Genomic DNA, 54,283 nt, shown 5'->3' with positions numbered 1-54,283 from the left:
AAACTAGAAATGTTCTAAGCAAAGAACAAAGAGTAAAAAACTCAAATAAAAGAAGAAATTTCGTTTTTTCTGCTGATTCAGGGCACATCAGGTAGGATCCTCCTTGATTCTTGTCACTTCCTCGAGAGGTGTTGGCAGCTTTGGTTGATCTACCCCTGGAACGGAACGAGGGTTGGATAGGCATCTTCTGTGACTGAGTTTTTTCTGAGGTACTGGCTCCTGACGAGACTGAGAATATCGATTCACCTTCAGAAACTGAATCAAAAGGAAAATCCTTAAAGACAAATTCAAGCATTAAAGATTTGAAATCAATGAAAGAAGGCTACCTTCTAAACCAGCAACCGTAACTGAATCATGAAAGGAAGCCTTGTATCGATCAGGGAACCTAGCTGACCCAACTCTCGTGGTAGTGTAAGCTACCAGGTATTAGGGCTGTGCTGCAGCTTCCTATAGAGAGCTCTGGTGAGTTTACCGGATAACTTGACAGGGTCCTTAATCTCTGCAAGAAGAATCAAAGGGATTAGCAAATCACGATAAGCAAAAATGAATGCGCAAACAAATCCCTAAAATCCTAACCAGAAATGTCAGACCAAGAGGTCCTGAGGTCTCGGCCTACAGGAACCGTCGAAGAGTCAATTTTGACATAAAAATACTTCTTCCGCCAGTCATCATCACTGGCCGTAAACTTGAAAATGCCTAGCCCTGGACGACAGGGGAGATAGTAGGTCCCGCTCCCGCCATCCTTGGTGGTGCTCTCCTATATCAAGAAAAGACTCATCAGCTCGGTCAACCCTACGATAACTCCTTCTTCCTTAGCCCTGGTGATGAATCCGTTTATCACTCGGATAACTGAAGGACAAAGATGGGAAAGGGCCAGTTGATAATGATCTAGGAGATCCAGCAAGAGGGTTGGGAGAGGGAACCTAAGATGACACTTGGAGATGTACTTCTCGTGGACACAAAACCAACCCTCCGGGACAGTTTCGGGAGTTTCATCATCCTTACAAGCTCTGGCTAGATCCTTCTTGCTGTGAGCTTGGACGACGAGATTAGTGACGTCCTGACTCTTCAACAGCGAGGGAAAGTGAGGTCCAGAGGAGGCGCTCTTGCCATCTTTCTTCTTCATCCTCTTGACTCTCGCTCTGATTGAGTCTTTAGCCTTCTTCTTCTTGGCATCCTTCTTCATCTTCTCACCGGCTTCTTGCTTAACTTTCATAACATGAACACCGGAAGCAGAGATTTGAACCTCACCGGAGCCTTCCTTTTGGCTCATGATAGTAAAGGGAAAGGAGAAAAGAAAGCAAAAGAAGAGAATCGAGCTAAGTCGAGCAAGAATGAAATCTCTAAAAGAGGTTGAGGGTGAAGAACTAGTTTGATCAAGAAGCAGATATAAAAAAAACAAAAGAAAACGCAGTAAAATAAAGGAGAGAAGGGAAGTTACCTTGGAAACCGTCGAGAGGCGTGGAGAAAGTGGAGAGATAAGCAGTTAATACTCGCAGCTTTATATCCCATCACGTCTCGAAAATCGGAAACCACATTTCAAACTTCCTTTAATCTGAACCGTCGATCTAATTAAAAATAACTACAGCCATCCGATTAGGCAAAGAATATTTATGGTTGAGATAACTGATAATCATTATCTCAACAAGAAGATCTAGGCTGGGCGGCTAGGTTTAGCTCCCGAGATAACAAGTCGTATCTCGAAAGCTGGGGGCAACTGTTGGGCCCGAATATGGCCCATCACAAGTTCAATCCTCAAAAGCAGCTAAGCTAGAGCCGGAGGCTGTAAGCTAAAGATGTTCACTGGAGAGGTCACAGAAAGGAGGCAGTTTGTGGACGTGTAAGAAGGCGCAGGACCCGGTCAAAGGGGAGCTGTTACAAATCCCTCAAATCACAGGGGGGATCTCGGGAACCAGTTGGTAGCGATCAAATGGAGCCTGAGGCTATTTAAAGAAGAAGTCAATCAAGAAGAAAGACATTCATTCAACCCTTATTTTACACAATACTCTGAAAGCATTCTCATTATCTTTGTAACATTCTGATTATCCTTGTAATCGTCAAAGAACATCTTTTGTTACAACTCTTTACCAAAATCATCAATACAAATCAAAGTTCATTCATCAAGTTCTAACGAGATTCAGCCCACGTTATCTTTCCCTAATCTTTTACTAATCTTAATCTGATCTAAAATCTAGGAGGTGAGTTTAATTCCTCACAGTAACCCGGACGGGATTCCGCTTGTTAGTGAGTTCAAGGGCATTCCCCCTGATAGGGCTGACCCGTTCATAATAGAACTGGAACCAGGGACGGCCCCAATGTCAAAGAACCCATACTGCATGGCTCCTGCCGAGATGGCCGAGCTGAAGTCGACTAAGTCCAGTAAAGGACGAGGGTCGCAGCAAAACCAAGTCGGAGATTGACCTAGGATTGGAATGAAATCGACCAAGTCCATTGAGGGACGAGAGTCGTAGGACAACAAAGTCGGAGATTGACCTATGGTTGGAATGAAATGGTGGAGTCCCGGAGTGGACAGGACCGGAATGTTATCGAGTTCTTTAAAGACTTGACTGATACATCGAGTGTCTTGGAGATTGGGTAAATCTACTAAGACTCGAGTATGCAGTAAGTTCTTAAGGACTGAAAATGATCTAGTCATGGACTAGGCTCAGAGAATAATTGACTTGGTGTATACTAGGACCGCAACTTAGAAAGTTGAGTTCGGGGACACAAGTCTGTTATTGTGCGATATGTAATAGGCAAGGACCACTTGGTTCAGATTCTAGTGTGTTCCGTCCAAGTGGGGGAGACTTTTTCATACATTGATCAAAAAGGTGATCAGTGAAAATGAACAAGGATGATGATGCAAAAGAGTTTGGTGGAACCTTTGGCATCAAACAAGACGACAGCACCACTGGGTTCGAGGACGAATCCATCACAAGTGGGGGAGACTTGTCATGTCCCCGATCCTGAATATGATCATTAGGATCGACCATGGTGCAAGGAGACACACTAGTCAGGTCATATGAATTAAACAGAAGGGTATCATGGCCTAGAAGTAAGGATAAGTGCATCAGAAAGCTGAGACATAGCTAAACCAAGAAGGAGACAAGTATAAAGGAGCTGTACAAAGTGTATGAAAGCTGGTCGGTGCGGTGAGCAAGCTCGACCAGCTAGATGAAGTGTAGTGCAGCTCAGTGTAGCTCACTGAAGAGTGTGTCAGCTCCCTGAGCTGGATTAACTAGCTCACTCAGCTGGGTCAGATGGGGATCAGCTCAACTCAGCTGGACTGAGTGTTCAAGTCTTGGGCAGTTGGGCCAGGTCCGGACAGTGGTCAGACCATGTGGACCACCTGGGTGTGCCGATGGGCCGGTGGGCACTTGGGATTATGCCAGGGGCTTGGGCAACCAGCCAGGACTTGTTTGTGACATGTCTAGAGGCAGTTAAGGCTGTCAAGGATTTCTGTTAACTGCCATAGGCGAACATGTGTGATCTGGACCATTGATTAAATCAGTGGCCAGAAATGATACCGAAAGGGTGCAACTCTTGGAAAGGCAACTGCGCCTTCTTTTATAAAAGGAGGGCAAGTCCGTGCCTTTGCAGGCACTCCAGGGATTCATTCTTCTTCCTGAAACACAAAGAAAAACAGAGAAAAACAGAGAGATGGTCGGATTACACAATCCAAGACCAAGAGAGGCTTGAAGGCAGCAAAGAGGCAGTTTTGATGGCAATCAAGAGGGGAGTTGAGAACACCCTCTGGGTGTTTTGATCGTGGTTTGCCACGCCATAGGCTTCCTCTACATTCTTACTACACATCCAAATGGCCAGGGAAGAAGAGAGATGATCGGATTCACTCTCAAAGTCCAAGAGCAGCCTTAAGGGCAGTGGTGTGTAGAAAGGCAGTTTCATGGGCACTGAAGTGAGAAGTGATGAACGACCCTTGGGTGGTGTTTTATCATGATGAACACACCCTAGGCTTCTGTGACAACCTTTCCCGTGGAACACCTGCCCATGGACCCCAGGTTCACAGCGCTGCAGCGCACCGACCCCAACCCCTCCATTATGAGATCTCACTATCTCCATAATTAGGGTTGTTGGTGAGACTCGAACCCAGGTCCTCACCCTTAACAGCATTCCCACAGGACAAGCTGTCACCAATTGAACTGCAGATCAATTGTGACAGCTTGTCCTGTGGGAATGCTGTTAAAAGGGTGAGGACCTGGGTTCGAGTCTCACCAACAACCTAATTATGAGATAGTGAGATCTCATAATGAGGGTTGGGGTCGGTGCGCTGCAGCGCTGTGAACCTGGGGTCCATGGGCAGGTGTTCCACGGGACGGGTTGTCACACTTCCTAGTGTCTTAGGACACACGCAAATGGTCAGAAGAGAAGGGAGAAGGTCGGACTTCACTCCCAACGGCATGAACAGCCTTGAAGGTAGATGAGTGTGCAGAAACTGTTTCCATGGAAGTTCCATGAAGGGATGATGGGTGCGACCCATGAATGGATCTTATAAATACTGGAGGTATGTGATTAACCTGATTAAGACAAGTGCAAGAGGCACCAAGGCCGGACCTAATCTGGGAAGCACAAGATCTAGCATGATCAAGGTAACATGTGTTGATTACTTATGTTTATGTTTAGTTTATGTCTATGTGTGTCTCTTGGGGTGATATCAAGGCCAAGCACGTCACGCCCCTTGAGGAATGTATATTGTGATGTGTCTTAGGAATCCAATACCCTGGAGAAAGGGGTGGATCATAAGAGCAACACTAATCAGGTTCAGTGGGACATAGTTCCATGGCCAGTTAGGTAAGTGTGAAGACTCATCAGTTCTGAGTCATGTTGGGTGGTTGGTTGATTGACTGAGGAAATGGTGGGCATTATTAATCCTATTCTAGTTTCAGACATGGAGTACTGACCATGGGAGTGGCCGGTTCAGAGAAATCCTCTTCATGGCCTTGGTTGGCAGGTAAGTGGAGATCTTATAGTTCCTGAAGGAATTGTTAGACCGACTTCAAATATCTCTTAATGGGTATTTATCATGAATTATCATGGTGAAAGATTAGTTTTATCTCATTGACTTAGAGGTGGTCAGTTATGGCCATATGGGCTGTTTCAAGGCGAGATCAGTATGATCGAGGCCAGTTCTGAGAAATCTGACTTGACCATTTCTTAGTTATGAGTTATCATGAATTTTAATTAGTTTTTGGAGCATGTTTGCTTGAGGTTGTTTTTGTAGCTGAAGACTTCCCAAAGGTACTTGGTCTGTGGGGATGGCTGGTTGAATGACTAAGTAACCAAGGAAGGGTTTATGCAAACACACGAGAGCTAGATGAGTAGACGGGGAGCTGGGCGAAGCTGCCTCGCAGCTCGATTAGCTGGACGAGAGTGATGGAAGATCAAGTGAAGTGGTCAGCTCAGCTGAGCTGGACGAGCTAGTTTAACAAGCTGGGGATAGCTGAGGCAATGAGCTAACAAGCTCCGTGGATGTGGCAAAAGGTATGATCTAGCAATGTTGCTTAGTTCTAGATAGAATGGTTAGGGGATGGAACCTCGGTTATTGTATGACTTGGATTAGGTTCAGGATTAACCTTGGAGCTGGTAGTAGTTGTGTTATACTGACCATGGCTAAGGTGATTCGACCTGACAAGTGTTAGATTGGTCTTAGACCAATGGTTGATAGATAATTTCCGCTGTGTATAAGTTGAAAGAATCTAAGCTATGGAATGACTAAGGTAGTCCTTAAGCTAAGATCTAAGATAGACTTCGCCCTTAGCGAAAGTATAGATAAAGCGCGAAAAATTGAGAGTTGGTCAGTGTGTGGACCGAGCGACGTGAGGCGTCGACCACGGCCTAGTCGGCCGGGTTGGGGTCTTACAAGTTGTATCAGAGCATGCTTGATTCTAGGATGGTTGGGTTGTGTTGTCACCCACACATCTGGACAAGTGCATGCTGATATGGTTAATCCGCAGTTTTGTGTTGACTCAGCTGGAGAAAGTTAACAACAAAGCTGGATTGTCTGTAAGTCAGCTAACCCTACTGAGTTCGAGTGGGGGAGAACTGAGCTGCAGCAGGAACAAGAGCTGGAAGGGGAAGCTGAATCCTCTTGTGATATGAACCGGGCTGATCAAACATTTGTTGCAAACAATGAGAGGACTAACCGGTTGATTTGGCAGCTGTTTTGGCAGCTAATGATCAAGTTGGGCCAGTAGCTGAGGTGGTCTAGATTGATCCACCAGCTAGGGCAGCTTGGTAGTGGACTACCTGGGTGCTGGAGCACATAGCTCAGATGAGAACTAAGTATTTCTCAGGTGGTATGGATCCTTTTGAGGCAGATGAGTGGAGGTTCTGATTGGGTTGTAACTTCAGCTCAATCACTGCTCAAAGGTGTATTCCAAGGGCAAGATCCTGAAACAGAAGGTTGGTCGATCTAGTTATCTAGAAATAATAAGACGGATTGGACGGATCGATACAATGCAAGATCTTTATGGATGACTGAACCAGGGAAGTAACATGAACCTGAGAGTGGCTTAGGTTGAAAGAACGTGCAACAATCTTTGGGGGTAAGTGTTATCCTTGGTGGCCGTTTCAAAACAAGTGAGCTTTGCGAGGTTCAAGTGTTTAAGGGAGAGATGCTACATGGCTAGTATACGAGTGGCTTGGGATCAGATGGATCAGCTGGGACTCGGTTATAAGCCAAGGTAGGATTCCTTAGATCAATTTGAATGGATTGGGTATACGATGTTAAGTTGCTTAGTATGATGGGATTGAGGTATATTATAAACACTCTTGTGAATGGTATGGGACATTCACAGAAAGTGTGACACTTTGGAGAATGGTATGGGACGTTTTCCAAATGTGTGATCAAACCAATATCTTACTCATATAGGTACTTAATGATCAGTGCTGTGAAAACACATGTACTTCCGATACTGGAGCTACACATAGGTTTGTGAGTCTAGGATTGATCGGAAAGGGTTTGTTCCAGATGGAAACATGGGATTGTCTGGTTAGAGACATCCTAGTATTGATCACAGTCAGGGTAATGCATGCGGATCTGATTGTAGTCCACCTAAAGAATCACGAGGTGATATTAGGTAAGGACTGGCTGGAAAGATTCGGGCCACCATAGACTGTCACCGAGGGCATGTCGCGTCTAGGGTGGGGTGTGGACCCCGATCAGGTTCCAAGGTATTGGATTGGAGAGATCAGGCCACCTTAGATTGTCACGGGTTAGGGTGCAGTTTGAGAGTGGGTGTGGACCCCCGATCAGGTTCCAAGAATTTTGTCCGACCTCTGGATTCTTAGTGTTATCAGCGATCCATTGCAGAAGGGATGCTTGAGCGGGGTTGTTGAGCCTAGTTGGCCACAACCAGCACTAAGGAGGTCGTTGGGGGTGGTAACCCGGACGGGATTCCGCTTGTTAGTGAGTTCAAGGATGTGTTTCGGGCGCTACAGAGCATTCCCCCTGATAGGGCTGACCCGTTCATAATAGAACTTGAACCAGGGACGGCCCCAACATCAAAGAACCCATACTGCATGGCTATTGCCGAGATGCCGAGCTGAAGTCGACTAAGTCCAGAAAAGGACGAGGGTCGCAGCACAACAAGTCAGAGATTGACCTAGGGTTGGAATGAAATCGACCAAGTCCAGAGAGGGACGAGAGTCGCAGGACAACAAAGTCGGAGATTGACCTATGGTTCGAATGAACGGAGGAGTCGCGGAGTGGACAATGACCGGAATGTGATCGAGTTCTTTAAAGACTTGACTGATACATCGAGTGTCTTGGAGATTGGTAAATCTACTAAGACTCGAGTATGCAGTAAGTTCTTAAGGACTGAAAATGATCTAGTCATGGACTAGGCTCAGAGAATAATTGACTTGGTGTATACTAGGACTGCAACTTAGAAAGTTGAGTTCGGTGACACAAGTCTGTTATTGTGCGATATGTAATAGGCAAGGACCACTTGGTTCAGATTCTAGTGTGTTCCGTCCAAGTGGGGGAGACTTGTTCATACATTGATCAAAAAGGTGATCAGTGAAAATGAACAAGGATGATATTGCAAAAGAGTTTGGTGGAACCTTTGGCATCAAACAAGACGACAGCACCACTGGATTCGAGGACGAATCCATCACAAGTGGGGGAGACTTGTCATGTCCCCGATCACCATGGTGCAAGGAGACACACTAGTCAGGTCATGTGACCTAAACAGAAGGGTATCATGGCCTAGAAGTAAGGATAAGTGCATCAGAAAGCTGAGACATAGCTAAACCAAGAAGGAGACAAGTATAAAGGAGCTGTACAAAGTGTATGGCAGCTGGGCGGTGCGGTGAGCAAGCTCGACCAGCTAGATGAAGTGTAGTGCAGCTCAGTGTAGCTCACTGAAGAGTGTGTCAGCTCCCTGAGCTGGATTAACTAGCTCACTCAGCTGGGTCAGCTGGGGATCAGCTCAACTCAGCTGGACTGAGTGTTCAAGTCTTGGGCAGTTGGGCCAGGTCCGGACAGTGGTCAGACCATGTGGACCACCCGGGTGTGCCGATGGGCCGGTGGGCACTTGGGATCAGGCCAGGGGCTTGCGCAACCAGCCAGGACTTGTTTGTGACATGTCTATAGGCAGTTAAGGCTGTCAAGGATGTCTGGTAACTGCCATAGGCGAACAGGTGTGATCTGGACCATTGATTAAATCAATGGCCAGAAATGATACCGAAAGGGTGCAACTCTTGGAAAGGCAACTGCGCCTTCTTCTATAAAAGGAGGGCAAGTACGTGCCTTTACAGGCACGCCAGGGCTTCATTCTTCTTCCTGAAAAACAAAGAAAAACAGAGAAAAACAGAGAGATGGTCGGATTACACAATCCAAGACCAAGAGAGGCTTGAAGGCAGCAAAGAGGCAGTTTTGATGGCAATCAAGAGGGGAGTTGAGAACGACCCTCTGGTGTGTTTTGATTGTGGTTTGCCACGCCATAGGCTTCCTCTACATCCTTACTACACATCAAAATGGCCAGGGAAGAAGAGAGATGATCGGATTCACTCTCAAAGTCCAAGAGCAGCCTTAAGGACAGTGGTGTGTAGAAAGGCAGTTTCATGGGCACTGAAGTGAGAAGTGATGGACGACCCTTGGATGGTGTTTTATCATGGATGAACACACCTTAGGCTTCCTATGTGTCTTAGGGACACACGCAAATTGTCAGAAGAGAAGGGAGAAGGCCGGACTTCACTCCCAACGGCATGAACAGCCTTGAAGGTAGATAGAGTGCAGAAACTGTTTCCATGGAAGTTCCATGGAAGGGATGATGAGTGAGACCCATGAATGGATCTTATCAATACTGGAGGTATGTGATAAGACCTGATTAAGACAAGTGCAAGAGGCACAAGGCCGGACCTGATCAGGGAAGCACAAGATCTAGCAAGATCAAGGTAACATGTGTTGATTACTTATGTTTATGTTTATGTTTATGTCTATGTTGTGTCTCTTGGGGTGATATCAAGGCCAAGCATGTCACGCCCCTTGAGAAATGTATATTGTGATGTGTCTTAGGAATCCAAGACCCTGGAGAAAGGGGCGGATCATAAGAGCAACACTAATCAGGTTCAGTGGGACATAGTTCCATGGCCGGTTAGGTAAGTGTGAAGACTCATCAGTTCTTAGTCATGTGGGGTGGTTAGTTGATTGACTGAGGAACTGGTGGGAACTATTAATCCTATTCTATGTTTTCCAGACATGGAGGTACTGAACCATGGAGTGGCCGGTTCAGAGAAATCTCTCCATGGCCTTGGTTGGGCAGGTAAGTGGAGATCTGATAGTTCATGAAGGAATTGTTAGGATCCGACTTCAAATATTTCTTAATGGGTATTTATCATGAATTATCATGGTGAAAGATTAGTTTTATCTCATTGATTTAGAGGTGGTCAGTTATGGCCATATGGGATGTTCATGGGCGAGATCAGTATGATCGAGGCCAGTTCTGAGAAATCTGACTTGATCATTCTCTTAGTTATGAATTATCATGAATTATCATGAATTTTAATTAGTTTTTGGAGCATGTTTGCTTGAGGTTGTTTTTGTAGCTGAAGACTTCCCAAAGATACTTGGTCTGTGGGGATGGCTGGTTGAATGACTAAGTAACCAAGGAAAGGGTTTATGCAGACAAAGGAGAGCTAGATGAGTAGACGGGGAGCTGGGCGAAGCTGCCTCGCAGCTCGATCAGCTGGACGAGAGTGTATGGAAGATCAAGTGAAGTGGTTCAGCTCAGCTGAGCTGGACGAGCTAGTTTAACAATTTGGGGATAGCTGAGGAAATGAGCTAACAAGCTCCGTGGATGTGGCAAAAGGTATGATCTAGCAATGTTGCTTAGGTCTAGATAGAATGGTTAGGGGAATGGAACCTCGGTTATTGTATGACTTGGATTAGGTTCAGGATCAACCTTGGAGCTGGTAGTAGTTGTGTATACTGACCATGGCTAAGGTGATTCGACCTGACAAGTGTTAGATTGGTCTTAGACCAATGGTTGATAGATAATATTCCGCTGTGCATAAGTTGAAAGGATCTAAGCTAGGGAATGACTAAGGTAGTCTTAAGCTAAGATCTAAGATAGACTTCGGCCTTAGTCGAAAGTATAGATAAAGCGCGAAAAATTGAGAGGTTCGGTCAGTGTGTGGACCGAGCGACGTGAGGCGTCGACCACGGCCTAGTCGGCCGGGTTCGGGTCTTATAGTTAGTCTCTGAAATTGGGTGACTCGAATCGACACTTGTTCTGCGAACTCCACACTTCTTCCATAATTTCTCATTCAATGAATATACATTTTCTTTAAGTCGGTGGATCTGCTGCTATAAATAGGTGAGCCTTGAATCTATATACTTCATCATTCTATTCTTCACAATCATCTTAGCACTAAAAACTTACACATAGCAGCATGGCTAACTTCATTCTCCTCCTTGATGACGTGTAAGCCTGGTGATGTAGCACCACCGAAGTTCATGTACTTAGATTCTGGGAGGCAGAGCTGCTTATGCACATGCCAGCTCCGGCTGAGGAATGTAAAGAGAGGTGGCAAGCTGACATGATCCTCCTGGACATAGAGGTAATTCCGGCGAACAGAAAATCAATAGTTTGTTTTTTTTGAAGATATATGATTTTTACAATTCAAGTGACTGTTATGCAAGCCATCGTCATAGTCCACCGTTTGAATACATGCAAACAGTTTTTCAAGGCCTGTTCGATTTTTGCGGTGTGAGCGGGTTTGACGTGACGCGGAGCAACCACAACTACAAACTGACCAGCTCTCCTTCTTCAAGAACCGGTGAACCCGATACCTCAAGAACTGTTCCAATTCCACCATTACGAACAGCTCCAACACATCTTCCTGGTCACTCTCTCAAACTCTGTATTCAGACCTTGATAATTAATAAACTAGCTTTTTCTTTATACCTTAAAAGAGATTTGATTCAATTCATCTTCTTTGAGAAGTCTTGTTTCGATTCGATTAAATTCATCAAATAGGAAGTTGGTCTCAAGACGCTATAGAAAGAAAGTCTTGATTGATCCAAGAACAGGTCTCTAGAATCCTAAAGGTTCCTTGATCGACCATTCAACCTATTTATCCGCTGCATCAGATGGATTAGTGAATCATAGACTACTAGGGTTAATTATTACGTTTCCTTCATCAGAATTGTTCTTACTGCTTGTCTTCTAAAGTAGCTAATCAGAATTCTGGACTTAGGATTATTGACAACTACATTTGTAAGATCATTACCTGATTAATTATGATGAAATAGGTTATTAGCTACATTCGAGAGCTGATCTAGGAATCTAGTGAACATATCTATTGGGACGATAACGCTTGCCTATAGAAGTATAGATCGATACCTACTCAATAGCAGGAGCATAGGACTTTGTCATCTGATTAGACTCGCATCAAGAACTGCATATCTTTGCATTATAAGTCGATTTATAGGACAATCATTCACACATCCTTAGCATTTATAATATTATCATGATTACTTGAAACCTGAAATCTAGCTATTTAATATTATATCCTCACAACGAATCAATAATTGTTTACTTTATTTACTAATTTTCAACTACTTGCCTAGCTTAATCTCTATATTTAATCTATCGTGAGCCCACGGTTTCTATGGATTTGATCCCTAAGTACTACAACTGAATCTGTTATTTGAGAAAGTAAAGTTGCTCATAGGGTAATTTGAGTGATATCAAGTATTAATCAGTTCTTATCGGTTCAGGTCTATTTGGTTTCGTTTTCTCGAGTAGAAGAATTTTGGATCCAATAGGTACTTACAAATTTTTGATTCGGTTTCAGGCCAGATATTTGAGTCGTTAGGGTTTTCGGATCCAGGTAAAGTGACCAAGCCTACTACACAGAGTACGAAGATAGTGTTTGACTGACGTGTTCTTGAAAGAAAGGGACCCTTTATCAGGTCATGGTTGGTATATTATATTGAAAGATTTTGAAAGTTTGATGGGGGCAAAAAATGCAAGATTATGCATATCATTCCTACACATGTAATTTGAAGCTTTTATATGAACTCGGAAATGTATGAATAGACATGTCAATTAGGGCCGAAACCTGCAGCCCGAACCCGTCTGACCCTAAAAATTATCAGGTTTGGACTTAGTTTTATAAGCCCAAAAAATCGGTCCTAGCGGGCTAAGCCCATTTGGGCTTTGGATATTTTGGGCTTAAGTCCGTCTGGACTAGGGCCGGTCCGAAAACCCAAAACTTCGTATTTCATTTTAAATATTATGATTCTTGTAATCAAAATCTTTATTAGTATTAACATACTATATTTTAATTTTAATCCAAACTCTAATAAAAATTTAAAAGGTGTTAATACACCTTATTGTCTGATCATTACAAACATTATATTTTTGCCAATGAAACTTAAAAATATGTTATAAACTTACTTTTTTTATAACATAGTTTTTCAGCATACGAAGTCTGAAATGTTTGATTATGTTTATCATAAATTTTGTTCTTTTATATGTTTAGTTTAAATTTGTATTTGATTATTAAAATTTTATTAAATTTGGTTAGTTTATAATATATTTTTAAAGCATACGAAAAAGTAAAATATTTTTGGTAAAGAAGAAAAATTTAAACTCACTTTACATTTTAAAACAAAAGGTTAAAACTGATTTTTTTCTGAAATTCATATGTATTAAAACGCAATAAATGACAATAACAAATTATTTTCCAAAAAATCCAAAAAATACGCAAAGCCCTATAGCCCTATAAGGACCGGGCCGGGCTTTGAATTTTAGACCAAAATATTTCCGGACCGGACTGGACTTGGGCTCAAATATTTACGGACTTCGCGGGTTTGGGCCGGACTGGGCCAGACCAACCCAAATTGACACTCCTATGTATGAAAAATATATAATAGTTTCATGTAACTTTTGCAATAGATTCTTCTCAGTTGGCGAAGCTAGTTTAGTAAAAAGAAGAATGGCCTATTTTGCATATCATCATGAATACATTTGACAGTTAAAAGAAAGTTTCAACACATTGGAGAGAAGCACATACCTCGGAATCAAAATACACGGGGGATAGTCTTCTAGTACACGGTGGTCGGAGTTAATATCCTATTTTGTCCGTATAACACACAGTCGTTTTGTTAGCTAACAGAGTCTTAATCGTCGAGTTTGTTTAAGTTAATGAGATGGAAAAAAAAAAACAACTCACATTTACATGGAAAAGAACATATATTGGGTGGGCATACGGGCCCAGAGCAAGAAGAAATGGGCCTCCAAGGCCTAGAAAAATGAGACCCTTATAAACAATGAAATCTCTCTCGGCGTCTGATTTAACACTGTCGCCTCCGTTGAGATCGCCGCTTAGGGCGTCTCCTCCGCTGTCCCTGTAAAGCGAAGTTCTCTTCTTCCGCCAGAATCTGTCGCTTCCGATTCTCCCGTACGCTCGTTCTCTCTTATATCTACTGAATCCGAAATGGTTTTAATTGTTGATATTTTTTTTTTTGTGTTAGGGTTATAGGAATTGTGCTTTAGTGTATTCTATATGTTTTTTGGCTTGATCGTGTTATACATTCAGAAGATCTCGAATGTTTCGTGCTTGGGTATATATTTGTACATTGATGACGCATACATACTGTTGTAATTGAAAAGATTTATCTTTCAGAAATGAAAAAACCATAATCACTTTGGCTTAGCTTGTAGCGTATATGGTTATGAATTCTTTTCGTTCAAAGGAAAACTAGTTAGTGGATATATATATGTTCTCTTATCACTGGTGTAGAGTTTGACCTCGGCGAAAGTTAGGATGGTGTGTGTAGGGAAAGGTGAGGATGTTTCATTTACAATTATTTAGAACATTGTTGAAAGACTTTATTTTTGATTCTGGACTGTAAAAGCATTCTTGCAATTTCTTTAAACATGTTATTCTCGTGGATTAGTTTCTGCTTGTTCTTGTACATTGTGAAGTATTACCTCCCTTAAGGTAGTTTTTGGATCAAAGATGTGAAACTATTAGGTTAAAAGGTCAGGTTGTGAGACCACTGCAGTATCTTTGAATCATGTCAGAAACATTGACTATGTAGATGTTATTTTGTTTAAGTGTTTTTGATTGCTTTGAAAGAGTTTTGCCAAGTGAATTCTCAATTCTATTTCTTGGTATTCTTTTATTTTATTTTTTTAGATTGTATTAGCAGATGGGGAGAGTTAATGCAGATGGAGTCCATTATCGCTCTGGAGAAGGCCCGCACGCTCTCAAGAATATTAAAAAGACTATTAGCAAAGAAAACCAAGAGAAGCGACATAGGAAGGCTCAGAGAGGAAATGCTTGGAAGGGTGTCACATGCCCTGTCTGTCTTGAGATCCCTCACAATTCGGTCGTCCTCCTTTGCTCATCTTACCACAAAGGTTGCCGTCCCTACATGTGTGCCACAGGGAACCGGTTCTCGAATTGTCTTGATCAGTACAAAAAGGCATATGCGAAAGATGTGAAAAGCAGCAATTCGCCAGAGCTTATGTGCCCGCTCTGTAGGGGTCAGGTGAAAGGTTGGACTGTTGTGAAAGATGCGCGGAAGTATCTGAACTCAAAGAAAAGGGCATGCATGAAAGACAACTGTTTGTTTTCTGGAAGCTATAGACAGCTCAAGAAACATGTTAAGGCAGTTCACCCGAGAGCTAAACCAAGAGCCATCGACCCTGTGATGGAGGAGAAATGGAAGAAGCTTGAAGTTGAGAGGGAGAGGAGCGATGTAATTAGCACAGTAATGTCGTCTACACCCGGAGCTATGGTTTTTGGAGACTATGTGATCGAGCCTTACAACGATGACTATGATGATGACCTTGAGTCTGATGATTCGATGGAAGGTGGTTTCTTCGATCTGGGATCGCTAGCATTTGACATGAGACGTCTTCAACCGCGTTCGGCGCCAGCCATCTCCAGTAGGGGACTTCGCAGTTATTTGATGAGCAACCGCCGACACCGAAGCAGAGATGGGAACAGAAGGCGGCAAACGCAAGATTGATGATTGAAAACCAGATGAGTTTGTGACTTCGCCACCAAGATAAAGCTTTGAGCTTTATAAAGCCTTCAAGAGAAGGAGCAAGTGGGAACATAACAACTGGTTTTTGAAGATAGAGAAGAGACGTTTCATATGCGTTCATTTCAAATGTCTCTAGTTTGTGTCTTCATCGCTTTCATTTTTTAAGAAACTTGGACAAAAAAATGGAAAATACATTAAAACGAGTTTGGAAGTTTTCTTTTTGGGTTTTTGCAAGCTTTAATTCTTCAAAGCCTTTAGTAAGGCTTCGCAGTTAAATTTTTTGGAAAGGTTTCAAAAGAATTTTCTTTGTTTTTTCGAAACATTTAACTCATTAAATTGCTGACAAAAAAAAAGATAGAGAGTAAAATATAATGTGTAATTCATAGAGTTTCTCCATTTTTTTCGCCATCGGTACTGTTGAATTTGCATTAGGTATAATATATGCAAGTAAAGATGACAAATTAATGACTTATTTAAAAGAGTTATTTATTGAAAGTTAATGTTGACAAGTACAAATAAACTGAAATTGACAAAAAAAAATACGTTGTTAGAAGACATCCCTAGACTATGAAAGTGATGTGGTAATGAAAAGATAAGGATCCATCACCTACTAAAATTGTCGACCAGATTTGGACCAAGATGAGACTGGAACAAATGCGACTTGAAGTCAGCCAGGTCGACCAAAAGCGGGTCGACCAGGTTGAGAACAATATTGAAAAGGAATATACATGATTCATTTTACATTTTTCAAGGTTTTAGTCTAACCTTGTGGAAACAGCTAAAGATGAGACAAGGTTTTTGATGCAGTAGGTTTTGCACAAATATAGCCAAAGAGGAATGGAGTTACTGGTCAAGGAAGGTTTTCTAGATACGAGCAAGGTTTCAAGTCTTAAATTTTGTGAAGATTGCAACTACTTGTCTAAGTCATTTGTCCTTCGGACTTTAACTTCTCATTGTCAACACTTTCATTTATATTTTTGGCTTTCGTAGTGCTTATTGAATTTTATGAAACTGTTAATATTCTTCCGACCATTCGACTTAAAGCAGTATGTTCTCATGCTAAATTCATTATAATGTTGTATTCATATTCATTCACCATTAGAACCATGGTTGCTCATCAAAATCGTTTGGTTCAAATTTCCTTATTCATTCATCTTATGGGTATTTTCATAGCCATACAATGACTATTTTCTCTTGGGAAATTCGTAAGGATTGTCTGCATCCTTACTTTCATTGAGGATTATTACATTTTGGGCAAACTCCCAGTTTTTTTTTCTTTTTTTTTGCAGACCCCCCTAAAAAATGTTTCTCCACCATTTACTAGTCCTCAACTGTGTTGAAACATACTTTTTCTTTGTCTCTTTTTCCCTTTAGATTTCTGCTAGCCCTTGACTTTGGTTACTTCTCTTAAGTTCAACATACTTTTCATCCATAAATGAAAGTGCATCCTTCTTTCCTTCTCAACAAGTTTCAGTGGCTTCCAAAAACAACTCCTTGTTAGTTATCCAGATTTTTTTCTGTCATCTTGTGTTCCATGAAGACTTGCATTTTTAGTATTCTTCACTTTTTAGTGCACCTTCCTCCTATCCGCTTTGTTCGTCTTGAATAAGTTTTCTTTGTTTTGATGTCTTCTATCTACTCTGGCCTCCGGCACTCAAATCACATACATATCTTCAGAAAAATGGAGATGTGGAATATAGAATATAGGGCCAAGTGACATATCTGAATGTAATAATCCTGATCTGGAAAGTCACACATTATCCTATTCCCAACATGACATTTCTTCATCAAGTCAGCATACTTCTATAATGAACCAAATCTTTTAACGTAGTACTTGTTCTTGAAGACTGATTTGAATAGCTACATTTTCCGAAGTAAGTTGGTCTCTTCTTTCTCAAGGGCTTCTCTTCACGTATCTTATGCTCTATCCTTCCTTCGAATACCATTTCCCTTCATGGTAGCACTCAGTTTTTTTTCCCAACAGCAGGAGCCTTAGAAGCGTAGATACAGGGGAATAGAGGAGTAGACAGTTTGTGTTGCTTTCTTGGGAGAGGTGAGGACACGACACAGAGGAGTACCTTCGAGGCTTCGACTCAGTGTCGGTCCAGAAGGACCTCTGGTGCATTCTTCCGACGAAAAAAGTTTTGTATTATCCAGTGGTTACAACCAAAAGCGGAAACGAATATGAAAATTTAAAAAAAGGAGGTAAAGTCCAGGTGGTTTATACCTAAAACAGAAAAGTATATGGTAATAATAAACCGTGCTTGAAGACTCCTGGGTAAAGATCTCTATCGACAAACATGTCTGAGAAAACTTTCTTACTTGCAAGGGTTCTTACCGTATTATGCGAGTTTAGTTGTAATCTAAACTTATAAAACTTACATTTCTTATATTGTCCATAAATGAATATAAACACATATATTATACGCTTTGACATGAGAATATTTTCAAAAATGAAAAGAAATGATTATTTTTATGTAAAAATATAAATTATAAAGTGATATTTATTTATAAAAAAAGAACTTGGGTTCCTTACTTAGTTTTAAACAATACTAGATTCTTACCCGCCCTTAAAAGGGCGGATATATTTTTTTGTTTTACATTATTTACAAATTAAAATTTTATATTTATGTTTTTAATTATATTTGTGTTTTTATTTGTATAATATTTTTTTCTTAAATAACTAATAAGAGATTTTTAATAGTTATATTAAAATAATTGGACCACACCTAGGGCTGGGCAAAAAACGCAGACCCGAAAAACCAAACCGAACCCGATCCAAAAAAGTAGTACCAAACCCAAACCAAAATTCATTTAATATCCGAACAGGTTCAAAATTTTGGTATTTGTAGAACCGAAACCAAAACCCGACCCAAACCAAAATATTTTGGGTACCCGAATGTATCAAAAATAGATATATATATATATACCTAAATATAAATTATAAAGTGATATTTATTTATAAAAAAAGAACTTGGGTTCCTTACTTAGTTTTAAACAATACTAGATTCTGACCCGCCCTTAAAAGGGCGGATATATTTTTTGTTTTACATTATTTACAAATTAAAATTTTATATTTATGTTTTTAATTATATTTGTGTTTTTATTTGTATAATATTTTTTTCTTAAATAACTAATAAGAGGTTTTTAATAGTTATATTAAAATAATTGGACCACACCTAGGGCTGGCAAAAACGCAGACCCGAAAAACCAAACCGAACCCGATCCAAAAAAGTAGTACCAAACCCAAACCGAAATTCATTTAATATCCGAACAGGTTCAAAATTTTGGTATTTGTAGAACCGAAACCAAAACCCGACCCGAACCAAAATATTTTGGGTACCCGAATGTATCAAAAATAGAGATATATATATATACCTAAATATATTAATTATTTTAGATTTAATGTATATTAAAATATCCAAAATATATAAGATATTTTTTATTTTTCTAAAATACTTGAAAATATATACAAATAGTCAAAAGTAAATGTCTAAAATAGCTAAACTATACTCCAAAAACCAAAGATACTTAAACAATTTATTGATTCTCTATCAAAATTTTCAAACCAAACTAATTTATATGTTAAATTTAGATATTTTGGCATTTGTTATTCAAATTTATTTATAATATATTATTTTATTTATAGATTTTGAGAAATTTAAAGTATATAATGAATTTTAAATTTTTTAAAATAATTTAAATGGGTTACTCGAACTCAAACCGAACCTGCAAATATTTGAATCGAACTCGAACCAAAATTTAAAAATATCCGAATGGGGCTGAAATCTTTGATCCCGAAAACCCAAAATTTCTTGTTTTAATAATATTGATATATAATACAATATAGTAACTATTAATAAGAAAAAGATGGATCCGATGGAAATCTTCATTTTAGAAAACAATTGGGCCTAAAATTTGGGCTACTATCAAATTGTTTAATTAATGTTATAGTCTTTGTCGCTGGTTTAATTAATTAAGCAAGTCGGGTGTTCACTGGTTTAGCAATAATATAAAACGGCTGCGTATAATCTGAGTGGCAATACTTTGTAATTGTTCAGAAAAATCAGGTTTGAATACTCATTGTACTTCAGTTCAGTTTTAATCAATGTTTTGAAAACCGGACCGGACACCGACTTGGTGAAGCTACTGGTTGACTGGTTAGACCGGTTCAACCGGTCGAACCGGATTTTTTATTTATATAAAAATATATATAATTATATATTTATACTATATAAATTTTACTTCTACATATAATACTTTCTCTATTCTTTTTTCATTAACTCAAAATAAACAACAAACATAAATCTGATTAGTATGTAAACTAAAAATTTGAAAAAAACAAATGATTTACAGCTAAAACAATCATATTTATTTATTTTTACAACTAACATTTCAAATTTTAAGAATATGGTAAAATAAAAATAGTATATGAAAGTCAAAAATATATTTTTCACATTTTTTTCGTAGAACAATTAAATACTGATAGTTGAACACTAATTATAAAATATTAAATTTTAGCTAGTAATAATTAAAAACACTTAATTATATGTTAATTTTCAAGAACCGGGTTTTAAAATTAAACCGGGTCACCGGTTTTACCGGGTTTCAGCCGGTTTTACTGGTTTTTATCAAATCCGGGTTTTAAACCGAACCGGACTCGGCTTCTTCAGCGAGTCACGATCGGACCGGTTCGACCGGCCGGTCCGATTTTCAAAAACACTGGTTTTAATAGATTAGATAAAAGCTAAAGAAACGTCCAAAAGTTAAAGAAACACACATCAGTACCTAGTTCTAACTTCTAAGTATATGAGATAAAAAAAATTGTGTGAAGAGCATTTCACATTTTGGTTCGTATTTTTCAGACTTGTCAAAGCAAAGTGACTATTCTTTAATTTAAACTTGTTGTGCTTCTCTTTTCGTTTTTGGTCAAAAAATCTTGTTGTATTTCTATTGTCTCTCTTTTTTGTTTGGAACATATTGTGTTTCTATTGTCTAATTGCAAGTTTAAAGTGTCCCGATTTTCAAGTTATTGCAACAAACAATACGACAATTCAACCATGACACGAACGACCAATAGTTAAGGCAAAAGAAACTCAACCAACTCCTTTGTGCAGAAACATTGTCCAAAAGATATCTGCAAAACTAAGAAGAAAAGATCTCTCGAGTAATGTTCCCTTTCTTCTTTGTCATTATTTTTTTCAAAAACACCAGTACTCTGCATAACCAGAGAATCCAGAATGAGAAATACTCAGTGAACATTTGAGAAACTGACTGCATTTTCATATAAAGAAGAAGAAAGCTTACTCGACAGAGTAAATTAGATGCCGACTAGATAATGATACCCTACACACATCAAGTAAAAAATAATAATCAAATTATGTATATCCATAAAACGATTCTACATTATGAATTTGATGCGAGAAGATGATAATGGCTTTGGTGCTATAAAAACGACAGACATATAAAACAACGGCTAACCTCAGGAGGGTTAAATTTTGCTCCAAGATTGCTCAGTTTCGCATGGGATTCAGCATAATCCTTGAAGAAAGCATCTTGATCTGCAGCATACTTCTCAGCATACACCTGCAATTCCATGCAGTTTTTCAGTTTCAAAGGCAAATATCGTATAGAAATGATTCAACTAGAGGTTTTTTTTACCTTGAAAGAAGGATCTTCAAAGATGGCAGCATCAGTGGGCAGGACAAGGAGATCTTCATCTCTCTTTTCCTTGATTTCCTGTTACATAAACATAGTAAAATATTAGACATCAAAGGAGAAAAAAAAAGAAAGATCCTTATTTCTAAGTGTAAAGAAAGAGTTGTGTTCTGAAACGCAACTGTGAAGTAAGAATTGTCAAACTTCAACCACTCTGGTGTCCATGACTGTCCTCCTGGTGCTCCCGGTCCTTCTTTCTATAATAGTATATCGCAATAAGGCATAGTGAGTAGAGTTAGGAAGTGGATACATTACGGAACAGGAGAAGAAAGAATACCGTGTACTTCGTTTCTGGCTTCCCCCAACCACTACGTTCTGGCCTGGATCTTCCTAAGGTGTGTGCACCAGATAATGCAACTATGTCCTGCAATTACAGAGTCATTCAATATGATTCATTTACTTATAGGTCATCTTCTATAACTATGAAAATTAAAGTTGCAATTCACCTTATCATCTAAACCCATTCTGTAGAAGACTTCTCTGAGATGATTAGCGGGTGAAGGAGGACCAGCGTCTACAGAACATATGACACTGGTAACTAATAGAAATTTTGATGTAATGAAGATCCATAAATGAGAGTGTTTTTTTTACCAGGAAGCCTTCCTTCTTCAGGACATTCATGAGGACCAGAGGTATCAACTCTTCCATATTTCATGGGTATTTTAGGTCCTCCAGCTTCCTGAATTTTCAGACATTCCAGTTACTAAAATGTTTCCATGACCAGTAAAAAGTAAGGTTCAGGATTTACCTCTATAGCAGTAGCACTGGCCAGTTGGAAAAGGTCAGCGTACGAGATCCCAGAGTACATGTCTTTGATGTGCTGAATAAGGTTTAAAGCATTTACAAGACCTGAAATGCAACAACAACAAGCTTATGCTCAAAACAGAGAAACAAAACTATTTAAAAGAGGTCTACTCTACTCTACTCCAATGGGGATATATATATATATATATATATATATATTACCAGCATTAGCAGCATGCTTAAGCTCAATCTCGTATCTGAGACTGCCATTAGCTCCACCTCTCTGAGGCCACTCCGATATGTTCTTGTTGTAGGTACCAGCATCATGCCACCCCAAACGAACCTGTGATACAAAAAAAAAAGAGATAAGTTATAAACAATTCAAGAACAAATCGTAAAAACATGGTGAGGTTAACCAAACGGACCAAGATTGGATGGCAAAACTTGGTGTTGAGGAGCTTTTTGATGTCTTCTCTAGCACTCTTCAACTGTTCAGGATCCGTAGCTGCCGTACATTGGCTGGTTGCAGCCGAGCTGAAGCTCCGATTCACCAACGTAGCTTGACTTCTCTTCTGAAATCAAGGATTAGAGGAAACTCAGATCGAAAAAAAGGAGAATTGCGAGGGGTACCTGAGAGAGAAGCGGAGAAGAGACGAGAGATCTGGTGAAGGAGAGAGATGACGAGGGGAAAGAGAGTTTAGATCCGGAGGAGGAGAAGCGGAGGAGACGAGAAGCGGAGATTTGAGTTCGAAAAGAGGAAGCCATGGTGTTGTTGTTGAGTGTGAGAGACAGGCGCTCTGCCATATGAAGCGATTTGGGGGGGTTTTAATTAGGTGTTTAGGTCTAAAGTGTGAGAGATTAAATGCCACGCTGCAGGGAGAAATTGAGAAATATGACTCGAGGGTTTTTGAGGTATGTTTTTTTTTATTTTTCTTGTCCTTACGTATTTACCAAAGGACAAAGTGGCACGTCGTCACTTATACCAATCACAATGTTTGTTCTTTTTGAAGTGTTAACAACTGACTTTTGCTAATTGGGTAGGTGAGACTTTCTTATACAAGGTGTTTTGAGTTGAACAGTAAAATGGTGGATGCAACTTTCGGTTGAGAGGAACAATTCTGAAACACCCGGTTCATCCTCACTCGATACCGGCATGTTATCAAACCACAATTGTGTCTCAAAATCCGAAGAAAAATCTCAAAGTCGAATTTCATATAAATAACGAAATAAATCCGTAAATCCAATAACTCATATACTGAAATAATCGCTGAAAATAATAAAATATAAGTCTGAGAATAAAACAAATGAAAACGCCTAGAAACACCAGCTGTCCGATCAGTCTCCTACTCGTCTGTCTCACCTGAAAAGGAGGAAAAATGAGGGATGAGTAACAGGGGAGTCATTCAGTGAGGTATGGGATGCTAAGCCCGAATTTCATTGACTTAGACATAGCACTCCGGATAAATATAATTTAAACTAATATATAGCAAACACGGCACCTAAAGTACCCAAAGAACATACAATGGTCCTAGCGAGATGCACACCCGCTGCCCACTAACAGGCCAACAACACCCCGAGATAGTGCTCGGCACACCGCCCGTAGACGATTTATCGACACACACTAGGTTACGGCCCAACCGGTCGACTGTAGCTGCCCGTAACCCCGCAAACAAATCTAACATATATAAATACATCTCTAAATATGTCTCAACACTTTTAACTAAGAATTTACAAACGAAAAGCACTCAATGTTGAATCATCTAACACCCTAATTCCGGTTTAAGCAAACAACCTAAAACTGAACAAGCAGTGACAGACTCGATTTCACACAGACGGAACATATTAGAAATAAAGTATACTTATTCGAGGTCCTAAGCCGTGTACGAGAAATTACGAGAATAGCCCTCACCTTAGCAATGTGGAAAAGTAGTAGCTATGAACTCCAACAGCTCAAACAGACCCCAAATCTGAAATCAGGGTGAAAAATCGAGTCAGAACGCCCTTCGAACGGTCAAAAACGGATAACCGGGAATCTGGTCAAAAAGTCAACCCGCAGGTCAAGGTCAACCCGGTCAACTCTGATCCAAGCCGGTCAACCATTGACCTAATTGAAATCGAATTGAACCAGCCGGTTTTCCTTAACCGGATTTGATTTCAATTGAACCAGATTCAAATCAATTACAAACCGGTTAACCTAAACCGAAATCCAATTCTCAATAACCAACAAACCGAAATCGAATCAAATCAAACCGGCTTGACCAGTCAACGGTTCGACTCGCCGAGTCGACTCAGCCGAGTCACCGAGTCACCGGCGAGTCGGCGAGTCAACCGGCGAGTCACCGGAGACCGGTCGCCGGCGGCGACCAAAGAGGCGGCGGCTTACCGGAGCAGTCACCGGCGACGAAGACTCCGGCGAACAGCGGCGACAGGTGGCGGCGCGTGAGATGCACGCGCGGAGGTGCGGCGGCGCGTGGAGGCGCGTGAGGGCGCGTGCGCGGTGGTCTGCGGCTGGTCTTCTAGCTCCGGACTCGTCTCGACGTGAGGATCACGATGGTGGTCTTAAAATCACAAAATTCCAAACGATTTAAGAGTTATGATCGATTTAGTGAACGGCCGTTTATAATCAAATCGGGAATGGTGGTTTCACGGTTACCTTCGGCGGTTGATGGCGACTGGTCGGCGGTTCCGATCTCGGTCGACGGTGACACTGGCTGTACGGACTCAGATCTGCTCGACGACTCACACTCTGCAGAGATCTAAGGCTTAGAGATTTCTTGAATAAAATAATGAGGAGGCTGGTTTAAATAGTGTCTTACCTAGGGTTTCCTGCGATGGGTCTGGGTCTCGCTGGGCCAAATTTACCGGGCTGGGAAATGGGTCGTTATAATTCTCCCCCACTACAAAAGAATTCGACCCCGAATTCGGCTCTTGAACCGACTGTCCAATACCATCCTGAAAAAGCTCCGGATAATCAATCCTCATATGAGCCTCGATCTCCCAGGTCTCCTCCTGAATCCCGTCTCTTTCCCAACGGACTTTGACCAAACTGGTCATCATTCCTTGAACAGCTTTCACTTGACGCTCAACAATCTCAACTGGCTGACAAGGTGCAGACAAATTTTTACCAAGATCTCTCGGCGGCTGAGGCAAAATAAGCTCTGGCTCTCTCACAACTTTCCTCAAAACAGACACGTGGAACACATCATGAAAGTCTGATAACTCTGCTGATAACTGCAATTTATAAGCCACTGCTCCAATCCGCTCCAAAATAGGGTACGGTCCCATATATCTTGGTTTAAGCTTCTTTAGCTTTCGAGTCTTAGATCCTCCCTGAAATGTCCTCATTTTCAGGTATACTAAGTCGCCCACCTGAAACTCCAAATCCTTACGGCGCTTGTCTGCATAACTCTTCTAACGGTCATGAGCTTCCTTAAGTCGAGTCTTGAGCATCTCCACTTGCTCTACTGTCTCCTGAACCATTGCTGGTTCTAAGTCCCGTCTCTCCCCCACTTCTGTCCAACAAAGTGGTGTACGACAAGGCCTACCATAAAGTGCCTCATACGGTGCCATCTCAATGCTCGAATGATAAATGTTGTTGTAGGCAAACTCAACTAGAGGTAGATACTTTCCCCAGCTACCCTCCCAATCTAGGACGCAAGCTCTAAGCATATCCTCCAATGTCTGAATAGTCCTCTCCGACTGTCCGTCTGTCTGAGGGTGATAGGCTGTACTCATATGGACTTTCGTCCCAAGTGCATTCTGAAAGGCTCCCCAAAAAGTGGATGAGAACTTTGGATCTCGATCAGAAACAATACTAACAGGAACTCCATGCAACCTCACAATCTCATCGATGTATATATGTGCCAACTGCGTAGCTCCATATGTCTTCTTAATCGGCAGAAAATGAGCAGACTTGGTGAGTCTGTCTACAATCACCCAAACAGCATTCTTCCCACCCGTGGTTATCGGTAGTCCAGAAACAAAATCCATGGTCACCATGTCCCATTTCCATTCTGGCAATGGTAGGTTTTGCAACAATCCGCTAGGCACTTGATGCTCAGCCTTAACCATCTGAGACGTCTGACACTGCGATACAAATGTAGCAACATCTTTCTTCATACCAGGCCAATGGTAATAGCGTTTCAGATCTCTGTACATCTTAGTGTTGCCCGGATGGATAGCAAATTTTGAGTGGTGTGCTTGCTGTAAGATTTCCTTTCTTAACAACTTATCATCAGGCACACAAACTCGGTTTCGGTACATGTACATCCCGCTCATAGCTGTATGATAACCGATACTTTCAATCTCAATCTGCTTAACCAAAACCTTGTCATTATCCTGAACCTTGCGTATCCTCCATAATAAATCTGCATTCTCCAAGGCATCAAGACCAGATGTCTCTCCCTCTGCAGTAACTGCGCACACTCTGAGAGTGGCAAGTGTCGCCGTCAGCTCTTGAACCTCTTTGGTTCCTGACACATCAATCTTGCGTCTACTCAAGGCATCTGCCACCTGGTTGGCTTTACCAGGATGGAAAGTAATATCCAGGTCGTAATCTGCTAACAACTCCATCCATCTTCGCTGCCTCAAGTTTAGATCTGCCTGAGTAAAAATATTCTTCAAACTCTGGTGGTCTGTAAGGATCTTAACCTTCTCTCCATACAGATATGACCTCCAAATTTTTAGTGCAAACACAACTGCTGCTAACTCCAGGTCGTGAGTAGGGTAATTAACCTCGTGAGGTCTCAACTGGCGTGATGCATAAGCAATAACATGACCCTCTTGCATCAATACACAACCCAAGCCAGTACCTGACGCATCTGTAAAAACCTCATATGGTATTCCTGGTCTCGGCAGTACCAGAACTAGTGCATTTGTCAGTCGTCGCTTTAGCTCCGTGAAGCTATGTGAACACTCATCAGTCCAAACAAGCTTAACATCCTTGCCTGTCAACTCTGTCATCGGCTTAGCGATACTGGCAAAACCCATGACGTACTTCCTGTAATAACCTGCTAGACCCAAAAAGCTGCGGATCTCTGTAGCACTTTTAGGTGTCGGCCACTCTGAAATTGCAGTAATCTTCTCTTGGTCAACAGCAACTCCTTCCTCAGAAACTACATGGCCCAAAAATCCAATCTTCCTCTGCCAGAAGCTACATTTACTCATTTTAGCAAACAAGTGATGTTCTCTCAGCTTCTCCAAAACAATCCGCAAATGTTCAGCATGCTCTTCTCTGCTCCGAGAATAAATCAGAATATCATCGATGAAGACAATCACAAACTTATCCAAGTACTCGTGGAAAACATCATTCATCAACTTCATGAACGCTGCAGGTGCGTTTGTCAGCCCAAATGGCATCACCACAAACTCGTAATGACCATAACGTGTCCGAAAAGCCGTCTTCCGTACATCTCCATCTGCTATCGCAATCTGGTGGTAACCTGATGCCAAGTCTATCTTAGAAAACCATGAAGCTCCCTGCAACTGATCCAACAACTCATCGATTCGCGGAAGTGGATACTTATTCTTGATGGTCACCTTGTTCAACCCTCTGTAGTCAATACAAAGCCTGAAACTCCCATCTTTCTTCTTGACAAACAATACTGGTGCTCCCCAAGGGGAAGTACTAGGTCTGATGAAACCTTTCTCCAATAACTCCTCCAACTGCTTTTTCAATTCAGCCATCTCTGCTGGTGCTAATCGGTACGGAGCCCGTGAAACTGGTGCTGTCCCTGGTTCCAACTCAATGGTGAGGACATCATCTCTGGCTGGTGGTGGCCCTTTTAATGCCTCAAATACATCTTGAAACCCTGCAACCACAGGTATGTCTTGCAACTCTAAATGTCCATCATCTTTAACCACCGAGATAGTTGCTAGAAATCCCTCTGCTCCTCTCTCCAACAAGTCCTCAGCACGCATCATGGAAACAATAGAAACTCCCCGCTGAACTTGGATGCACTGGAATGTGATATTCCCTTCCTCTCTAGGGATAAGAACTCTTGCCCTTGGACAATCTACCACCACTCGATGCCGCGACAGCCAATCCATCCCAAGTATAACATCGTAGTAATCTAGCTCCATCTCTGATAAGTCTCCGATGAACTTCACTCCTCCTAGTACAACTGGTACCTCTCGATGGATACCAAGGGTTCCTAAACTCTCTGCGCCAGCTGTTATAATATTCTTCTTCTTTGGGTCAAAGACACCTTGAAAGGACCAAGACTTGACTAGCCGCGAACTCACGAAGCTATGGGAAGCTCCCGTGTCGAAAAGAGTGTGAGCTATCTCACTTCCAACAGAAACCGATCCTACACACATTTTTTAACTAAACACTATAATCACCAACACAAGTACTCAAAAGAAAAGATAGGGTATGATTACATACCAGCTGTCGGCTCAGCTCCATCAGTTCCTCCTAAAGCATACACTCGTGGAGTGATGGCTTGACGCTTTGCGGCAGGCTCTGTCGTGCAATCTCTGGCGAAATGGCCTTGCTTGCCACAATTGAAGCAAGCTCCTGGTGCGACTACTGCAGCTGCTGGTGCTGCTGGTGCTGCTGGTGCTGTATTCTGCCTAACTTGAGATGCATCTGCTGGCCTCACCCGACAAAACTTCATGGTGTGCCCCAACCGTCCACAAGTAAAACACTTGGTACAGTGTCCATTATGGTGACGACGACATCGAGAACAATACGGTGCCTCTGACTGGTCTCCGGTCTTCCTCTGAGACTCCGTAGTCCTCCCAGGCTTAGGCTGAGCAGATTTGAGAAGTTTCTGCTCCTCTATCCAACCTGCTTCCTGTTCAGCTGCTTTCTCCACCAAGTCTCCCAATCTGTAGTAAGTGACGACATTGCACCTGTTGCGAATCTCCAAACGCATCCCATCCAAAAACTTCCTGATCAACTCATCTTCAGGAATACCACTTCCAACAAATCTGCGAAGCTGGTTGAACTTAACCTCATACTGCTTGATCGACAAGTCACCCTGGCTCACATGCTCGAAGTCCCTCTTCTTTCTATCCATAGCTTGTTTCGGAAAGTACTTCTTATCAAACTCCTCGATAAAATCTTCAAAAGTGAGAATGTCAGGCTCATGGTTCAATCACACTCCCTCCCACCAAACCAATGCATCTCCACGCAAATACTGCATAGTCAATCTAAGCTTAAACTCTAGGGGACAGTCAATATTCTCCAGCTTCCGTTTCAGACTCAGCTTCCAATCATAAGTGGCTGTGGGATCCACTGTTCCTACAAAATGCTCCATACCCATGTTCTTCATCATACTGGTGAGTCGGTAATACCTCTCATCATGAGCTGGATAAACATGTGGTAATGGCGGTGGAGGTGGCAGAATCTGCTGGCCTGGAACCTGCTGCAATGGTACCTGAGGAATCTCGCTGCTGGAATCTGCTGCGCTGGATCCTGAGGAATCTGCACTGCTGGAATCTGCTGTGCTGGGACCTGAGGAATCTGCACTGCTGGAATCTGCTGTGGTGGAACCTGAGCGGCAGCCAACTGGCGAGCAACTTCCTGTGCAGCTACTCGAGCAGCTTCCTGTGCAGCAACCCGAGCTGCTTCCTGGGTAACCTGCTGAATGGCAGCCTGAGCAGCTTGCGTAGCTGCTGCCTGGACCATCTGCATGAGTGCAGCCTGATCAATCGGTGGGGCTACTGGCGGCACACCTTCTGCCTGGACACCCGCTGCAGTACCTTGCTCATCCACAACTTCACGAGCATCAACTCTTGCTCTGACGGTGCGAGTACGCTTAGCTCCTCTCTTTGGCGGCATCTGAAATGGGAAAAGGCAAAAACAGTCAACTTCTGCAAATCCAGTTCAATAACGATTAATGGAACATTATCGAACAGTATGGTGTTTCTAAGTTTTGAAAATCGTTGAAAACTTTTTATATCTTTGAAAACCAGGTCCCTTAACCGGCGTCTCGGGTCAGGGCCGAGACAAAACCCCGCTCTGATACCAAATTGAAACACCCGGTTCATCCTCACTCGATACCGGCATGTTACCAAACCACAATTGTGTCTCAAAATCCGAAAAAAATCTCAAAGTCGAATTTCATATAAATAACGAAATAAATCCATAAATCCAATAACTCATATACTGAAATAATCGCTGAAAATAATAAAATATAAGTCTGAGAATAAAACAAATGAAAACGCCTAAAAACACCAGCTGTCCGATCAGTCTCCTACTCGTCTGTCTCACCTGAAAAGGAGGAAAAATGAGGGATGAGTAACAGGGGAGTCACTCAGTGAGGTATGGGATGCTAAGCCCGAATTTCATTGACTTAGACATAGCACTCCAGATAAATATAATTTAAACTAATATATAGCAAACACGGCACCTAAAGTACCCAAAGAACATACAATGGTCCTAGCGAGATGCACACCCGCTGCCCATTAACAGGCCAACAACACCCCGAGATAGTGCTCGGCACACCGCCCGTAGACGATTTATCAACACACACTAGGTTACGGCCCAACCGGTCGACTGTAGCTGCCCGTAACCCCGCAAACAAATCTAACATATATAAATACATCTCTAAATATGTCTCAACACTTTTAACTAAGAATTTACAAACGAAAAGCACTCAATGTTGAATAATCTAACACCCTAATTCCGGTTTAAGCAAACAACCTAAAACTGAACAAGCAGTGACAAACTCGATTTCACACAGACGTAACATATTAGAAATAAAGTATACTTATTCGAGGTCCTAAGCCGTGTACGAGAAATTACGAGAATAGCCCTCACCTTAGCAATGTGGAAAAGTAGTAGCTATGAACTCCAACAGCTCAAACAGACTCCAAATCTGAAATCAGGGCGAAAAATCGAGTCAGAACGCCCTTCGAACGGTCAAAAACGGATAACCGGGAATCTGGTCAAAAAGTCAACCCGCAGGTCAAGGTCAACCCGGTCAACTCTGACCCAAGCCGGTCAACCATTGACCCAATTGAAATCGAATTGAACCAGCCGGTTTTCCTTAACCGGATTCGATTTCAATTGAACCAGATTCAAATCAATTACAAACTGGTTAACCTAAACCGAAATCCAATTCTCAATAACCAACAAACCGAAATCGAATCAAATCAAACCGGCTTGACCAGTCAACGGTTCGACTCGCCGAGTCGACTCAGCCGAGTCACCGAGTCACCGGCGAGTCGGCGAGTCAACCGGCGAGTCACCGGAGACCGGTCGCCGGCGGCGACCAAAGAGGCGGCGGCTTACCGGAGCAGTCACCGGCGACGAAGACTCCGGCGAACAGCGGCGACAGGTGGCGGCGCGTGAGATGCACGCGCGGAGGTGCGGCGGCGCGTGGAGGCGCGTGAGGGCGCGTGCGCGGTGGTCTGCGGCTGGTCTTCTAGCTCTGGACTCGTCTCGACGTCAGGATCACGATGGTGGTCTTAAAATCACGAAATTCCAAACGGTTTAAGAGTTATGATCGATTTAGTGAACGGCCGTTTATAATCAAATCGGGAATGGTGGTTTCACGGTTACCTTCGGCGGTTGATGGCGACTGGTCGGCGGTTCCGATCTCGGTCGACGGTGACACTGGCTGTACGGACTCAGATCTGCTCGACGGCTCACACTCTGCAGAGATCTAAGGCTTAGAGATTTCTTGAATAAAATAATGAGGAGGCTGGTTTAAATAGTGTCTCACCTAGGGTTTTCTGCGATGGGCCTGGGTCTCGCTGGGCCAAATTTACCGGGCTGGGAAATGGGTTGTTACAAATTCTCAATTCATAACAGAATACTAGATTTTGATCCGCACTTGGACATGGTCGGCTTAATATGTATAAGGGCCCTTGGGCAAAAAAAAATTATGGGTTCTATAATAAGTTAATTTTTTTAACGTCGGTGAAAATTCCCTAATATTTTGACTCCAACATTGACCATGCATATATTCTCTTCGATAATTTAACTTGAAAAATTTGTGATATAGCGTTTTAATACTGTTCAGATTCAAATCAGATATACTAATGAAAATAATTAGGCCCCTAGTTTTATAGGATTTGAATCGGACCCGGGGCGGTCGCACCGCCCGCCCTCCCTATTGAGCCGGCACTGCACTTGAGAAGCACAGGTTTGTTTTTAAAATTAAATATTTTATTTTAATTAAATTTCTCTACAAGTTTTTGTATAGATTTAGACACATTTATCCGAAACCGCGACCTGAATCGTACAAAATGAAAAAGTAAAATAGAGTTGAATATCATAAATAACCTAGCTGATCATGTATCTTTGACACCGAACCGAAAATCAAATAGATACCTGAAGTTAAAAGTTATCTGAATTATTAAATATTTTAATTCGAACATCCAATTTAAACTAAAAACCTCAAATTATCATATAGTAATTATAAAATAAGGTAAATTATTGTTATTAGAAAGATTCTTGGAAATTTTATTTATATGTATATCAACTATCAAGCTAAACAAATATAAAACCAAGTATATAATTTTTTTTTGTATGTTATTAAGAATCTATACTATTAAACACACAAATTTCATCATCAAATATTTTTATTATAAGAAAAACTGTTTCTAAAAGAATATAGTATATATCTAAAATACAATTAGTTTGAGATTTATGATTCATTATTAAACATTAGAATTCATAAATTATGATTTATTTACATTTAGTTATAAAATGGATCTTAATGATTTGGGTTTTTGTTAATCTGTTCCTTTAATTATTTTTTGTTTTTAACACAATAGGCTTTAATTTTGAGAAATTAAATCTGTTAGATTGAGACCAACAGCCCAACCAATCTCTTCTCTTTACTGACAACATTTGAATAAGGTTTGTCTTGTTTTGGACAGATTGAATAAAAAAAATTATAGAAGTCTCTTCGATGGCGATTCAGCAAACGCAGGAGTTCACCCTCGACTCGCTCCTCTCCGATCTGAACCGGTCAATCTTACCTCCCTTATATTTTCTTCATCATTCCATTCTTGATCTAGAGTATTATGGAGATCTAACTCGTAAAAAATAAGGAATAGTTTGCATGTTGTTTCTGACAATACCAAAGAAGATATCAGCCGATTAAAATGGTTTTTGATGTGTGCGAAGAAGTTCTGAAGCTTACTCCGTCCAAACATGTACACTTTTGTGTCAGATAAATTAGTATTGTTTCAAAACATTTTATTTGTTGTTTAATAATTTTTTTGTTAAATATTTTTATTTCCCAATTATTCTTTCCTATTTTCAGAGATAAGAATCCTTTCAAGCAGTTGATTTTAAACATTTTTATGTTTGTTGAAGTAAACCTTAGAAGGTAAACATTTTTTGTGTTTGTTTTTCTGAAAAATGGATATCGATTTTAAAATTTTATTCAGTATGATTTTGTTTGTTGTTCTGAAAAGGACAGAACATCTGCTTGACTTTCATATCAATTTTTTTTTTTGTATTGCTTTATAGTATCGTAATAAAGAGAGTCAGGGCATCTCCATCAGTGAACCCCTCTCATGGGGTTCACAAAATATTTTTTTATTATTTCTTTTTTTTTTCTGTTTGATTTTTCCTAAAAAAAAAAAAAAAAAAATTAATAATCTGACCATTCGTGGGCCACCACGTGTCGTGGGGCCCACGAAATAGTCAAGACCCAGGTTCACCACGAAGGGGCGCGGCTTGCTCAGGTTCACCACTTTGTCTTATTTTAATATTTTTTTTTTTTGGGAATGGTGAGATCCTCACTCTACATCTCTCAATGGAGATGGCCTCAAAGCAGCTTGGAGACAATGGGAATTAATGGATATACTTTTCCATATGTTAAAAGAAGTCAGTGTAAGTACAATTCTCGTAAAACTTCCTTTGCAAGAGCAACTAATTTTTTCTCGTTTTAAGTTATTCTACCATGATTTTTTAAAGAAAAGAACAACTGGCTGACATACTAGAAATACATAGTATAATTAAAGATTCTAATTTATAATGTGTTTCAGGTTTCTAGTAACAGCCACACATAGATGCAAAAGCGATATCAGCAATACTATACAACAGTCTGAAATTTCGTAATCAACCAAATTAAGGAAATTGTCGTCAATCTGGAGAGTTTACCCACTGATGGAAGTGTTGTGAACAAAAGTAATTCGGTAGAATGATCTGTTGTCCTATACGTACGACCAACAGCAGTCAAAGAAAGCTATCAATGTTTAGCCACTCTCCAACAGGAACCTTGCGAGCCAATTCATAAGTCTTTTTACATGAGGCATGAATTTTGGTACCCTCTAAAAATATTAATAAGAATATATCTGTTAGTACATTTCTTAGAAAATAGAAAAACATAGAGCTTGCAAATCTATAATCGCAAATCTATATAAAACAATACACTTACATGTGCATCCGATAGGATTACTTCCTAGAGAGTTTTGACATCTTTTATTTTTTCTTCAGGAAGAGAAGACATGTAAGGTCAACATGAGACAACCAAGGAGCTTTTTCATTTTAAAAACAGAAGTTTGATCAATGGCAAGATGTAGTACTGTAATGTTTCAGACTTCGTAGGCCAGTAGAATGATATAATTTTGTATATTAGAATATATCAGTCACGTTATAATCTTAATGGGACATGCTTAGACGTCGTTGGTGGCCAATAGGACTGATATAGTTTTGGTATAGTGTTTTATTAATCTGTAAATATATGGTGTAATGTTATTGATTTTATTGTTAAGAGTAAAAATCGGGTATAGGGTCATTAATCAGGTATAAGGTCATTAATCGAGTTTAACAAATTGTTGATATATATAGGGTCATTAATCTTGTCATGTTTTATTTAATATGTGTGTAAGACCAAAACAATTAAAAAAGAAAGGGTCCAAAATGACTTTCATAGGTAGATTTATTTAAACTTCTTCCCTTTTAATAAAGTAGATGAAATGAACTAATGGATTTTGAAATGATCCGAGAATAATCTTCAAAAAGTTGAAAGGAGATTTTTCTTTCATTTGTCATCCATATTCCATACAATTTGCATAACATAATGATTGGATATAAATAAAAAAGAAAAAAAATGCTCGGATATAAATTCAGACCGATTTTTTTCTTTTTATATTTCCATTAAATGAAAACAATCCGAGTATTCGCATGCTACAAAAGGATCCTATCATACTCCGATAAATTTACCAAAAAAAAAAGAAGTCTAATGGGCCACCAACCCCACAAAAAAATGATATTAAAAATTTGGAAAACTCATGCAGGAGCAGTGTCGGCCCTGGGCAGAAGCGACAAAAGCATGTGCTTCCAGCCCGGTTTAGAATAACTAAATTCTGTTTGTATCTTACTCAATAACTTCAGTAGCCTAGTTGGTGTAACATGATTTTTTTGCTGATAAAAGGTGAGTGGTTCGAACTTCCCTCAGATAATAATTAGTTTACGTGTGGTTTATTTTTAATTAACAAACCCGAGACTATGCAGGAGTGAAAACTTGAAACAAAAAGAGCCAAGTACCCAAATAAGAAACATATGGAATGGATGTGTTGGAACTGGTATACGCTTACGAGATAGATGATCCATATGAAGCTTGACTGTTGATTTGTTTTCTTCGATTGAGGGGGGCTCATGGGAAGGAGATGAGCTTGTGTGAATTCTTGAATTCATCTCCTTCCACACACCATAGACAACAGCTTTGTACCAAAGGTGTGTAGTGACATTGACGTTGTGATCTGATGAACTATCTACCAACCATCTGACACACACCTAAAAAAAAAAGACGGTCGTGAAAGAAGGGCCTTAGTGTATAAGAAAGACCAAACCTATGACACCCCAACCCAAGATAGCTGAAATGATAGGCGATATCAGGACACTTGTCTCTGGCTACAAGGGGCGAAATAATGTGTGTTTTAGGATCCCATATTCCTAGTTATGTATTTGTCTCTGTGATGTCTAATGTCTCTGGTTATGTTCAGTATCTGATTAGTTGATATATGATTATCAATAGTGTTTTGTTTTATAGTATCTGGTTATGTCCAGATAGATCGCTTATCATTAGTGTTTTGTTTTTTGTAGGTGAAAAGAATATATGATTGTAAACAAGTAGGCGGATGGTGGCGACACTAAAAACTGCTGTAGGCTCAAAACGATAGAGAAAGTGTTCTCACTTGATGTATGTTTTGGTCGTACACCAGCTTGGACCGTCGCCACCACCTGCCTCCTTGTTTAGTGAAGAAGATTTCAACACCGAGCTGCAAAGATTGTAAGGTGTTACCATTCTGAAACTTTAAGCTTCTTCAATTATATAATAGGTTGATCCTTATTTGATGTCATCTGTTTTTGTCTCTGATATGTATTTTCTTTTTGTAGGTGAAGAAGGAGGAAGCTCGTAATGACCGTGAAGGCTGGTGTAGGCTCAAAACGATATAGCATGTTAAGCTTCATGTTAACTTGATGTATGTGTTGAGCGCACACCAGCTTGTCCGGTTATTACAAGCCGACACCTCCTTGTTCAAGAGAAGAAAATACAAAAGAGATTTGAAAGCTGTGTAAGCTGTCTATAATTCTTAGTTTCATTTAAACTATCCTTGATTCACTCTCTGATTTGTGTTTTTATTTTGTATATCTCGAGATGATGAGTGATGGTGAACAAGGAAGGAGACTTATGTTGTGAGCTCCATCGGTTATAGCAGACTTGAAGATGATGGAGTTATGGTGAGCAAGGAGATGATGAGTGATGGTGAACAAGGAAGGAGGAGACAAGTACATACAGCAGCTGCTCCAGTATAGCCGGTTTAAGGACCTCAGGTTAGTAAGCTCTTAGTCTCTTAAACGTGTACGTGTGATACTTCTGTGATAAAAACAATCTTGTTTAGCTGGGTTTGCTTAGGTTATCGGATCACTGTCTTGTTGAGCATAGATAGATAGAACACACTCTTGTTTAGCTGGCTTGCATAGGTTTGCTGTGATCACTGCATTTGTTTGTCACTTGATGTATATCGTAATAGAAACCCATGTTGCAATCAACTATAGATGGTGGTACAGGCTCGTCCTCACAGGCGTGTAGAAAGAAGAAGCATGTACCTGTGCAATCAGTGATTCGGGGAGAAAGAAGGAGGGCAGTGACTTAGTCCCAAAAGGGCAAGGCTTCGGCTAGTCAGTCTCAAAAGAGAAACTCTGCGTCTACTCAGTCTAAGAAGAAGAAGATGATTGAGAAGATACCAGATTTTGATGATGAATTGGACGAAGAAGAGTTGGATGAGGATGATGACATGGAGTCAGATGAAAGGGAGAGTAGGCGAAGATCAGATGTGTGGTGCGATTTTACCGTGGTTGACAAGGCAAATGGAACGATGAAAGCACAATGCAATCATTGCAGGAATCAGTATGCATGGCATTCCCACTCGCACGGAACCAGCGGGTTGAGAAGGCATCGTTTAAGATGTAGAATGTATCAAAGGAACAATAGAGGTCAGCAGCAGATCAATTTCGCGGGGAAACTACAGTCTCGCAAGTATGATCATACTATCTTTCGGCAGATGGTAGCTAAGACGATAGTCCAGCATGATCTACCATACTCGTACGTAGAGTATGAGAAAGTGCGAGAAACTTAGACGTATTTGAATCCTGATGTCCAGACCATTTGTCGAAACACGGCTAGATCAGATGTCAATCGACTGTATGAAAGCGAGAGAGACACATTGAGGAGAGACTTAGCTACACTTCCTGGTCGAGTATCATTGACATCTGACTTGTGGACCTCAGTAAAACGTGAAGGGTACATGTGTGTGACAACACATTACATTGATCGGAACTGGAAGTTGAACAGCAAGATCATCACATTTTGTGCTCTAGCGCCACCTCACACTGGTATGAATGTTGCTATGCAGCTTCTCGAGTCGATGAAAGTGTGGGGATAAAAAAAAAATTCTCAGTCACATTGGATAATGCTACAAGTAATGACTCGATGCAAGATATTGTGAAGTCCCAGCTAATGTTGACTGATGACTTGGTGTGTGGAGGAGAATTTTTCCATGTAAGATGTGCAGCTCACATACTTAACCTTATAGTGCAAGATGGGTTAAAGGTAATTAAAGGCGCTTTGCACAAAGTAAAAGAGAGTGTGAAGTATGTGTTATCATCTACATCGCGGGAGGTGTTGTTCGGAAAAGCAGTGGTTGCTGCGAATTAAAAGAAACTCGGGGGCTGATATTGGATGTCTCGACCAGATGGAACTCGACTTACTATATGCTGCAAATTGCAGTAAATTACCGTAAGGCATTTGAGAAGTTGGAGTCATTTGACAAGCGAGGTTTTACAATGGCGCCCACAGCTGAAGAATGGACAAGAGCAAGTAATATCTGCACTTTTCTGGGGCCGTTTGCTGTGATCACAAAGATGATGTCTGGCACTAATTACCCGACATCTAATTTGTATTTCTATCAAGTCTGGATCATCCATGATTGGTTCCGGAATAATGAGGAAAGCGATGATGAGGTTGTCAGATTCATGGTGCCACCAATGAAGGAGAAGTTTGACAAATATTGGGATGATGTCAGTGGTCTTTTTGCAATGGCAGCAGTGTTTGATCCACGATTTAATCTATCAATTGTTGAGCATTGTTTAGGGAAGCTTGACATGAGTACAAGAGATGTTAAGGTGAAGAACTTGCGTGAGAGGCTCAGCATTCTCTTTGAGTCTTATGACAAAAAATCGAAGGCTAACTCCCCTTCTACGGAGCCACGTGAGACGGTTCCACCCAAAACATGTGAGCCAGTGTCCACAGAAATGTTTGACAACTACACTGTGAGTGTTCCTTTTGAAACTAACTAGTATGTTTATTATTTTTCATAACTGCAGGTCTTAGATATTTTTTTAAAAACATTTATAGGATTTTTTTGCATTTCGCAAAGTCAGTGGTGTTGCGAATGGGAAGACATCTCTAGAAGCATATTTTGATGAACCACCTTTGGAATTTTCCAATTTTAAGAGCTTGAATATTCTTGACTTCTGGAAAGATAATGCTCATCGCTATGGTGATTTGGCTGGTATGGCTTGTGATCTATTAAGTATTCCAATCACAACAGTTGCTTTCGAGTCTTCTTTCAGTATTGGATCAAGAGTCCTCAACAAATACAGGAGCCGTCTACTTCCAAAAAATGTGCAGGCTCTGATATGCAATAGGAATTGGACTAGGGGATATGCATCATATCAAAATGGTAATTTATCTAGATTATCAAGCATTTTATTTGTTTTATGAAACAAAATGGCTTTTACTAACTTCAGTATTAATACTTGCAGAAGAAGAAGTATTTGGCGAAGAAGATAAATCCCCATCAGTTGAATCAGCTATTGGTGATGAAGTGGAAGCTGCAAAAGTGTGATTTGAGTTGCTGTTTATTTGAGTTGATGTTTCTTTTGATTTGATATTTTCAGTTGCTGTTTTTTTAATGACATTGTTTTAGTACTAGCAGCTTTGAATTGGTGTTTGGTTTTAATTTTATAAACTCAGAAAACAATAGCATTTGTTTTTTTATGAAATTATGAGTTATGTTTTGTTTCAGAAAAAATAATTGTGTCTTAAACTCTTCACTCTTGATCGTGTATAACAGGAAATTTGAAATATCCTAATGATAATTTGAAACATAACTATTTGCTACATCTGTTACTAGGAATCGTATGAAGCTATAGACAAGTTAGAAAGTTTTGTTTGATGATTTACAGTCTGTTATGTACTGATGTCCCAACATATTGCTGCAGATTGAAGATAGCCCACGGGACAGCCCATTTGGATCAGGACTTTAGGCGGGACGGGATTGGGCCAGTGTTTTGGAGTACCGCAGCCCGCGCGGGACTGGACCGCAATGAACCGCAAATTGACGAGCCCGCTGCGGTCCGGGACGGGACGGGACGACCTATTTGACATTCCTACTAATGGGCCACCAACCCCACAAAAAAATGATATTAAAAATTTGCAAAACTCATCAGGAGCAGTGTCGGCCCTGGGCAGAAGCGGCAAAAGCATGTGCTTCCAGCCAGGTTTATAATAACCAAATTTTGTTTGTATCTTACTCAATAACTTCAGTAGCCTAGTTGGTGTAACATGATTTCTTTGCTGATGAAAGGTGAGTGGTTCGAACTTCCCTCAGATAATAATTAGTTTACGTGTGGTTTATTTTTATTTAACAAACCCGAGACTATGCAGGAGTGAAAACTTGAAACAAAAAGAGCCAAGTACCCAAATAAGAAACATATGGAATGGATGTGTTGGAACTGGTATACGCTTACGAGATAGATGATCCATATGAAGCTTGACTGTTGATTTGTTTTCTTCGATTGAGGGGGGCTCATGGGAAGGAGATGAGCTTGTGTGAATTCTTGAACTCATCTCCTTCCACACACCATAGACAACAACTTTGTACCAAAGGTGTGTAGTGACATTGACGTTGTGATCTGATGAACTATCTACCAACCATCTGACACCCACCTAAAAAAAGACGGTCGTGAAAGATGGGCCTTAGTGTATAAGAAAGACCAAACCTATGACACCCCAACCCAAGATAGCTGAAATGATCGGCGATATCAGGACACTTGTCTCTGGCTACAAGGGGCGAAATAATGTGTTTTTAGGATCTCAGGACGCCTATGACAAAAACCCACCAATATGATTGGAACCTGAAATAGAAAGGAAAACAAGAGAGGTGAGCATTGCGACAAAAGCTCAAAGAGAAAGCTCCATGAGATCCGAAATCATCACCCAACATTCACCACACAACATAACAAAAGCTCTACCTAGAACATTCGGTAAAGCAAGAGCAATCAACAAGAAACAAAGATTAACCCCAAAGGTGCCAACATGAGACCACACCACCTAAATCGGTACATGTGTTCCTCATGTTGTCGCATGAGAGTAAACTACCCACATAAACACCTGTGAGTTTAATGCCTTCAAGCAAACATGTTAACAAAACACTGATTCACACGTGATCCGCCGCCGTCACATTCACACTTTCATGCGACATTACGTTGTCTCCACGTGAATGGTGCTATACATTCTTAACTTCACACATGCACGCCGCATGCCCCCTCTAGGAACGAATCATCCCACCTCACAAAGTCTCCACGACATCACGCGGCTGCCACATGGTCCAACAAGAAACAATGCAATGTCTGATATGTACATACCTCCACCACGCTGCAGTAATACCACTCAAATTGCCATAAGGAGTGAATTACTCCCATCAAAAGAGGTTCAGTCGTAGTACTTAAGGATCAAATCCACAAGGAGCTAGGGAACCGATTAAATCTAGTTAAGTTATTAATTCTAAGGTTTTGGTTTTTAAATGTTTTAAAAGTAAATGGCAATCCTAATGAGCAAGACTATTGCTCGTCTAACAATATGATTGGGTTGTAACTTATTGGAAAGGTATTAGACACATGGTTGCTATTCAGGTGTTGGAGATTATAAATCCTATAGAGGCCTAACAGTAGCATGCATGATAATTTAGAGCTCAATCGCTTAACACAGTGATCAGGCACTCGCAGTATTTCACTGGTTAACTAACTAGAATCTCATGTCTCAACTCTCGTTTGTTGACACAAGAAAGTGTCGATCGATGATCCTAGAGAGATATCGATCAATACACCTTTCACGATATCGATCGATTGTCGATGGACAATATCGATCGATACACTTCTAGCTAAGCCTAGGCGCGAGTTGATATGCCCACTACTTTCCTAGATAAACTCTCGTTCTCCCTAGTACTCCTAGAAAGATAGATTAAGGTTTCGGGGTTGGATGCTCAAGGATGCTTGACACATGCAGATCCCTAGACTCAGGTCCTAGTTAGCAAGGCTGAAACAAGCATTAGAAACAACCTATCAATTCATATCACAACTTAGCAGATCTATTTTTTGGGTTTAATCCCTCTAACATATTTGAACCCTGAATCTAACAAGAGAACTACTCAGACATAGCTAACCAATTCATAACATAAATGGATAAACAAAACTATATTAGATAGAAATAGAAAACAATGGAGTTCCAATCATTAATCTCTCTGTGATCTTCTCTCCTCTCTCTTTGAAAGTATGAAAAAACAAAAGTAACCAAAAGCTCCCTGTCGTAAAACACTTTGGCAGTATAAATATCTCTACTAGGTTAAAAACTCGTCAGGGGTAATATCGTAATTTGGCAAATCCTTAGGTTTAGCGCCGGCTGGTTTTAGAGTCTCTCATATCGCGTCTTGACATCGATCGATGGTACAGTGAGTACATCGATCGATATTAATCTTCACTCGTCAAGGCGTCTCTTCTACATCGATGTCACTGGATGTGCATCGCTCGATATCTTCTACTTCGTATCGACTTCGAATAACAAGCTCGGATGAAATGTCTTTTAAGCTCCTAAATGCTCTATAATCATCACTTTACTCCAAGTAACTCCTGAACCTGAAAACATACCTAATAGAGTAGAATACATAATAATAATAGCGATAAAACTATATATATCTTGAATGAAAACGGGTCAAATCCAAGGTATATCAACTCCCCAAACTTATCATTTTGCTTGTCTTCAAGCAAAACCAACAGACAGTCTCTCTGAAAGAGGTTTGAAAATAGTAAGGACTCACAGATTTTAAAACATAGAAATCATCACCTCTTCATTTTCGCAAACCACATTTAAATGTCATAACTTCAGAAGCACATTATGCAATATCCTAGCTTATCAACCAAATTCATCTAGCCACAACTTAACATATCTTGTCTAACATTCCCCTTTGATAACCTAATTTCTTAACATAAATAATAAAATGCAGGCTTTACCTTGGGAGTATCGATCATAGGATACAAGGACTTTTAGACAAATATCTGGATCTGCAGGTAAAAGTTAGTTCCTATTTTCTCTCTCTCTAATTTTTCTCTTGAGTCAAAGTCTGCTTCCATTGCAGGATCAGTGACCAAGATTGGACATGCTTCCATGAATCAAGACTTGATAGTGGTTGCCACCAAGCCCTGTTCACTTCTTTTTGACCTATATCCAAGAATTTTTTGTGAAGCAAGCCTTGAAGATTTCCGCCTCCAAGTCCCGTTCGAATTCTTTTTTGGAATCTTGATGAATCAAGCCTTAATGGTTGTAGCCAATAAGTCCTGTTCAGATTCCTCCTAACTAAATACTAGGGCTGGGCAACCGGTGGTCCAATCGGGTGTCGGTTCAGTTGCAATCGGGTGTCGGGTTTTCGGTTCTAGAGAAAACAACCCCATTCGGGTATTCTTAAAATTCGGGTCGATTTCGGTTCGGTTATAGTCGGGTTCGGTTCGGTTTTTGCATCACCAAAAAGTTACGATTATAACCATTGTGCAATCGGATGCCGGTCGGTTGTCGGTTCTTGATCGGGTTTTGTTTATGAAACCACTTTATTCTACTTGGTTGAAAGTGGTAAATACGTTGTATTCTTTTCTCTCTGTTTTTTCATTTGGATATCAAGACTAAGAATGAAAAGAGCTAAACGAATTGATAAACACTTGCTTTCATAATTTTTTCCATGTGCTCTTATAAAACATGAAAGCAGAAGTGATACAAATTACAAAGACACAAAGACTTAAGCAGACATCACACGAGATTGAAAGCAACTTCAGACACAAATATAAAAGCAACTTCAGAACTTTAGTAAGATAGTAAAAGTGATACAAAGATCACTACAACTGAAATGAAAAACAGATAGAAAATCACCATTATTCAAAGACTAAAAACCAAACAGAAAGCAACATAGATTAAAGAAAAAAAAACCAAGTCTTTGAAACTTCAATCTCCACTCAAGAAACTTCAGAATCCAGACTTCAAGCATCAATATGGTGAGCTTCAAACTCCGAAAAAGACAAAAAAAAATTCAGTTAAATGGTGCATATACAAAATGAAACGAGTTGAGAAGATAGGATAATGAATTCATACCTTTCTCAAGCTTATCAAACTCTTCAACATCAGCTAGGATTTGCTCATTTGTGATGATGGTTTCCTTAAGCTTGATGTCAGCATGGAGCCATTGCTCAGTACACATAAGAACCTCTGTCATGTAGTGAGTCAAGCAGCTTCTATAAGGTTCTAATATCCTCCCACTTGTGCTGAAAGCACTCTCTGACGCCACTAATGAAACCTGCCTAGCCAACAGATCTCTCGCCATCTCTGCAAGGACCGGGTACTTCATTTTGTGCACCTTCCACCACGACAAGATGTCAAACTCCATTCCCGGTAAGAGCTTTGGGTTCTCAACCGCCTCCTTCAGATAAACTTCAAGCTCATCCCTAGTATCTTCACCTTTTTCTGCCACAAGTTCCTTGTACACAGCATCCATCCTTTCATAACCGAAGTCCTCAACGGCCAGTTCCATTCTGTCCACTCCTTGTTCCTGAGAGTCTGGAGCAGAGACGCCAGAGGCTTCAGTTGGTGGTGATGCTTGTACAGAAGACGTTTTGAAACGCATGCTGTACTCCTTGAACATGGATGTGAGAAGGTCAGTCACCGACTTTGCCATTTCCTTAGCCTCAAAGCTGTCTTTGCCATACAGCTTCTCAAAACAGAGCTTGGCGAAATGCATCTTCTGTGTAGGGTCGAAGATGGTTGCTAAGATCAACATTTTGTTGACACCCTTGATGCCATCCCAATACTTTAAAAACTTCTGCAACATTTCTGTTGCCTTCAACTTCAGCTCAGGGTCTACACTACTAGCTAAACCAGTGAGATTTCTCTCAATTGTCACTATCTCACCATAGCATTTGAAAGCATTAACCTTAGATGAGACCGAGACAACCAGGGTACTGTTGTAAAATATTACCAGAAACCTAATCAGCTTTTCAACAGCTTTCCAGTTCCAAGAATCAGGTGGTCCACACCGCTTAGCCCCATTTTCAACCTCTAGAAAATAGTCATTATACAACCTATCTTCTGCTTCCATTCTATCAAATGCTACCTTAAACTGTAATGCTCTAGATAACATGAGGAATGTTGAATTCCACCTAGTCTTTACATCTAGAGGCAAGCTACCACGAGTCATCTTACCATTTGTGACTCTATGATCAAAGGCGTTTAACCTATTGGTTGAGGACCTAACGTACTGAACAGCATTCCTGATAGCTAACACATCCTCACTTAATTCACTTAAACCCTCCTTAGCTATCAAGTTGATAATTTGAGCCGCACACCTCATGTGTAAAAAGTTGTCGTCTAATACAAATGCATCAGGGGAAATCGACCTAAAGCCCTCATGAAACCTCTTAATATCAGACGTATTTGCGGTTGCATTGTCTACTGTGATGCAAAACAGCCTCTCAAGACCCCAGTCAGCTAAACACTCTAAAAGAACATTAGAGATTGTCTGACCTTTGTGATCCATGACATACTTGAAGCCAATGATTAACTTCTTCAGCTGCCACTGATCATCAATGAAATGTGCAGTTATAACCATATAACTTGCACCTGCAAGACATGAAAAGAATTGTATGTATAAGCGTATATCATTAGTATGTTAAAAGAATTATATATATATATTTTTAAAAAATCAGTGTACCTGTCACTTGAGATACCCAAATGTCAGTGGTAAGTGACACTCTCTGTTTACTCGCGGTGAGAGAGTTCTTCAGAGCTGCTTTCTTTTTCACAAACATCTCCACAATGTTCCTTGTCAAAGTCCTTCTTGAGTGGGGCTTGAAAACCATAACCTTGCAAAGAAAGACATTAAAAGATTAAGTAAGTTTGATGATTTCAAAAAAAAAAAATTAAAGGCAAAGTTATCAAGAGTAAGTAAGGATGATTAAAAAAAAAACTTATAGTATAAGTCTTATACCTTCTCGCAGAAGTGCTTAAAAGCAATACTTTCAATGAATGAAAGTGGCAATTCTGCTAAGACCACCAGCTCGTTGCAAGCTTCTTTGAAAACCGATTCACTCAGTTTGGATGCCTTCAGGTTGCCTCCATTGCCAATCTTCTGTTGATTCTTTGTCTGAGAAGTTAACCATGCAATGTGTTCTTTGCAAATTTGCAGATGCTGCATCAGGTTAGAGGTTCCAGACTTGGATGCACATGAAAAGATCTTCTGGCAATGGTGACAGACACACTTGTTTCGGTTGTCTGTTTCGGGTGAAATGCTCCCACACAGTAGACCTAGGCACAACCATCTTCTTCACCTTCTGCGCCTGAGATGATTCTCCAGATGTTGCATTTGCAGCCGCAAATGTCTCTTGGTACTCTTGCTCTTCACTCTGTATTTGAACATCAGTTGCTTGGTTATCGTATGCTGAGGATGTCATCTGCAAGAGAGAAAACAATAGTATTAGGAACTGTATGGTTGAGGACCTATCAACATTAAACTAACACAAGAACAGCCAAAGAAAGAACTAACATCAAACGCATCAAGTTATATAACAGAACAATTAAGATCATCTCGAGTTTTTGAACGAACACAAGAACAGAACATAAGAACAGAACAACTAACATCAAACGCATCAAAACTCATTACACACACGAGTTTGAGAACGACTAAGAACTAAGAGCTAAAAAGCACACGACTAAGAAGTAAGAGCTAAACGATTAAAACTCATTACACACACGAGTTTTAGTCTTTTCAAAGTAAGACTACAAAACACACAACTAAGAAGAACTAAGGGCTAAACGAATTGATCACCAATAAGCAAAAAGACTTAAGCGGACCCATGAACATCGACAATTGAGAATAAAAATAAGCACCTCGGATTGATTACTTTCGGTCTAAAGAGGTGGAATGGCTTCTCAACTATAAGGAATCGCAGATACATATATAGGAGCTGAAAATAGGGTTTTCGAGTTTGAATCGACGAAAGAATCATTGAGGATATTTGATTTTCGGGTAATGGAAAGGATTTCGGATTGCATGATACGGATGTTGAGATTTTGGAAAGGTTTGGTTGAGATTTATGGAGAAAATCGCGGTGTATATACTCTCGATTCGAAATCGAAAGAAAGAAAGAAGAGGGGTTAGGGTTTCAGTCGGGTATCGTTTTATATGATTTGGTTGTCGGGTTAAAACCCAAACCGACCCGACATCCATTATAACCCAGAAACACGAACTGAACGGTATATTAAGAAAACCCGAAACCGAATCGAACCGCTTTAATCGGACCGGATACCGATCGGTTGATCGGTTCTCGGATATATTGCCCAGGCCTAAGAAATCCTAAATCCTATTTGAACAATAATTTTTTTTTGAATATAGAAAATTAAAAATAACTATTCTAGAGCCGAAAATAGAGAGAGAGAAAGTGATAAATAAATCTACACAAGGCTTTACCTTCCAGACTTGTCTGAAGTATCCGATCCCATGTATACCAAGCCCCAAGACAAGCAGTTGTGTCAAGTTTAGTATTGGAGGCCAGCTTTGGTTCCTTCAAACGATCTAAGCAAGTGTATATAGATGACATGTTGATCCACTTTAGCATTTTTAGTACTATCTGCAATCAGTAAATATAAAATGGTGCTAAAGAGTGGTTAGACATTCCAGTAAAAATCAAACGATCATAGTCCCTTTGACATAGCTAAGCATAGTTTATTAAAAATCCTTTTGTACTTAAGAATCAAAATAAACCATATCAGTAAACCTCCCCCAGACTTAAATTACATTGTCCCAGTGTAACAAAGTCGGAGATATGGTAGCAATAAATCATGTGTAAAAGAGGTAACAAGTAAGAAAGATAAACCTGACCGGAGTATATGTCGATCGATATGCATGGGAATGCATCGATCGTCGCAGTGTGTGTAATGTCGACTGATGTCGACTTGTAATTCGTGGTCGATATGTGGTTATCTCCTACTTGGATCTCCTAAATCTGATAGAAAACAAAACGAAAGTAAAAACTATTAATATATAAAACTGAAATAAAAGTACCTAACAATGGGTTGTCTCCCGCTCAGCGCTTTGGTATAGTCATTTAGCTTGACTTTGGAGGTAAGTGGCTAGTTGAAATCAAGGCAGATACTTGTTGGGAAACAAGTATCCACGTCATCTCTGCACATCCTGGCCCAAGCTTCAATGAAGCTTCTTGTGGCTTCATCATTTCTGGACCATCTCTCATCTAGCTTAATTACTGCATTTGAGATGCACTGTAATCTTTCTTGAACGTTTTTAGTGTCAACTGGTGCCGTCCTATCTTTCCATAGGCGTATGCGGATAGCTCTTTCAGTTCCACGTTCATTTCCTCCATATTTTCAGGTATCAACTGCTCATCGTCTTGTGTAGGCGTGACGTCGACTGATGCAATCAGGTGTCTGACGGTCGATGTGGGTACTCGAGTGCCGAGCGATGTGAGCGTGGCTTGTCGATCGATGCCGATACCGATTGTTGTGCTGCGAGTTGTCTCTGAATGGCTCTGACTTCTTTCTTGATCCAAGTTCCCTGAGAATCCAATCCACTGATTTGGTTGTCGAATGGGAAATAAATTTCATCGCAGCGCTTATCAAGTCGATCCTCCATTGTTCGCATGGTGGCATATAGCTCTGATGTGATCTGATCAATCTCATCTGCTGTAAAGAAAGGGTTCGTGGTCTGTCTGTCTCCGTCGATCGATGCTCTAGGAAGCCTGCCGACCGATGTTGATCCTCCTTCCTGCAAAACAAACTGATCAGTAGAACAATGTTGATCATTAAGTTTACCAATGTCCCGCTGGACATCTATCATTTGTTTAGCCAAGGTGACCAAGTATCGCATGATAGGTGAGGTGAAGCGGTCATGCATGTCCTCATAAGTCTGTAGCCTATCATTCACGGCAGCGATCTTGGCGTCGTTCGATTCGATGGTCTCCGTGTCGATCGATGTGGTTGGTTAATGGTCCTTCTTGTGAAAGTTTTCCAAGTTTTGCTGTAACAGCTCGATTTTCGTGCCTAACCAATCCACGTTGTTGTTGAGAGGGCTGTAGACGTCATTGGTCTTCGTGTTGATGTACGAGACCTCTCATTCATCCTTGGTTTCTGCCAAACATTGATGTTCTTCAGGCGCCTAGGATGTCTGATTGACGGCGTCGATCGATATAGATTGGTTGGCGTCGATCGATGGCGAAGTCGTAACTTGCTTCTCAAGTGGCAGCCGCAAACTCTCAATCTCTGTCCTCATCTCTGCCATACTCTTTGAAAGTTCCTCATATCCTCTGTCCAAAGGCTGATAGGTGTCATCAATCAATGTCTTGAGTTCATCTCCTAGCTTCTCCTGGGAACCACAAATGCTAGTCATCATCTCGTAGATCTCATCCTTAGTCAAGATCTCTGGTGCCAATCTGGTCAATGTGAATGAGTTGGCATGATTTGGAAGACATAAGTAGCTCTCATCATGCAATGAGGCTCTCTCCAGTATCTTCCTGATGTTATCCTTGGTAACATGGATCATCTCACCAGCCATGCCCCTTGCATGTCAAGACTCATCTCTGTAGACTCCATACTCGTCCCGTTGTTCCCATTTGAACTTCCTGGATCCGTAGGTGTCATAAGCTCACTGTCCAAACTCGTAGTGTCTGCGGATCGATGCCGAGGTGTCAACATCGAGCGACTCTGGTGTTACCATGTCGATCGATGTGAAAGAAATCTCGTCAATCGATGGTCAACGAACTTGTCTGCATGAAATGCTCTATCCGGATTTTACCAGGTCAACTGCCGGATTTCCGTATGGAACAGTGTGTTGGACGTCTGGTGTGGCGTTGTTGTTGAAACAGGTTGTCTGCTCCATTGGCTACTTGCAGTATGTCTGCTATGTCATCTCTGGAAACTTGTAGAATCCGTCCATCCATAGCTCTTGCGTTGCCATCTGGGTCCCTGAAAATTCCAAATTCATCAGGTGAAAGAAAACTGTAAACAATACTCATATACTTCGTAAAAGAGAAAGAAGATTTAGGGTTAGAAGTGTTATCGATCGATGCCGATACTGGTGCATCGATCGATGTTGATCGTTTGTCTGCAGGATTAGGGTTTTTGGTTAAAAGGCTGTCCATGGGAAAATCTGCTGATGGTTTTGTGAGAGCGTTAATTTTTCTGCTTTGAATTTCTGAGGAGATATCTGGGGCGCAAAACCTTTTATATAGGTGTTAAACCAAGATGGAATAGGAATATTCCTGATATCCTTTATTAAGGCGGCGGCCTCAATATCGATCGATGCATCTGATGTTGTGTCGATCGATGTGAAGGGTGGTTGTGCTGGACGAGGGTGGGTATCGGTCGATGGCAAGTGTGCTCCGTCGATCGATAGTCGATTTATGGTGCTGAAGAAAGGGCTTTCACAGGTGTCTTCATACAAAGACATCTCTATTGCATATTCCTTCCAATAGTCCTCGTCATGTTCCTCTGAATGATTCCCATCAGATGAAAGGATTACAGTATCCACTGCAAAACTTTCATGGAATCCATTGTCTGCCCAACTGCCTATCGAATAACCATCACTACCTTTCTTACTGAGAGGGTCAAAGGCGAAATTTGGGTAACACTGATGTGATAGAGGAACTGGTCAACCGGGTGTGTCACGTCGGGCGACATGGGATATTTCTCATCGGTCGTCGGTGACCTCATAGAATCGGTCGATGACAACGTGTGTGTGTCGATCGATTCTGAATATTCTGTTTTGTAGTCTACTTCACAATGGCATACTCCAATGTAGCTATAATCATTTCCAAGCTCCAAAAGGTCGACCTGTTTTCTCTTAAGTCGAACAAGGTCGTTGTGGACTTTGGGGTTTATCAGTGTCAGACACATTTGGTGGGTGTTCATGTCACATACAGCTCCTACTGTAGCCATGAAAGCTCTTCCAAACAGAAGTGAAGAGTTTCAATTTAGCTTAATGTCCAGGACATGAAATTCTACTGAGGACATGAAATTCTACTGAGACAATTGCATTACCAATATGTACCTCAAGGTCTCTTATGATGCCTCTTGACTGTTTTTCTGAAAGATCCACAAAGGTGAAAAACTCAGAAGATGGTTCTATCTTGAGGCCTAAGTGGTCTGCCATAACCTTGGATAGTATACTGACTGATGCTCCTGTGTCGCAAAGTGCATGGGGAAATTCAACTCCCTTTACTACACAGGATACTGCAAATTTCCCAGGATCACTCTTATTCTTCAATGTGACCCCATTACTCTAATGTCCTCCTCTGTTACCTTAGTTTATCTGAAGAACATCCACAACCGATGTGTGAAATAAGATTCATCAAAATGTCTTTCTTCTGGGATTCTGAGGACTCGTTTAGTGAAACCATCCATCTCCTTCTCATTAGCATCAATCTTAAAGTTCTTAGGAATTTTCTCCTTCTTCTTCCTTAACCTTCTTCCTTCAACTTCCTGATCAACCAGCATATGTTCTATTGATGTTTCGGAAGGGTTGGGGTTAAAGTCATGTGGGGTTGATGAAGGTGTAGGTGATGGTTTGAGTGCATTGATTTGATCATTAACAATGGGTGGTAACTGCACTCGGTATGTGAGAGGTGTGTCGATCGATGTGAGGTGATGGGGGTCGATCGATAGTGGCATCTAAAAAGAAGAGGGTGGGTAAGCGTGTTTTTCTGCGAATTCTTCATGAGTTAGAATTCGAACTGCACTAAACTCCGCAGTCGAGTTAGCAGACGACATCGATCGATGTGGAGTAATCTACCGATCGATCTTCGTCATGGTCTGTCAATCGATGTTAGTGACTCAACATCGGTCGACACCATTGTGGTCAGCTTATACTCATAAAAGTTTCAGCATCGAAACGATATACCTTGGATTTTACCCGTTTTCATCCAAGATATATATATATATATGTATGTTTTTATACTATTACTATTATGTATTCTACTCTATTAGGTATGTTTTCAGGTTCAGGAGTTGGTTAGAGTAAAGTGATGATTATGGAGTATTTAGGAACTTAAAAGACATTTAATTCGAGTTGGTTATTTGAGTTCGATACGGAGTGGAAGATATCGAGCGATGCACATCCAGTGACGTCGATTAATGTTGAAGAGACGCCTCGACGAGTGAAGATTAGTATCGATCGATGTATATCCTGTACCATCGATCGATGTCCAGACGCGGTATGAAGAGACTCTAAACCAGTTGACGCTAAACCCAAGGATTCACCAAATGACGAGATTACCCCTGACGAGTTTTTAACCTAGTAGAGACATACTTAATAATGTCAATTGTGTTTTACGGCAGGAGAGCTTTTTCAGACTTTTGTTCTTCACACCTTGTTCTTCATACTTTGTTCTCTATTTTATCTATGCAGTTTTCTTATTTGATTTCTGTTATGAATTGCTTAGCTATGTCTGAGTAGTTCTTCTATTAGATCCAGGGTACAAATAGGTTAGAGGGATTAGCCCCAAACAATAGATCTGCTAGGTTGTGATATGAATTGTTAGGTTGTTTCTAATGCTTGTTCTAGCCTTGCTAACTAGGACTTGAATCTAGGATATTGCATGTACCAAGCATCCTTGGGCATCCAACCCCGAAACCTAAACCTATCAAGCTGTTAGTACTAGAGTGGAGCGAGAGCTGATCTAGGAAAGAAGTGAAATATATCAAACCCGAGCCTCGGCCTAGCTAGAAGCGTATCGATCGATATAGTCCATCGACTGTCGATCAATATCATGAAAGGTTAATCGATCGATATCCACCTGTGATCATCGATCGACACTTTCTTGTGTCAATAAACGAGAGTTGAGACATGAGATTCTAGTTAGTTAACCAGTGAAATAATGCGAGAGCCTGATCACTGAGTTAAGCGATTGAGCTCTAGATTATCGCGCAGGCAACCAATAAAGCATCTATAGGATCTATAATCTCCGATACCTGATTCGTAGCCCTGAGTCTAATACCCTTTCCAATAAGTGACAACCCCAAATTATCTTGTTAGACGAGGAATAGCCTTGCTCATTAGGATTGCTATTTACATGTAAAGCATTTCCCAAACCAAAACCTTATAATTAATAGATAACTAGATTTAATAGGTTCCTTAGCTCCTTGTGGATTCGATCCCTAAGTACTACGACTGAACCTCTTTTGATGAGAGTAATTAACTCATTAGGGTAATTTGAGTGGTATCAAATTTGGCGTCGTTGCCGGGGAGCTTTGATAGCCATTAGATTTAGTTTTATTAATTCTTTCTTCTTTTCTACCTTTATTTTGATAAAATTTGTGTTGTCTTTTCAGGTACATGCCCAGCAGTACCAGGAGCAACAAGGACAATAACTTACTCTTCTCAGAGGATCCTGCTCACTTGGAACGCTCGATCCGCAAAGGTCTACGCTCCACATCGATTGGTTCAGAAGCTTTCACGTCGACCGATTCTCTTCATCAGCCGTCGACCAACACCCAACCTTCACCGTCGACCGACCCTACTCGTTTGACATCGATCGATCCCACACCAGGTATATCGTTTGATTTTTAGACGCGAAATATGGTAGCGGTTGTTATTCTCATGCAGGATGAGAATGGAAACCTGTTTGACCAGGATGGTCATCTGCGTAATGCAACAGGTCAGAAGATAGACGCTCAGGGGACTGTAATCCCTGATACTTATGCTACAGGAGATGCTCAACCTGTAGAAGAGGCTGCTCGACCAAGAGCACTGGCTGACTATAACCGCCTGGACGAGTACTATGCCAACAGATCAGCCATTCAACTCCCGGAGATCCAAAGGACGAATTTCGAGCTGAAGCCTCAATATTACACACTCGTGTCGCAGATACCCTTTTCTGGGTTACCGCACGACCATCCTATGGACCATCTGGAAAGGTTTGAAGATCTAATAGCTGCTATTCGTATGGATGGTATCCCGGAGGATTACCTATTGTGCAAGCTCTTCAGATACACACTGACTGGAGAAGCGATGCACTGGCTTAAGCAGCTACCCACAGGATCTCTAACGTCCTGGGCCGACATCAAGAATGCTTTCTTATGGAACTTCTTCGATGAAGCGCGCACTGAAGACTTGAGGACAAAATCGCCACATTCGCACAGAAGATTGGAGAGTCTTTCAAAGATGCATGGATCAGATTCAAATTCTTTCAGGGGGATTGTCCACACCACAGATTCAATGAAGTGCAACTGCTCAGCACCTTCTTTAGAGGTATCGTCTTGCAGTATCAGATGGCTCTTGATACAACTAGCGAGGGAAACTTCACTACTAGGAATCCAGTGGAAGCTACGAGGCTAATCGAGAACTTAGCCAACAGCAGTAGCACTAAGAACACTGACTTTGGAAAGCAGAAATCTGTTACATCCGTAGGGAATGAACATATGAACAAAGTCAGATGATATCACTCAAATTATCCTAAGGAGTGAATTACTCTCTCAAATAAGAGGTTCAGTT

At 40.8% G+C, this 54,283-nt stretch overlaps 4 protein-coding genes, 1 long non-coding RNA gene and 1 other non-coding gene across 8 annotated transcripts; 3 read left to right on the top strand and 3 right to left on the bottom strand.

Annotated features, from left to right (window-relative positions):
* The first annotated feature begins 13,787 nt into the window (after positions 1–13,787).
* Positions 13,788–15,756, top strand: LOC108814475 (uncharacterized). Of its 2 annotated transcripts, none has more exons than XM_056995475.1 (2): positions 13,788–13,932; positions 14,674–15,756. In XM_056995475.1, exon 2 carries the CDS (start codon positions 14,687–14,689, stop codon positions 15,509–15,511), a length of 825 nt encoding a protein of 274 aa, XP_056851455.1. In that variant the 5' UTR covers positions 13,788–13,932; positions 14,674–14,686; the 3' UTR covers positions 15,512–15,756. The 2 variants fall into 2 exon arrangements, with proteins under 2 accessions (XP_056851455.1, XP_018442560.2); XM_018587058.2 differs by having other exon boundaries at positions 13,817–13,932; positions 14,687–15,756.
* A 4,786-nt stretch (positions 15,757–20,542) lies between these two features.
* LOC108814310 (L-ascorbate peroxidase S, chloroplastic/mitochondrial) lies at positions 20,543–22,885 on the bottom strand. 2 transcript variants are annotated; one of them, XM_018586851.2, is made up of 12 exons: positions 22,622–22,885; positions 22,417–22,560; positions 22,214–22,334; positions 21,996–22,096; positions 21,839–21,926; positions 21,694–21,761; positions 21,525–21,611; positions 21,370–21,444; positions 21,191–21,268; positions 21,011–21,115; positions 20,837–20,875; positions 20,543–20,747 (listed from the first exon to the last, which is right to left on the bottom strand). In XM_018586851.2, exons 1-11 carry the CDS (start codon positions 22,793–22,795, stop codon positions 20,861–20,863), a joined length of 1,056 nt encoding a protein of 351 aa, XP_018442353.2. In that variant the 5' UTR covers positions 22,796–22,885; the 3' UTR covers positions 20,543–20,747; positions 20,837–20,860. The 2 variants fall into 2 exon arrangements, with proteins under 2 accessions (XP_018442353.2, XP_018442352.2); XM_018586850.2 differs by having other exon boundaries at positions 22,417–22,563; positions 22,622–22,883.
* A 1,497-nt stretch (positions 22,886–24,382) lies between these two features.
* LOC130500121 (uncharacterized) lies at positions 24,383–31,784 on the bottom strand. The gene is given in 9 exon segments (XM_056994836.1): positions 24,383–24,549; positions 24,645–24,737; positions 24,808–28,299; positions 28,377–29,057; positions 29,169–29,272; positions 29,374–29,777; positions 31,268–31,407; positions 31,503–31,595; positions 31,760–31,784. Coding segments are annotated over 9 exon segments (5,199 nt in total).
* A 991-nt stretch (positions 31,785–32,775) lies between these two features.
* Positions 32,776–34,209, top strand: LOC108826650 (uncharacterized). Its single transcript, XR_001945503.2, has 3 exons — positions 32,776–33,643; positions 33,736–33,791; positions 33,947–34,209. It is a non-coding gene; the product is annotated as an uncharacterized LOC108826650 (long non-coding RNA).
* A 2,929-nt stretch (positions 34,210–37,138) lies between these two features.
* LOC108824740 (zinc finger BED domain-containing protein RICESLEEPER 3-like) lies at positions 37,139–37,852 on the top strand. Its single transcript, XM_018598134.1, has 2 exons — positions 37,139–37,474; positions 37,571–37,852. The coding sequence occupies exons 1-2, from the start codon at positions 37,139–37,141 to the stop codon at positions 37,850–37,852; spliced, it is 618 nt and encodes a 205-aa protein (XP_018453636.1).
* Positions 37,853–53,898: 16,046 nt separating this feature from the next.
* On the bottom strand, positions 53,899–54,005 carry LOC130500483 (small nucleolar RNA R71). Its single transcript, XR_008939107.1, has one exon. It is a non-coding gene; the product is annotated as a small nucleolar RNA R71 (small nucleolar RNA).
* Positions 54,006–54,283: the final 278 nt, after the last annotated feature.

Source organism: Raphanus sativus, chromosome 9 (genome assembly GCF_000801105.2).
Source record: "Raphanus sativus cultivar WK10039 chromosome 9, ASM80110v3, whole genome shotgun sequence".
In the NCBI taxonomy this organism is placed as follows: Eukaryota; Viridiplantae; Streptophyta; class Magnoliopsida; order Brassicales; family Brassicaceae; genus Raphanus; species Raphanus sativus.
The sequence above is the reverse complement of the archived record's forward strand: the minus strand, read 5'-3'. Positions and strand labels throughout refer to the sequence as shown.

Excerpts from the sequence above, each read along its gene's own strand:
- LOC108814475 (XM_056995475.1), top strand. The coding sequence starts at position 14,687 with ATGGGGAGAGTTAATGCAGATGGAGTCCATTATCGCTCTGGAGAAGGC.
- LOC108814310 (XM_018586850.2), bottom strand. The coding sequence starts at position 22,795 with ATGGCAGAGCGCCTGTCTCTCACACTCAACAACAACACCATGGCTTCC. Across the intron at positions 21,927-21,995 it reads CCAGTGCTACTGCTATAGAG|GAAGCTGGAGGACCTAAAAT; the intron begins GTAAATCCTGAA and ends CTGAAAATTCAG. Across the intron at positions 21,269-21,369 it reads TTGACAATTCTTACTTCACA|GAAATCAAGGAAAAGAGAGA; the intron begins GTTGCGTTTCAG and ends TTTATGTAACAG.
- LOC108824740 (XM_018598134.1), top strand. The coding sequence starts at position 37,139 with ATGATTGAGAAGATACCAGATTTTGATGATGAATTGGACGAAGAAGAG. Across the intron at positions 37,475-37,570 it reads ATACTATCTTTCGGCAGATG|ACCATTTGTCGAAACACGGC; the intron begins GTAGCTAAGACG and ends CCTGATGTCCAG.